General features: G+C 37.8%; 6 protein-coding genes, 1 non-coding gene and 1 pseudogene across 8 annotated transcripts; 3 read left to right on the forward strand and 5 right to left on the reverse strand.

Moving 5' to 3' along the window:
• The first annotated feature begins 16407 nt into the window (after positions 1–16407).
• Positions 16408–16515, forward strand: LOC130984206 (small nucleolar RNA R71). Its single transcript, XR_009088155.1, has one exon. It is a non-coding gene; the product is annotated as a small nucleolar RNA R71 (small nucleolar RNA).
• Positions 16516–27663: 11148 nt separating this feature from the next.
• LOC130980427 (probable NAD(P)H dehydrogenase (quinone) FQR1-like 1) lies at positions 27664–28745 on the forward strand (annotated as a pseudogene).
• Positions 28746–31821: 3076 nt separating this feature from the next.
• Positions 31822–34738, forward strand: LOC130983098 (putative glucose-6-phosphate 1-epimerase). 2 transcript variants are annotated; one of them, XM_057907282.1, is made up of 10 exons: positions 31822–32116; positions 32204–32323; positions 32412–32525; positions 32611–32662; positions 32950–33087; positions 33214–33312; positions 33523–33620; positions 34017–34124; positions 34212–34293; positions 34445–34738. In XM_057907282.1, the coding sequence occupies exons 1-10, from the start codon at positions 32064–32066 to the stop codon at positions 34508–34510; spliced, it is 930 nt and encodes a 309-aa protein (XP_057763265.1). In that variant the 5' UTR covers positions 31822–32063; the 3' UTR covers positions 34511–34738. The 2 variants fall into 2 exon arrangements, with proteins under 2 accessions (XP_057763265.1, XP_057763264.1); XM_057907281.1 differs by having other exon boundaries at positions 31824–32116; positions 32198–32323.
• LOC130983097 (pentatricopeptide repeat-containing protein At5g66520) lies at positions 34728–36447 on the reverse strand. The gene has a single exon (XM_057907280.1). The coding sequence runs from the start codon at positions 36357–36359 to the stop codon at positions 34797–34799; it is 1563 nt and encodes a 520-aa protein (XP_057763263.1). The 5' UTR covers positions 36360–36447; the 3' UTR covers positions 34728–34796.
• A 505-nt stretch (positions 36448–36952) lies between these two features.
• LOC130979238 (syntaxin-112) lies at positions 36953–38509 on the reverse strand. The gene is made up of 3 exons (XM_057902622.1): positions 38450–38509; positions 38143–38221; positions 36953–37993 (listed from the first exon to the last, which is right to left on the reverse strand). Exon 3 carries the CDS (start codon positions 37963–37965, stop codon positions 37063–37065), a length of 903 nt encoding a protein of 300 aa, XP_057758605.1. The 5' UTR covers positions 37966–37993; positions 38143–38221; positions 38450–38509; the 3' UTR covers positions 36953–37062.
• A 1760-nt stretch (positions 38510–40269) lies between these two features.
• On the reverse strand, positions 40270–43362 carry LOC130979239 (phosphopantetheine adenylyltransferase-like). Its single transcript, XM_057902623.1, has 7 exons — positions 42916–43362; positions 42697–42824; positions 42518–42589; positions 41465–41524; positions 41001–41095; positions 40728–40797; positions 40270–40617 (listed from the first exon to the last, which is right to left on the reverse strand). Exons 1-7 carry the CDS (start codon positions 42950–42952, stop codon positions 40501–40503), a joined length of 579 nt encoding a protein of 192 aa, XP_057758606.1. The 5' UTR covers positions 42953–43362; the 3' UTR covers positions 40270–40500.
• Positions 43363–44667: 1305 nt separating this feature from the next.
• Positions 44668–46522, reverse strand: LOC130979850 (uncharacterized). The gene is made up of 4 exons (XM_057903394.1): positions 45700–46522; positions 45494–45596; positions 45227–45408; positions 44668–45137 (listed from the first exon to the last, which is right to left on the reverse strand). Exons 1-4 carry the CDS (start codon positions 46344–46346, stop codon positions 44864–44866), a joined length of 1206 nt encoding a protein of 401 aa, XP_057759377.1. The 5' UTR covers positions 46347–46522; the 3' UTR covers positions 44668–44863.
• A 4113-nt stretch (positions 46523–50635) lies between these two features.
• LOC130982290 (uncharacterized) lies at positions 50636–54648 on the reverse strand. The gene is made up of 5 exons (XM_057906243.1): positions 54263–54648; positions 52480–53195; positions 52315–52405; positions 51180–52188; positions 50636–51019 (listed from the first exon to the last, which is right to left on the reverse strand). Exons 1-5 carry the CDS (start codon positions 54590–54592, stop codon positions 50862–50864), a joined length of 2304 nt encoding a protein of 767 aa, XP_057762226.1. The 5' UTR covers positions 54593–54648; the 3' UTR covers positions 50636–50861.
• Between the last annotated feature and the right edge of the window lie 10387 nt (positions 54649–65035).

Here is a 65035-nt window from a genome sequence, read left to right on the forward strand (position 1 = left end):
TCAATATATCGTGGGTGAAGGAATTCTACTGCAACTTCTTCCGTCCGACATTGGATTCGGTTCAGGTGCGGGGTAGAGAGATTATGATCACTGAGACTGCCATTGAGGAGGCGTTACATTGCCGACACATTCCGGATGACCTGTGTGCCCATCAGCAGGCTGAGATAGCCATCCATACCATGACTTTTGACTATGAGGCGCTTAGGCGCGTGATTGGGATACCGGATGCTGCATGGGTCATGGATGCGGGCAACACCAAGCCTAAGGGGATGCTATTTGCTCACTTGACCAGAGAGGCCAGGACTTGGCAGATGATCTTCGCCCACTACGTCCTGCCTACCACCCACTTCTCTGAGATCCCCATGGAGATGCTCCTGCTGATTGGATGTGTTATGGAAGGGAAGGATGTCTCTTTCCCTAGACTTATCAGACAATGCATGTGGCGGGCGCATATTCGTGGCCTACTTCCATTTCCTACATTGGTCACGAGTATGGCGGCCCTAGCTGAGGTCCCATGGTTGGATGATGATGTGCGACCACCGCCCCCTGATGCAGATGACAGGGAGGTCACTATCCCCTGGGGTGGTTGGGTGCATGAGAGACCACCTGCTAGACGCCGCTCTCGGGCTAGAGCTGTCATGGGGACACCTTCACCATCAGCCCCTACAGCTGCCCCATCATCCTCTACAGCCGCAGCTCCTTCATCATCTACAGATCCACCAGCAGCACCTGAGCCGACCTATCTCCTGGTCCAGCGTCTTTTCCGGTTCTTAGAGCGCGAGAGACGCCATGTCAGACGCCGTTTAGACCGGATGGACCAGGCACTTATTTCTTTGGGTGCTGAGCTACCTCCGCTTCCCGACTTTCCGGCCTCCGATGAGCAGGATCATCAGGAGGAGGATGCGGAGGCACCAGTTCAGCAGGATGCCCCTGACACTACAGAGCCACCACAGACTCATGAGGAGCCAGTTCCACAGCCAGAGCCAGAGCCTATCGTTGTACCTCCCACTGATCCTCCGGTTTAGCATCGAGGACGATGCTTGGTTTTAAGTGTGGGGAGGGCACCGGTAGCATTATTTGGGGAACCGGTGAACTTTTCGGCTTAGTTATCTTATTTTGCACATCTTTGTATATATTTTGATGCATTTCTAGTTTGCTTTGGATACTTTTATTGCTTATTTTGGATTTTAGATATTTTGATGCTTTTGGATATTTCTAGACGTTTTGGATGATAGATTCCATATTTTTAGTTGGATTTTTCTTTATACATTTTGCCTATCTTTATTTTTTTAGTTGTGGTTGTGATTAGAAATCATACTTTGAATTGCAAATACTTAGTCACCCTTTTTGCATAAGAAATTGGTTTTAAGTGAAAAAGGAAAGGGTGAACTAAAAAAAAAATTTTTTTGGATTTTTCAATCACAACGATGCTTAGTCAAACATTGAGATTTTTCAAGAGATTTAAATATAGGGCATTAACCCAATTGATTGAAAGATAATTTTTGGTGAAACTTGCTTGAATTCCATACTTTGTGAAGCATGTATTGAACTAAGAACACAAGCTTGTGAGACTTGAGCCTATTGATGTGGTTACATTTTATAACCACTTATTTTCCATTTCTTGTGTGAAATTGCTCTCTTTCTATGATTATGATCCTTGATTTGCTTGATTTTATATGTCCATTTATCTCTTGTATTTATGCATTTACATGATTGAGGCCATCATTTCATTAGCTCACTTATCCAAATAGCCAACCCTTTTATATCCCTTTGTTAGCCAATTTGAGCCTACAATTAACCCACTTGTTCTTAATTTTAGCACATTACAAGCCTTAAAGCGAAAAACAATAAATGTCCTTATTTGGATCTTTGATTAGCTTAGGCTAGAGTGTGTGAGTATCATTCAAAGTATGGGAACCTTGGGACATTGGGTGAATAAAAGGGTAATTTTGTATTATTATTGAAAATATTGGAAATTGGGTACATACTCATATATTGATCAAATGTAAACCCTTATGCATTGAGATTCTTGTATATAGAAAAAAAATGAGAAAAACAAAAGAAAAAGAAAAAAATAATATGCAAAAATATATATATATATATATATAGAAAAAGAAAGAAAAAGAAGAAAAAAAAAAGAGAAAGGAATAAAAAGGGGACAAAATGCCCCAAATCAAAGTATAGTCCAATAAAATCAATGCATAGGTGTTGTGAAATTAAAAAGGAATACATGAGTATGTGAAAAAGTGAAGAATGGGTAGTTAGATTGGTACTTATTTGTATAGGTCATTAAATAGGTTAGGTGGGAAAGTCTATGCTAATCAAAGATTCAATCCTAGTCCACTTAACCATAAATGATCCTACCTTGACCCTAGCCCCATTACAACCTAAATGAAAGCCCTCATGATGAATGTATGCATGCATGGAATAAGTGTTGATTGTTAGAAGGAAATCAAATTTTGGAAACCATGATTAGTAGAGAATTGAGTGAATTAACCCTTAAACACTTGAGTGAACAGAGCGGATACACATCCGGTGAGGGTTCAAAAGTTCAATTACATGCATTCACCCATATTGTCTATATTCTTGCAAGTTTGAACTCTTTTTAATGATTCAATACAATTGTGGTTTGGACTTAATTCCTATTGCCTAGCTCTTGTGCTTATGCATGTCTCTTGGGAATTGATTTGTTTGAACTAAGCATTTCCAATTGCTTTAGATAATTGCATTTAGATAGGACTCATATAGTTTAGTTGCATTCAATAAATGTCATAACCCTTAGTTCCTTCTTAATTTAGCATGAGGACATGCTAAGGTTTAAGTGTGGGGAGGTTGACAAACCCCAACTTGACGGGTTATTTTGTATTGAATTTAGGGTATTTTGATGACTTTTTCTCGCATTTAACCTAGGAATTAGCATGGTTTTGTTATCTCTCCCATATTTGTGCTTAAGTATAAAAACATGCTTTTTAAGCCTTATTTTGATGAATTCTAGTCTCTCTTTGATTCCATAAGATGCCTTGATGTGTTTGCTAGTAATTCCAGGATTGAAATAGGCTAGGCATGGATCAAGGGAGCAAGGAGGGAAGCATGCTAGTGGAGAAAAGCACAAAAAAGCCAAAGAATTGATCTAGGCCATGCACGCGCACGCGCACAAGGCGCTCGCGCGCACATTGCGATACAGGCCAAGGACGCGCACGCGTACCGTGCGCGCACGCGTCGATGATGGCACATGACCTTACTAATGCAACACGTGCCTAGCGATTTGAGGGGGTTTCTGAACCCATTTTGGCGCCAAATGCTAAGGGAAAGGAAAAGAAGGATGAAGGATTAAAGGGAAGGCATTACTTTTGACCAATAATCAATTAGGGAAGCATAGTTTTAGTTAGAGGATTAGTTTTAGAGTTTTAGAGAGAGAAGCTCTCACTTCTCTCTAAAAATTAGGATTAGGTTTAGTTCTTAGATCTAGATTTAGATTCATGTTCTTCTACTTCTACATCTCAATTTTTTGTTGTTACATTCACCCTTTTTCCATTCTTTTGTTGCAATTTCCTTTATGTTGTTCTTGTATTTTGTTATAGATCTAGTATTGTTCCTTTTACTCTCTTTCAATTCAATAAAGGTAATTCATGATAAATGTGTTTCTTTTGATTGTTGTTGTTAATTCCTTTCAATAATTGTTGTTAGATTTCATTCTTGTTGTTGATTTACTATGTTTTCCTTTTATGCCTTCCAAGTGTTTGATGAAATGCTTGGTTGGATTTTAGTGTAGATTTTGTTCCTCTTGGCCTAGGTAGAGTAATTAGTGACTCTTGAGTTATCTAATTCCTTTGTTGATTGATAATTATAAGTTGCTAATTGATTTGAATGCCTCTAAAGCTAGTCATTCCTTAGGAGTTGATTAGGACTTGAGAAATCAAATTGATTCATCCACTTGACTTTTCTCCATGGTTAGAGGTTAACTAAGTGGGAGCAATGAACAACTCTCATCACAATTGAGAAAGGTAACTAGGATAGGATTTTTAGTTCTCACATCTTGCCAAGAGCTTTGTTAGTTGTTAGTTTACTTTCATTACCATTTACTTTTCATGCTTCTTATCCAAAACCCCAAAATAACTCACAACCAATAACAAGACACTTTATTGTAAATCCTAGGGAGAACGACCCGAGGTTTGAATACTTCGGTTTATAAATTTTAGGGGTTTGTACTAGTGACAAACAACTTTTTGTATGAAAGGATTATTGTTTGGTTTAGAAACTATACTTTACAACGAGATTTCATTTGGAAAATTTTAAACCGTCAAAAATCCATTCATCAGCCAACTCGTGTGCACCAAGCCTAACTTGGTCCATTTCATGCATGCTAGGTGCGAGGAGGGCAAGCTGCAATTTTACTGTCTACAATTCTACTTATATATATTACTAATATAAGTAGAATCGTATGTAAAAGAGAGAAAAGAGTATAAAAGAGAGAGAGAATATTGTTATTGATTATTGTTTTTTTGTGTATATGGCCTCAGATCATGCCCTATTTATACATGCATGAAGTGCTTGTTTTTCAACCTTCATTTAATGTGATTCTCTAGGTAAGATGATCATTTTATCATGGAAACTGTTGAACCGTTCAATAGACATCAAATTTTGTTCTTAGAACAACACTCTCCTTGGATGTCAATTTAGGATTATTGCCTCATTAAAACCTTACTAAAGAAAACCCAATAGGAAAAACTTTAGTGAAGGAAAAAGAGTACAATATCCTTTGTGATGGGAACTGCATCATTAAAAACTTTGTCAAGAAAAATCCAATGGAAAAAAGCCTGCCTAAGGAAAAAAGAGTACAGTCTCTCCCTCTTATTGACATCATTTAATGTCTCGAAATCGGTGCATCCCAATCTCATGTACCAATCTTTCAAAAGAGAATTTTGGGAGTGACTTTGTAAATAAATCTGCCAGATTATCACTTGAGCAGATCCGTTGGACATCAATTGTCCCTTGGTTTTGAAGATCATGAGTGAAGAAGAATTTAGGAGAAATATGCTTTGTTCTATCACCTTTGATGTATCCACCCTTAAGTTGAGCAATGCATGCTGTATTGTCTTCAAACAGGACAGTTGTAGCTATTTTCTGATTAATCAGTCCACATGATGACAAAATATATTGGATCAAACTCCTGAGCTAAAAACACTCGCGACTTGCTTCATGTATCGCTAGTATTTTAGCATGATTAGAGGATGTTGCCACAATCATCTGTTTTGTGGATCTCCATGATATAGTTATACCTCCATATATGAACAGGTATCCTGTTTGAGATCTTCCTTTGTGAGGATTAGACAAGTATCCTGTATATGCATAGCCAACTAGTTGTGACTTGGATCCATAGGGATAAAACAATCCCATATCAACCATTCCATGAAGATATTGAAAATTTTGTTTGATTCAATTTCGATGTCTTCTAGTTGGAGAGGAACTATATATTGCTAGTAAATTCACAGCAAATGATATATCGGGTCTTGTATTATTAGCAAGATACATTAGCGCTCCAATGGCACTAAGATATGGTACTTTAGGACCAAGGATATCTTCATTTTCTTCCTTAGAACGAAATTGATCATTTTCTACATCCAAAGATCTTATGATCATTGGGGTACTAAACATAGATGTGACTTATCCATATAAAATCTCTTCAAGATCTTTTCCGTGTATGTTGTTTGATGAATAAAGATCCCACTTTTTGTATGCTCGATCTGCAGGTCGAGACAAAATTTAGTCTTTCAAAGATCTTTCATCTCAAATTCTTCTTTTAGAGTTTTTATAATTGTTGGAATCTCTTCAAGAGTTCCAATGATATTTAAATCATCAACATACACAGCAATTATAATGAATCCAGATCCAGATTTCTTTATGAAAACACATGGACAGATATTATCATTCTTGAATCCGTTTTTTGCCAGATACTCAGTAAGACAATTATACCACATTCGTCCAGATTGCTTTAGACCATATAAAGATCTTTGCAATTTAACTGAGTATAACCCTTGTAAATATTCATTAAATGGTTTAGATATCTTTAATCCTTCAGGGACTTTCATATAGATATTACGATCTAATGATCTGTATAAATAGGTTGTTACCACATCTATTAAATGCATATGAAGTTTATGGTATGCAGATAAACTGACCAAATAACGTAATGTTATTGCATCCACTACAAGGGAATAGGTTTCTTCATAATCTATACCAGGCCTTTGTGAAAAACCTTGTGCCACAAGCCGAGCTTTGTAGCGTACAACTTCATTTTTCTCATTTTGTTTCCTCACAAATACCCATCAGTATCCAATAGGTTTTACATCTTCTGGTGTACGGACTACAGGTCCAAAGACTTCACATTTTGTAAGTGAGTCTAACTCAGCCTTCATGGCTTCTTTCCATTTTGACCAATCATTTCTTTATCAACATTCTTCGACTGATCTTGGCTCAAGATCCTTACTTTCATGCATGATATTTAATGCCATATTATATGCAAATATTTCATTGACAATTGTCTTATTTCGGTCCCATTTCTCTTTTGTAAAGACATAATTTATCGAGATATCATTATTTTCACAATTTTCAGGTACCTGAACGTCTTCTGGCATTAAAACTACATCAGAGTTTTGGACAACTGCAAGTGTCTCTACTATGTCTTTTTCAACAGGAATAGTATTTACCTCTTTTCTTTTTCGAGAATTTTTGTCTTTGGAACCGACAGGCCTGCCACGCTTCTGGCATGAATTTGCTTTGGTGGCAATTTATCCGACTGGGACATCAACTTGAATCGGAGCATTTTCAGCCAGTATATAGGATTTAGTAATCCTTTTTCGTATCAGAAAATGCATCAAGCAATTCATTTGCTATTCTTTGTAAATATATAATCTTTTGAACTTCTAGTTCACATTGCCCTGATCGAGGATCTAAATGTATCAAGGATGATGCATTCCAATTAAGTTCTTTTTCAGGAAGCTTATTCTCTCCCCTTAATGTTGGAAATTTTGATTCATCAAAATGGCAATCCGCAAACCGGGCTTTAAATACATCTCCACTTCTCCAGTTTGTATCTCAAGATACCTCACTATAGAGGGAAAATCATATCTAATATATATCTCCAATTTTCTTTGGGGTCCCATTTTGGTGCGAAAAGGTGGTGCAATAGGAACATATATCACACACCCAAATATTCTTAAATGGGAAATATTTGGCTGTTGGCCAAAAACTAATTGCATAGAAGAGAACTAATGATAACTCGTTGGCCTCAAATGAATAAGTGCTGCGGCATGTAAAATAGCATGCCCCCAAGCCGAAGTTGGGAGATTTGTTCTCATAAATAAGGGTCTAGCAAGTAATTGGAGGCGTTTAATAAGTGATTCTGCTAACCCATTTTGTGTGTGAACATAAGCTACTGGATGTTCAACACTTATTCCATTAGCCATACAATAAGCATCAAAAGCTTGGGAAGTAAATTCACCAGTATTATCAAGACGAATTGCTTTGATTGGATTTTCTGAAAACTGTGCTTTTAATCGAATAATTTGAGCAAGTAATATTGCAAACGTTAGGTTGCGAGAAGCACACATGTGACCATCTCGAAGATGCGTCTATTAGGACCATAAAATATCTAAAAGATCCACATGGTGGATGAATAGGTCCACATGTATTGCCTTGAATCCTTTCTAGGAATTCAAGGGACTCAAATCCAATCTTTACTGGTGATGGCCTTAAAATTAACTTTCTCCGAGAACATGCAGCACAACAAAATTTACTAGATTTAAGAATCTTCTGGTTCTTTAGTGAATATCTATGGGAGTTTTCAGTAATTCTCCACATCATAGTTGTTCCCGAATGACCCAATCGGTCGTGCCAAATTATGAATTCATTTGGGCTAGTAAAATTCTGGTTTACAATGGCATGTGATTTAATTGCACTAATTATAGTATAATACAACCCAGATGAAAGTGGGTAACTTTTCTAATATAACCTTTTTATTTGAATCATGGGTTATGATATACAAATACTCATGATTTTCCTCATTCATTGGTTCAATGTGATATCCATTTCGGCGAATATCTTTGAAACTCAACAAGTTCCTTAGAGACTTGGTAGATAATAGTGCATTATTTATTATGAATTTTGTTCTTTCAGGAAACAAAATTATAACTCTTTCGGAGCCACCATTACATAAAAAAATAAAAAATGAATTCAAAAAATAGGTATTTAACTAATGCTATATTTTTCGTAATCAACTCAAAAACCATTATCTCAAAAAAATTATCATATACTTAAACCTTTTTCATCAACTTTGAAAAACAAACAAAAAATTTAACTCATTACCTATTTTGGCATATCAACTTCAGGCAGCGAGGCGCGGGCCGGTGAGGAAACAGAACGAAACCCATGGATGAACAACGTGGAGCAGAGCAGAGCAGACAGACGAACAGTATAGAGCAGACCAGAAGTGATGGAAGACCACCACTCGACGTACGCTTACATCGCCATGGATGACGACGCAGATGGACGATGACACCAACGAACGGAGGAGAAACGCCAAGAAGATGGAGTGCGTATTTGGCTTGGTGGGTAGTGGGTTCACGATCGTGGTAGTGGACACGTTGGTGGTTCACAGCGTCCTTGTGCACAAGTCCAACGAAGATAGAGAAAGTTAGGGCTGGCAAGGGATCTCTCATTTTGGAAACGAAGAGTTATTTTGGTATTTTAAAAAAATAGAGGTGTGTTTAATTAGTTATTCTAAACTAATTATGAGAATATTCGATTTTTTAACAAAATATTCTGTCATCTCAAATGGTTTTGTCACGATAGGGACTAAATTGAAAAAAATTAACATCTAGGGACCCAGTTGAAAAGAAAAAAAAGTATAGGGACCTAATTGAAAATTCGGTGAAACTATAAGGACCTGCAAAGTAATTAAACCTTATCCTTAAAGACAAAATGGGAGTATATGCCGAGTAGTCCATCACGTTCCTATTCAAAACAAGCAACAACCAATCCGAGTATGACGCATTTTAGCCGGTCTACAGCTGGCCAAAGAAATGAACATTCAGCACCTTAAAGTCTACTGCGATTCATTATTGATCGTCCAACAGGTAAATAGTAACTTTCAGGTAAGGGATACCCTCTTAGAACAATATTTAAACATTAAAAAAAGCTTGATTCAAACTTTACAATATTTTGAGATCACTCATATAACTCGAGAAGATAACAATAAGCCGGATATTCTATCCAAATTAGCTACCTTTAGGACTTTAGATGCAACGCCAACTTTATTACAACTAACGCTTGAGGAACCGAGTATATGCAGTATCCATGTTTTTGCTTTATCACATACAACAGATTGGAGAACACCCTACGTTGACTACTTGAGATCAGGAAAGATCCCAGCCTCAGAAGAAAATCCAAAGCTGTTCAAGAAAAGGGCAAGTCATTTCACCTTAATTGGAGATTACCTATACAAGAGAGGATTCTCCAGGATATTGTTAAAATGCCTCAGAACCGATGAGTTTGACCTTGCAATGTCAAAAGTACACGTAGAAATTTGCAGAACATACATTGGAGGACGAAGTCTAGCCTCAAAGCTTCTACGAGCAGGCTACTTTTGGCCCTCACTCAAAAGCGACTGCATGAGAAAAGTACAACACTGTGACAATTGCCAGAAATGTGCACCAACAATTCATACTCCTGCCGAGTTATTGCATACGTCCGATATAGGATGGTCTTTTCACAGGTGGGGGCTCGACACTCTTGGACCCTTTTCGGTATCCAGAGGTCAGGTAAAATTTTTACTAGTTGCCATTGATTACTTTACAAAATGGATAGAGGCGCAACCGCTAGCCAAAATAACCTCGAATAGGGTACGATCTTTCATATGGAAATTTATCATATGTAGATATGGGTTACCACATGATATTGTCACTGACATGGTAGGCAGTTCATTGATAAGAAGATAGCATCTTTCCTAAATAATCTAAATATTAAACATCATTTTTCCTCTATTGAGCACACACAAACTAATGGGCTTGCCAGGACTGCTAACAAAATCATTTTGCAGGCTGGTGCACGAAATTGTGATCAATACTTTTCAAAACATAAACAATCCCTAGTAATGGCTCCAAAGACTTGGTGCTCAATACCATGGCATAAACACAACTTCGCACAACTAACCAGCAAGTGCACTGGGTCGTCCAAGTAATACCTTACGTGAGTAAGGGTCGATCCCACGAAGATTGGTGGTATGAAGCAAGCTATGGTCATCTTGTAAATCTCAGTCAGGCAGACTCAAATGGGTATAGTGATAAACGAATAAAGCAATAAGATAAAGATAGAGATACTTATGTATATCATTGGTGTAAGAGCTTCAGACAAGCGTATGAAGATGCCTTCCCTTCTGTCTCTCTGCTTTCCTACTGCCTTCATCCAATCCTTCTTACTCCTTTCCATGGCAAGCTCGTGTAGGGTTTCACCATTGTCAGTGGCTACCTCCCATCCTCTCAGTGAAAGCGAGAGCATATGCCCTGTCACGGCATAGCGGAATTCAGCTGTCGGTTCTCGGTCAGGCCAGAATAATATCCATTGATACTTTTGCGTCTGTCACTAACGCCCTAGCCTGCTAGGAGTTTGAAGCACGTCACAGTCATTCAGTCATTGAATCCTACTCAGAATACCACAGACAAGGTTAGACCTTCCGGATTCTCTTGAATGCTGCCATCAGTTCTCGCCTATACCACGAAGACTCTGATCTCACGGAATGGCTGGCTCGTTTGTCAGGCGAGCACTCGGTTGTCAGGCGATCAACCATGCATCATGCAATCAGAAATCCAAGAGATATTCACTAAGCCTCATATGCTTGTAGAACAAGAATGGTTGTCAGTCACCTTGTTCATGAGTGAGAATGATGATGAGTGTCAATCATCACCTTCATCAAGTTGAAGAACAAGTGATATCTTGGACAAAGAACAAGCGGAATTGAATGGAAGAACAATAGTAATTGCATTAATACTCGAGGTACAGCAGAGCTCCACACCTTAATCTATGGTGTGTAGAAACTCCACCGTTGAAAATACATAAGCATAAGGTCTAGGCATGGCCGAATGGCCAGCCTCCCAATGATCTAAGATAGCATAAAACGAAGATAGCTACCAAAAGTCCTAGATGAAAATACAATAGTAAAAGGTCCTACTTATAGAAAACTAGTAGCCTAGGGTGTACAGAGATGAGTAAATGACATAAAAATCTACTTCCGGGCCCACTTGGTGTGTGCTTGGGCTGAGCAATGAAGCATTTTCGTGTAGAGACTCTCCTTGGAGTTAAACGCCAGCTTTTATGCCAGTTTGGGCGTTTAACTCCCATTTAGGTGCCAGTTCCGGCGTTTAACGCTGGAATTTCTTGAGGTGACTTTGAACGCCGGTTTGGGCCATCAAATCTTGGGCAAAGTATGGACTATCATATATTGCTGGAAAGCACAGGATGTCTACTTTCCAACGCCGTTGAGAGCGCGCCAATTGGGCTTCTGTAGCTCTAGAAAATCCACTTCGAGTGCAGGGAGGTCAGAATCCAACAACATCTGCAGTCCTTTTTAGTCTCTGGATCAGATTTTTGCTCAGATCCCTCAATTTCAGCCAGAAAATACCTGAAATCACAGAAAAACACACAAACTCATAGTAAAGTCCAGAAAAGTGAATTTTAACTAAAAACTAATAAAAATATACTAAAAACTAACTAAAAGATACTAAAAACATACTAAAAACAATGCCAAAAAGCGTATAAATTATCCGCTCATCACAACACCAAACTTAAATTGTTGCTTGTCCCCAAGCAACTGAAAATCAAATAAGATAAAAAGAAGAGAATATGCAATGAACTCCAAAAACATCTATGAAGATCAGTATTAATTAGATGAGCGGGGCTTTTAGCTTTTTGCCTCTGAATAGTTTTGGCATCTCACTTTATCCTTTGGAATTCAGAATGATTGGCTTCTTTAGGAACTCAGAATCCGGATAGTGTTATTGATTCTCCTAGTTAAGTATGATGATTCTTGAACGCAGCTACTTTATGAGTCTTGGCCGTGGCCCAAAGCACTCTGTCTTCCAGTATTACCACCGGATACATACATGCCACAGACACATAATTGGGTGAACCTTTTCAGATTGTGACTCAGCTTTGCTAAAGTCCCCAATTAGAGGTGTCCAGGGTTCTTAAGCACACTCTTATTTGCCTTGGATCACAACTCTTATTCTTTTCTTTTTCTTTCTTTTTCTCTTTCTTCTCTTTTTTTTCGGTTTTTTTTTTGTATTCACTGCTTTTTCTTGCTTCAAGAATCATTTTTATGATTTTTCAGATCCTCAGTAACATGTCTCCTTTTTCATCATTCTTTCAAGAGCCAACATTCATGAACCACAAATTCAAAAGACATATGCACTGTTTAAGCATACATTCAGAAGACAAAAATAATGCCACCACATCAAAAATAATTAAACTGTTATAAAATTCAAAATTCATGCAATTCTTTCCTTTTCAATTAAGCACGTTTTTATTCAAGAAAGGTGATGGATTCATAGAACATTCATAACTTTAAGGCATAGACACTAAGACACTAATGATCACAAGACACAAACATGGATAAACATAAGCATAAAATTCGAAAAACAGAAGAATAAAGAACAAGGAAATCAAGGAACGGGTCCACCTTAGTAATGGCGGCTCTTTCTTCCTCTTGAAGATCCTATGGAGTGCTTGAGCTCCTCAATGTCTCTTCCTTGTCTTTGTTGCTCCTCTCTCATGATCCTTTGATCTTCTCTAATTTCATGGAGGAGAATGGAGTGTTCTTGGTGCTCCACCCTTAGTTGTCCCATGTTGGAACTTAGTTCTCCTAGGGAGGTGTTTACTTGCTCCCAATAGTCTTGTGGAGGAAAGTGCATCCCTTGAGGCATCTCAGGGATCTCTTGATGAGAGGGGTCTCTTGTGTGCTCCATCCTTTTCTTGGTGATGGGCTTGTCCTCATCAATAGGGGTATCTCCTTCTATGTCAACTCCAACTGAATAACAGAGGTGACAAATGAGATGAGGAAAGGCTAGCCTTGCCAAGGTGGAAGACTTGTCCGCCACTTTATAGAGTTCTTGGGCTATAACCTCATGAACTTCCACTTCTTCTTCAATCATGATGCTATGAATCATGATGGCCCGGTCTATGGTAACTTCGGACCGGTTGCTAGTGGGAATGATTGAGCGTTGAATGAACTCCAACCATCCTCTAGCCATGGGCTTGAGGTCATGCCTTCTCAATTGAACCGGCTTGCCTCTTGAATCTCTCTTCCATTGTGCGCCCTCTTCACATATAACTGTGAGGACTTGGTCCAACCTTTGATCAAAGTTGACCCTTCTTGTGTAAGGATGTTCATCTCCTTGCATCATAGGCAAGTTGAACGCTACCCTCACACTTTCCGGACTAAAATCCAAGTATTTCCCCCGAACCATAGTAAGATAATTCTTTGGATCCGGGTTCACACTTTGATCATGGTTCTTGGTGATCCATGCATTGGCATAGAACTCTTGAACCATCAAGATTCCGACTTGTTGAATGGGGTTGGTAAGTACTTCCCAACCTCTTCTTCGGATCTCATGGCGGATCTCTGGATATTCACCCTTTTTGAGTGAAAAGGGGACCTCGGGGATTACCTTCTTCAAGGCCACAACTTCATAGAAGTGGTCTTGATGCACCCTTGAGATGAATCTTTCCATCTCCCATGACTCGGAGGTGGAAGCTTTTGCCTTTCCTTTCCTCTTTTTAGAGGTTTCTCCGGCCTTGGATGCCATAAATGGTTATGGAAAACGAAAAAGCAACGCTTTTACCACACCAAACTTAAAAGGTTTGCTCGTCCTCGAGCAAAAGAAGAAAGAAGAGAGTAGAAGAAGAAGAAATGAGGAAGAGGGAGATGGTAGTGTGTTCGGCCAAAGAAGGGGGAGAAGTGGTGTTTAGGTTGTGTGAAAATGAAGAAGTGAAGAAGGGTATTTATAGGAGAGAGGGGAGAAGGAGTTCGGCCATGTATGGGTGGGTTTGGGAGGGAAAGTGGTTTGAATTTGAAGGGTGAGATTGGTGGGGATTTATGAAGGATGGATGTGAGTGGTGAAGAGAAAGATGGGATTTGATAGGTGAAGGGTTTTTGGGGAAGAGGTGTTGAGGTGATTGGTGAATGGGGGAAGAAGAGAGAGGGTGGTGGTGGGGTCCACAGATCCTGTGGTGTCAAGGAAAAGTCATCCCTGCACCAAATGTTGCTCAAAATCACGTTTTGAGTCATTTCTGGCGTTAAACGCCGGGCTGGTGCCCATTCCTGGTGTTTAACGCCAGGTTCTTGCCCTTTTCTGGCGTTTAACGCCAGTCTGGTGCCCCTTTTTGGCGTTAAACGCCCAGAATGGTGCCAGACTGGGCGTTAAACGCCCAACTGCTAGGCTTACTGGCGTTTGAACGCCAGCAACAACTTCCTCCAGGGTGTGCTGTTTTTCTTCCTGTTTTTCATTTTGTTTTTGCTTTTTTCATTGATTTTGTAAATTCTTATGATCATCAACCTACAAAAAACATAAAATAACAAAAGAAAATATATAAAATATAATCATTGGGTTGCCTCCCAACAAGCGCTTCTTTAATGTCATTAGCTTGACAGAGGACTCTCATGGAGCCTCACAGATACTCAGAGCCATGTTGGAACCTCCCAACACCAAACTTAGAGTTTGAATGTGGGGGTTCAACACCAAACTTAGAGTTTGGTTGTGGCCTCCCAACACCAAACTTAGAGTTTGACTGTGGGGGCTCTGCTTGTCTCTGATTTGAGAGAAGCTCTTCAAGCTTTATCTCCATGGTGACAGAGGGATTTCCTTGAGCCTTAAACACAAAGGATTCTTCATTCACTTGAATGATTAGTTCACCTCTATCAACATCAATCACAGCCTTTGCTGTGGCTAGGAAGGGTCTGCCAAGGATGATGGATTCATCCATGCACTTCCCAGTCTCTAGGACTATGAAATCAGTAGGGATGTAATGGTCTTCAACTTTTACCAAAACATTTTCTACAAGTCCATAAGCTTGTTTTCTTGAGTTGTCTGCCATCTCTAGTGAGATTTTTGCAGCTTGCACCTCAAAGATCCCTAGCTTCTCCATTACAGAGAGAGGCATGAGGTTCACACTTGACCCTAAGTCACACAAGGCCTTCTTGAAGGTCATGGTGCCTATGGTACAAGGTATTGAAAACTTCCCAGGATCTTGTCTCTTTTGAGGTAATTTCTGCCTAGACAAGTTATCCAGCTCTTTGGTGAGCAAGGGAGATTCATCTTCCCAAGTCTCATTTCCAAATAACTTGTCATTTAGCTTCATGATTGCTCCAAGATATTTAGCAACTTGCTCTTCAGTGACATACTCATACTTTTCAGAGGAAGAATACTCATCAGAGCTCATGAAAGGCAGAAGTAAATCCAATGGAATCTCTATGGTCTCATTTTGAGCCTCAGATTCCCATGGTTCCTCATTGGGGAACTCAGAGGAGGTTGGTGCACGCCCATTGAGGTCTTCCTCAGTGGCGTCCACCTCCTTTCTTTCCTCTCCATATTCGGCCATGGTTATGGCTTTGCATTTTCCTTTTGGATTTTCTTCTGTATTACTTGGGAGAGTACTAGGAGGGAGTTCAGTAATTTTCTTGCTCAGCTGTCCCACTTGTCCTTCCAAATTTCTGATGGAGGACCTTGTTTCATTCATGAAACTTTGAGTAGTTTTGATTAGATCAGAGACCATTGTTGCTAAGTCAGAGGTATTCTGCTTAGAATTCTCTGTCTGTTGCTGAGAAGATGATGGAAAAGGCTTGTTATTGCCAATTCTGTTTCTTCCACCATTATTGTTATTGAAACCTTGTTGAGGTCTCTCTTGATTCTTCCATGAGAAATTTGGGTGATTTCTCCATGAAGAATTATAGGTGTTTCCATAGGGTTCTCCTAGGTAATTCACCTCTTCCATTGAAGGGTTCTCAGGATCATAAGCTTCTTCCTCAGATGAAGCTTCCTTAGTACTGCCAAGTGCATTTTGCATTCCAGACAGACTTTGAGAAATTAAATTGACTTGTTGAGTCAATATCTTGTTCTGAGCCAGTATGGCATTCAGAGTGTCAATCTCAAGAACTCCTTTCTTCTGACTAGTCCCATTGTTCACAGGATTCCTTTCAGAAGTGTACATGAATTGGTTATTTGCAACCATTTCAATTAGCTCTTGAGCCTCTGCAGGCGTCTTCTTCAAATGAAGAGATCCTCCAGCAGAGCTATCCAAAGACATCTTGGATAGTTCAGAGAGACCATCATAGAAGATACCTATGATGCTCCATTCAGAAAGCATGTCTGAGGGACATCTTCTGATTAATTGTTTGTATCTTTCCCAAGCTTCATAGAGGGATTCTCCATCCTTCTGTCTGAAGGTTTGGACTTCCACTCTAAGCTTACTCCATTTTTGAGGTGGAAAGAACTTTGCCAAGAAGGCATTGACTAGCTTTTCCCAAGAGTCCAGGCTATCTTTAGGTTGTGAGTCCAACCATATTCTAGCTCTGTCTCTTACAGCAAAAGGGAATAGCATCAGTCTGTAGACCTCAGGGTCAACCCCATTAGTCTTGACTGTGTCACAGATTTGCAAGAACTCAGCTAAAAACTGATGAGGATCTTCCATTGGAAGTCCATGGAACTTGCAATTCTGTTGCATTAGAGAAACTAATTGAGGCTTAAGCTCAAAGTTGTTTGCTCCAATGGCAGGGATAGAGATGCTTCTCCCATAGAAGTTGGGAGTAGGTGCAGTAAAGTCACCCAGCACCTTCCTTGCATTGTTGGCATTGTTGTTGTTTTTGGCTGCCATGTGTTCTTCTTCTTTGAAGAATTCGGTCAGGTCCTCTAAAGAGAGTTGTGCTTTGGCTTCTCTTAGCTTTCTCTTCAAGGTCCTTTCAGGTTCAGGATCAGCTTCAACAAGAATGCCTTTGTCTCTGCTCCTGCTCATATGAAAGAGAAGAGAACAAGAAAATATGGAATCCTCTATGTCACAGTATAGAGATTCCTTGAAGTGTCAGAGGAAAAGAAAAATAGAAGAAGAGAAGGTAGAAGAATTCGAACTTGATTAGATAGAGTTCGAATTGTGCATTAGGAAGGAGTAGTACTCCATAAATAGAAGGATGTGGAAAGGAGGGAAGAGGATTTTCGAAAATTCAATTAAAAAGATGTTGATAATTTTCGAAAATTGAAAGTGGAAAAGAAATCAAGTGATTTTTGAAAAAGATTTTGAAATTAGAAATTAGAAAGATTTGATTGAAAACTACTTTGAAAAAGATGTGATTAAAAAGATTTGATTGAAAAGTTATGGTTTTAAAAAGATGTGATTGAGAAGATATGATTTGAAAACAATTTTAAAAGATATGTTTTGAAAACAATTTTAAAAGATTTGATTTGAAAATTAGTGACTTGCCTAACAAGAAAAGATATGATTCAAACATAAAACCTTCCTCAACAGAAAAGGCAAAAAATGTTCAATCAAATCATTAATTGTTAGTAAGTATCTTTGAAAAAGGAAAGAAATTGATTTTGAAAACATTTGATTGAAAAGATATGATTTGAAGAAGATTTGATTTTGAAAAACTTTGAAAACTTGAAAAAAAATTGATTTGAAAACAAAATCTTCCCCCTAGCACCATCCTGGCGTTAAACGCCCAGAATGGTATACATTCTGGCGTTTAACGCCCAAAATGCTACCTCTTTGGGCGTTAAACGCCCAACCAGGTACCCTGGCTGGCGTTTAAACGCCAGTCTGTCTTCTTCACTGGGCATTTTTGAATGCTCAGCTTTTTCTGTGTAATTCCTCTGCAGTATATTCTGAATCTTCAATTCTTGGTATCATTGACTTGAGAAGACACAAATTAAAAATATTTTTGGATTTTTTTTATAATCAAAATGCAACAAGAATGAAATAACAATGCATGCAGGACACCAAACTTAGCAGTTTGTATACTACTGACACTATATAAAACACAAAAACACTCAAGCCAAAAGAATTCAAAGATCAAAACAAAGAAATACATGCATGGATTCGAAAAATGCAAGAAAAACAGAAACATGCAATTGACACCAAACTTAAGATGAGACTCTAGACTCAAACATAAAATATTTTTGGTTTTTATGATTTTGTAATTTTTTTGGCTTTTTTTTCGAAAATTAAGTGGAAAAAGATATCAAAATTCTTAATGAGAATTCCAGGAATCAGTGCAATGCTAGTCTAAGACTCCGGTCCAGGAATTAGACATGGCTTCACAGCCAGCCAAGCTTTCAAAGAAAGCTTTGGTCCAAAACACTAGACATGGCCAAAGGCCAGCCAAGCCTTAGCAGATCACTGCTCCAAAAGCAAGATTGATAAAAATCATCAAGCTCTTGTGATGATAAGTTGAAACCTCGGTCCAATGAAATTAGACATGGCTTCTCAGCCAGCCAGATTTCAACAAATCATCATGAAACTCTAGGATTCACCTTCAAGAATTTCGAAAAAGATAAATGCCTAATCTAAGCAACAAGATGAACCGTCAGTTGTCCATACACAAGAACAATCCCCGGCAACGGCGCCAAAAACTTGGTGCACGAAATTGTGATCAATACTTTTCAAAACATAAACAATCCCTAGTAATGGCTCCAAAGACTTGGTGCTCAATACCATGGCATAAACACAACTTCGCACAACTAACCAGCAAGTGCACTGGGTCGTCCAAGTAATACCTTACGTGAGTAAGGGTCGATCCCACGGAGATTGGTAGTATGAAGCAAGCTATGGATTCTTGTAAATCTCAGTCAGGCAGACTCAAATGGGTATAGTGATAAACGAATAAAGCAATAAGATAAAGATAGAGATACTTATGTATATCATTGGTGTAAGAGCTTCAGACAAGCGTATGAAGATGCCTTCCCTTCCGTCTCTCTGCTTTCCTACTGCCTTCATCCAATCCTTCTTACTCCTTTCCATGGCAAGCTCGTGTAGGGTTTCACCATTGTCAGTGGCTACCTCCCATCCTCTCAGTGAAAGCGAGAGCATATGCCCTGTCACGGCATAGCGGAATTCAGCTGTCGGTTCTCGGTCAGGCCGGAATAATATCCATTGATACTTTTGCGTCTGTCACTAACGCCCTAGCCTGCTAGGAGTTTGAAGCACGTCACAGTCATTCAGTCATTGAATCCTACTCAGAATACCACAGACAAGGTTAGACCTTCCGGATTCTCTTGAATGCTGCCATCAGTTCTCGCCTATACCACGAAGACTCTGATCTCACGGAATGGCTGGCTCGTTTGTCAGGCGAGCACTCGGTTGTCAGGCGATCAACCATGCATCATGCAATCAGAAATCCAAGAGATATTCACTAAGCCTCATATGCTTGTAGAACAAGAATGGTTGTCAGTCACCTTGTTCATGAGTGAGAATGATGATGAGTGTCAATCATCACCTTCATCAAGTTGAAGAACAAGTGATATCTTGGACAAAGAACAAGCGGAATTGAATGGAAGAACAATAGTAATTGCATTAATACTCGAGGTACAGCAGAGCTCCACACCTTAATCTATGGTGTGTAGAAACTCCACCGTTGAAAATACATAAGCATAAGGTCTAGGCATGGCCGAATGGCCAGCCTCCCAATGATCTAAGATAGCATAAAACGAAGATAGCTACCAAAAGTCCTAGATGAAAATACAATAGTAAAAGGTCCTACTTATAGAAAACTAGTAGCCTAGGGTGTACAGAGATGAGTAAATGACATAAAAATCCACTTCCGGGCCCACTTGGTGTGTGCTTGGGCTGAGCAATGAAGCATTTTCGTGTAGAGACTCTCCTTGGAGTTAAACGCCAGCTTTTATGCCAGTTTGGGCGTTTAACTCCCATTTAGGTGCCAGTTCCGGCGTTTAACGCTGGAATTTCTTGAGGTGACTTTGAACGCCGGTTTGGGCCATCAAATCTTGGGCAAAGTATGGACTATCATATATTGCTGGAAAGCCCAGGATGTCTACTTTCCAACGCCGTTGAGAGCGCGCCAATTGGGCTTCTGTAGCTCCAGAAAATCCACTTCGAGTGCAGGGAGGTCAGAATCCAACAGCATCTGCAGTCCTTTTTAGTCTCTGGATCAGATTTTTGCTCAGATCCCTCAATTTCAGCCAGAAAATACCTGAAATCACAGAAAAACACACAAACTCATAGTAAAGTCCAGAAAAGTGAATTTTAACTAAAAACTAATAAAAATATACTAAAAACTAACTAAAAGATACTAAAAACATACTAAAAACAATGCCAAAAAGCGTATAAATTATCCGCTCATCACAGGCCTTATGAGAAAAGTTAGCAGACGCCAAAGGGCAATGGGCCAAGCTCATCCCTGAGATTTTGTGGAGCTATAACACCACACCACATTCAACAACAAAATAAATTTCTTTCCGACTAGTTTATGGAGCACAATTGTAATACATTCACTATCAGAATATCACGCTTCTGGCTGTGCCATTCAGATAGTGAGAATATTACGATGACTCCCATATATTTAATAATAAGATATGAGTCTTTAACTCGAAACCGTATCGCTGTTTTCTTTAAAAAACTGGAAATACTTTTATTTTAATCAAACTTGCATATATAATCCATTTCAGATCACAATTTCATAAGATATATACATATACATACAAAACTTCTTATACAAGAAACTTACAAATATACATACATACATATCATTACAATTCCTATCCCTCTTACAAATATAGTAACAAAGGCGAGGAAAAACTATAACTGTGTATACAATAATATAGAATATAATCAGATGCTCGAAAGAAACTCCTTAATCAACTCAAAACACTTCATGAACCACTTCTATTAATCTACCCATAGAAACTCTAATCGCAACATATAATAACTAAAACTCAATCTTATAGCAATTAACGTCACAAAACCTTAGCGTAAGATAACAAAACAGCGACAAAAAGGGTTTTCGAAATGAAAATTCTTACCGTACTAAGAAGTAATGACTGAACCAAGTAGCGGCAGCTCCGAAGGTGGCTCCGGCGGCCACAACAACTTCCCTGACGGCCATACATGACGGACAACAACCACTGCAGTAGTTGGGAGGGTGGCAGCCATGGTGGCAGCTTCTGACAGCGACAGGAGCTCCTTCGACAGCGACGATCGAGGGCTCAACGGCGACCAGTAGCTTTTTCTCCTATCTGGCGCGACACTCTTCTCTATCTTTCCCCCTGTTTCGTGCGATGGCAGCGGCAGCTCGATGGAACGGCAGCGACGGATCAGTGGCATGGTCTCCCTTCCCTTTGCTTGACAGATTAGCAGCGACAGCAGCAGAATACGGTGGCGGCGAGCTGGGCGCGACGATGGCGCGGTGGCGACGCTCTTCCTCCCTCCTCCTCTATGCTCTCTCAGATCTCTCTCTCTTCCCCCCTCCCTGATCGGTTTTTCCCTTTTCTCTCTTCCCTTTCTTTTCTTTTTATGTTTTTTCATGGGTGAGGGTTTTGGGGGTGAATGGCGACTGAAAAGGGAAATTAGGGTTAGAGTTGTGTACGTTGAGTTTTAGGGTTATGGTTTAGGTAGTTTAGGCAATTTTAATAAAATTTAGGGTAATAGAATAACTAAAAATCCATTTAAATCAAACAATAACTATATATAAAAATATCATTTATTCATCAACTTACAATTTATTTTCAAATAATATTTTATTTTAGTAATTAGAAATTATTAAATTAATTTTTTTAATTATAAAATCAAATTTAAAAATTTAATTATTCAAATTAAAATATATAAAATTTTTATTATTTTTAAATTATTAAAATTTTAAATTAATAATAAAAAATGTTCAATTAATATAAAAAAAGTATATAAACCAAGAATAATCAACCAATTTTTTAAACAACTTTATTTAATAATTAATTTTAAATTTTTTAAATTTAAATTTGAATAATTAAAAGCTTATTAAATAAATCATAATTAAAAACGGTATAAAGTGTTGTGATAAGTATAAAGTGGGTATGAGGTGGATGACTATTTCTCTATGTTATTGAAAATATTAAGAGAGATTGTGTAATTAATTGAGTTTGAAAAGTTGACCCCTTATATGTATATAAATAGGGGTTTGCTCTGAAGGATAAAACACACAAAAGCAATAAATAATTCTCTCTCTCTTTATGTTGCAATACTTCTTTCTCTCTTTATATTTCTTTATTTTATATTTGTTACCTTTTCTTTATTTATCTATTTAGTTATTTTATAACACGTTATCAGCACGAAGCTTTAACGAAATTTTAGGAAGATTCCAGGTAACAAATTTTTATTATGTCGAAACTCTCTCATCTTGAATATAATGCTTTTGATATATTTGAAAACAATTATTCACCATGGATACTAGATGCTAAAATCCATCTTGATTCAATGAATCTTGAAGATACCATTAAGGCTGAAAATAATACATCCCAGAAGGATATTGCCAAAGCCATAATTTCCTTCGTCGTCATCTTGACGTATGATTGAAAAATAAATATCCCACATTAAAAGATCCTGCAGATCTGTGGAAAGACCTTGAAAAATGTATAATCATGAAAAGACGGTGATGCTTTCTCAAGCCCGATATGTTAGAGAAAATTTTCTCGACCTTCTATGTCTCGAATGTGCTCCTGCAGTAGCATTATCGAGAAACAGAATTTGAAAATATTCTGAGTTAATTTCTTGCTTTCTTTTTACTGAACGCAACAATGAGTTACTTTTGAGAAATCATGAAGCGCGCCAAGATGACGTCGCCCCATTTCCTGAAGCAAATGCGGCAAGTTATAACCTCAGAAGAGGTAAATGACAAGGTTTTGGTAGCAAGAAAAATTATGGAAGGAAAATAAATGTTGTTCACAAGAAAAGATCTCACCAGAAGTGGGATAAAGAAAGAAATAATGGGCAAAGTAAATCAATTGAGGATAAATGCTTCCGTTGTGGTGGAAAGGGCCATTGGTCACGAACCTGTCGTACCCCAAGGCACCTAGGTGATCTTTATCAAGCATCCTTGAAAAGAGATGACAAAGAAAAGGAAACAAATTTTGTTTCAAATGATGAAAATTCCACCACTCATTATGATGTATTTAATTTCTTTAAGGATTCTAAAGGAAATATTGGCTATTTGATCAATGATGGAATAGTTTAATATGTGTGTTTGCTAAGTATTCATATGAATAATTTTACTGTGCATGTACTTCTACTCATTTTATTATTATTATCATTTGTTTTTGAAGAAAAATGGCAAGGACATATTCTGAAGATATTTGCCTTGCAGATAGTGCAAGTTTGCACACAATTCTTAAAAGTGATATATATTTTACCCATCTTGTGCCAAAAGAAGAGTATGTTAATACTATTATTGGTTCAGACAATGTGATAGAAGGCTCCGAAAGAGCTATAATTTTGTTTCCTGGAGGAACAAAATTTGTAATAAATAATGCACTATTTGTTGAGCTTTAAAGATATTCGCCGAAATGGATATCATATTGAGACTATGAATGAGAAAAATCATGAGTATTTATGTATCACAACTCATGATTTAAATAAGAAAGTTATATTAGAAAAGTTGCCCTCACTTTCATCTGGGTTATATTATACCAAGATTAGTGCAATTGAATCACATGCCATTGTAAACCATAAGTTTAGTAGTCCAAATGAATTCATAACTTGGCACGATCGATTGGGTCATCCGGGAACAACCATGATGAAGAGAATTATTGAAAACTCTCATGGACATTTACTAAAGAATTAGAAGATTCTTAAAACTAGTAAATTTTGTTGTGCTGCATGTTCTCAGGGAAAGTTAATTTTAAGGCCATCACTAGTAAAGATTGGATTTGAGTCCCCTGAATTCCTAGAAAGGATTCAAGGTGATATATGTGGACCTATTCATCCACCATGTGGATCTTTTAGATATTTTATGGTCCTAATAGACGCATCTTCGAGATGGTCACATGTGTGCTTATTATCTTCTCGCAACCTGGCGTTTGCGAGATTACTGGCTCAAATTATTTGATTAAAAGCACAATTTCCAGAAAATCCAATCAAAGCAATTCGCCTTGATAATGCTGGTGAATTTACTTCCCAAGCTTTTGATGCTTATTGTATGGCTAATGGAATAAGTGTTGAACATCTAGTAGCTTATGTTCACACACAAAATGGGTTAGCAGAATCACTTATTAAGCACATCCAATTAATTGTTAGACCCATGCTTATGAGAACAAATCTCCCCACCTCGGTTTGGGGGCATGCTATTTTACATGCCGCAGCACTTATTCGTTTGAGGCCAACGTGTTACCATCAGTTCTCTCCTATGCAATTAGCTTTTAGCCAGCAGCCAAATATTTTCCATTTAAGAATATTTGGGTGTGCGATATATGTTCGCATTGCACCACCTAATCGCACCAAAATGGGACCCCAAAGAAAATTGGGGATATATGTTGGATATGATTCTCCCTCTATAGTAAGGTATCTTGAGATACAAACGGAAAATGTATTTAAAACCCGGTTTGCAAATTTTCATTTTAATGAATCAAAATTTCCAACATTAGAGGGAGAGAATAAGCTTCCTGAAAAGGAACTTAATTGGAATGCATCATCGTTGATGAATTTAGATCCTCGATCAGGGCAATGTGAACTAGAAGTTCAAAAGATTATACATTTGCTAAGAATAGCAAATGAATTGCCTGATGCATTTTTCGATACAAAGAGGATAACCAAATCTTATATACCAGCGGAAAATATCCCAATTCGAATTGATGTCCCAGTAGGACAAGTAGCCACTGAAACAAATTTACGCCAGAAGCGTGGCAGGGCGGAAAATGCCCCAATTCGAATTGATGTCCTAGTTGGACAAATTGCCACTGAAGCAAATACACGCCAGAAGCGTGGCAGGCCTGTCAGTTCCAAAGATAAAAATCCTCGAAAGAGAAAAGAGGTAAATACTATTCCTGTTGAAAAAGACATAGTAAAGACACCTGTAGTTGTCCAAAATTTTGATATAATTTTAACGCCAGAAGATGTTCAGGTACCTAAAAATTGTGAAAATGATGAGATCTCGATAAATTATGTCTTTACAGGAGAGAAATGAGACCGAAATAAGACAATTGTCAATAAAATATTTTCATATAATGTGGCATTAAATATCATGCATGAAAGTAAGGATCTTGAGCCAAGATCAGTCGAAGAATGTCGACAAAGGAATGATTGGCCAAAATGGAAAAAAGCCATGAAGGTTGAGTTAGACTCATTTGTAAAACGTGAAGTCTTTGGACCTGTAGTCCGTACACCAGAAGATGTAAAACCTGTTGGATACAGATGGATATTTGTGAGAAAACGAAATGAGAAAAATGAAGTTGTGCGCTATAAAGCTTGACTTGTGGCACAAGGTTTTTCACAAAGGCCCGGTATAGATTATGAAGAAATGTATTCCCCTGTAGTGGATGCGATAACATTGCGTTATTTGGTCAGTTTATCTGCATATCATAAACTGCATATGCATTTAATGGATGTGGTAATAACTTATTTGTACGGCTCATTAGATCGGGATATCTATATGAAAGTCCAAGAAGGACTAAAGATATCTAAACCATCCAATGAATATTCGCATGGGTTATACTTATTTAAATTGCAAAGATCTTTATATGGTCTAAAGCAATTTGGACGAATGTGGTATAATCGTCTTACTGAGTATCTGGCCAAAAACGGATTCAAGAATGATGATATTTGTCCGTGTGTTTTCATAAAGAAAACTGCATCTGGATTCATTACAATTGCCGTATACGTTGATGATTTAAATATCATTGGGACTTCTGAAGAGATTCCAATAATTATAAAAACTCTGAAAGAAGAGTTTTAGATGAAAGATCTTAGAAGGACTAAATTTTGTCTCGGCCTGCAGATCAAGCATACAAAAAATGGGATCTTTATTCATCAAGCGACATACACAGAGAAGATCTTGAAAAGATTTTATATGGATAAGTCACATCCTTTGAGTATCCCAATGATCGTAAGATCTTTGGATATGGAAAAGGACCAATTCCGTCCTAAAGAAGAGAATGAAGATATCCTTGGTCCTGAAGTACCATATCTTAGTGCCATTGGAGCGCTAATGTATCTTGCCAATAATACGCGACCTGACATATCATTCGTGGTGAATTTACTAGCAAGATATTGTTCTTTTCCAAGCAGAAGACATTGGAGTGGAATCAAACAGATCTTTCGATATCTTCATGAAACGGTTGATATGGGGTTGTTTTATCCCTATGGATCAAAGTCACAACTAGTTGGCTATGCAGATGCCGGATACTTGTCTGATACACATAAAGGAAGATCTCAAACAGGATACTTGTTTACATATGGTGGTACAGCTATATCATGGAGGTCCACGAAACAGACGATAGCAGCAACCTCCTCTAATCATGCTGAAATACTAGCAATTCATGAAGCTAGTCACGAGTGTTTTTGGCTGAGGAGCCTGATTCAATATATTTTGTTATCATATGGATTGACTGATCATAAGATGGCTCCAACTGTCTTGTTTGAAGATAATACAGCATGCATTGCTCAACTTAAAGGCAGATATATCAAAAGTGATAGAACAAAGCATATTTCTCCCAAATTCTTCTTCACTCGTGATCTTCAAAATCAAGGGATAATTGATGTCCAATAGATCCGCTCAAGTGACATTCTGGTAGATTTATTCGCAAAGTCACTCCCAAAATCTTCCTTTAAAAGATTGGTACATGAGATTGGGATGCGCTGATTTTGAGACATTAAATAATGTCGGCAAAAGGGGGAGACTGTACTCTTTTTTCCTTGGTCAGGTTTTTTTCCCATTGAGTTTTTTTTGACAAGGTTTTTAATGAGGCAGTCCCCATCACAAAGGATATTGTACTCTTTTTCCTTCACTAAAGTTTTTTCCCACAGGGTTTTTCTTTAGTAAGGTTTTAACGAGGCAATAATCCTAAATGGTCATCCAAAGGTGAGTGTTCTGATAAGTATAAAGTGGGTATGAGGTGGATGACCATTTCTCTATGTTATTGAGAATATCAAGAGAGATTGTGTTATTAATTGAGTTTGAAAAGTTGACCCCTTATATGTATATAAATAGGGGTTTGCTCTGAAGGATAAAACACACAAAAGCAATAAACAATTCTCTCTCTCTTTATGTTGCAATACTTCTTTCTCTCTCTTTATATTTCTTTATTTTATATTTATTACCTTTTCTTTATTTATCTATTTAGTTATTTTATAACATAAAGTATAAACTCTTCCTTTTTTATCTCTCATTTTCATAGCCACAGACAGAAACTCTTTCCCTTCTTTTCCTCTCCCACTCCCACAGCGGCACCGTCCACACTCCTCTCCAATTGGCACAGTCACCACGACACCCAGAACCACGCCGTTAGGCGGCACCCCACAGCCGCCCCTCCTCCGCCGCGAAGGAAATTAGAAATAGCTCTGGAAGGAACGCCACCGGCAACCACCGTTCAACAGCGCGGGCATCGTTCTCTCGCGCCGTAGCTACCTCCGGACACTATTCCCATCATGGTTTCCAACACCGTCACAGCAACCACCGATAACGCAGCAACCTCCGCCTTGACGTGTACTCCAGTCGATCAACCGCGTCTCCTCTCCAGTGACCTGGGTTTTTTTTCCTTCCCATCTTAGAACTTTAGTTTAACTTGTAATTTTTATTATAAATGTTTTTTTGGATATTTTTAATCGATATTGTTTTGAGAATTAAACTCTTATAGTGTTGGATATTTTTTTTGAGATAATTTGTAGTTTCTTTTTAGTGTTACTCTTTTTTGTATAGTTTATTTCTTTTCTACTTAGGGTTCTCCATGCCTTCTTTATTAGGTTTTAGTAATCAAGATTTAGTTTAGGATAATTCATTCTTCTAAATTTGACTAATTATTATGCATTTGTGAATGAAGGTGGATGTTGGGGATTAACTGAATACATTTAACCTTTGATTTCATAACTATTGATAGTGCTTACTTGGTTTTTACATTTTTTTATAGGTTCTAGGATATTCTTGATTGAATAATGTGTCTTTGCTTATGGCAGAATGCACCACCAAAGAGTAATTTACCAATCATTGAACCTGATATGCTCAATGGAGCTGATGGCCTTATCTTCGGCTTCCCCACGCGGTTCGAAATGAAGGCTACCCAGTTCATGGATTTTCTTGACAAAACTGGACCTCTTTGATTGCAACAAGACCTTGTAGGCAAGCCTATTAGACTCTTCTACATCACCGATTTGCAAGGCGATGGACAAGAAACAACACCATAAGAAAACAAGCTTCGATATTTATCTTAACCCTGTTCCTTATTAGATATCACTATGTACTTATTAGTTGCTGATCAAACTTGTCATGATTTATGTATAGCCTTACTGCTATAATAATGCTGGCATATCATGGAATGATATATGTTCCCATTGGATACATGTTCGGCCATTGCATGTTCAAGATGGAAGAAGTGAAAGGTGGAAACCCTTATGGAGCAGGGACTTATGCTGGTGATGGAACAAGACAGGTTTCTGAGATTGAATTGCTGCAAGCATTCCACCAGGGGAATATTCTTGCCACCATCACCAAGAAGCTCAAGGATGCTGCATAAAGCATATAATATTTTTGCCTCAGTGAAAGGAACACTATACCACCACAATGATCGAAGGTTTTTGGCAATTTTTTCTTTTCAAGGTAATATTGATTTGTATGGAGTTATATTCTAGTACTTCTTGTCATCTTTTGCATTATGTGTTTATCAAGCACACAAATAGATTAAAGTTTTATTTTAGTCCTTTAAACTTTATGAATTAGTCACTTGTCATGGATGAGATTGAGGATGAAGACTTTGTATTTACTTTGGAGAGAATTATGGCCAAATTTGGGAAAGAAATGGCACTATATGCATTGGGCTGCTTCTATAAATATTTATTATATTCAAATATTAGATTATTTTAGGTTGAATAATAATTGTGTCTTTTATTTTTAAAAGTAGATGTTTCTTTGTATATAATTATTTCTTTGAATATCATGATTCCTTTCATTGCATTTTAGCATGGTGACAAATTTATAGTTACTTATGTAGGATAAGCTTTTTTTATTTTTCATTCCCATGGCTTCTAACAAAGTAACAACATCTATTTAGTATGAAAAAGGAACATCCTGATACTTGATAGAAGTAACATCCACTTGGATCTTTGGAAAAATAATTAAGTACCTAACAGAACTTATTTATGTTTATTATTTACTGTAGAAATGATTCAATTGATAGTGAATACAAGTATCATAAAAGAAAGAAAAATTTTTTTTGTCTTTATCATAATGCTTGTTTAACAAAATTTAAAGAAGGAAAAAAAAGATAAAAAAAAAAAAGAACAACAGTATCTAGTTATTTGCTTTTTCAAGAGCAATCAAAGTGTTTTGACAGTTTTCCTTTTACCCACTGTTTGCTTTATGCGGTTATTATACTTGAACTTTGGACTCCAGAGTCCACATACACAACATACTATTTGGTACTATTTAGTGATGAACTTATTAGACAAGTATTACTTCCATGATTAAATTGATTATCTAGTGGTAAGGTGTATGCAACAAATGAATAGCCATTTATGCCTATTATATATTAACTATAAAAATGCTCATAAGTCACAACAATTGAATCAATAAGTACAATATGCGTTCAATTACATCAAAGTTAGTTTCCACCTAAAATGTTGATTCATTTCAAAGAATCATCCATTTAGTATAAAAAGAATCATCAATTTTTTAACAAAAGAAACATCTAATGTAGATTTTTGTATATTGCACTCGACTCTTCAAGATGCACTCGGCTCTTCAAGATGTCCCTGCAAAGTGAAAGCAAAACAAAGCATTTATGGTCAACGTGTATGCAATAGATTAATAGCCATCTATGTCTATTGTATATTAACTATAAAAATATTCACAAGTCACAACAATTGAATCAATAAGTACAATATGGGTTCAATTATTTCAAGTTAATTCCCTTCTTAAATGATGATTCCTTTTAAAAGAATCATTCATATAGTATAAAAAAAAACATCTATTTATTTAACAAAAAAATATGTGACATAAATTTTTGCATAAACATTCAAATTACCTATAAAAAGAAAGATACTAAGCCATATAAAACCATCTTAGATTTTCTCCCCTACCTCAAAAATGAAAAGCCAAATCTTTATCCTACTTTTAACATTCATATTTTCTTTACCATATTTTTGCACTCGGAGAATTTATAGTGGTGTAAACACTTTAATGTTGTTGACTATGGTGCTTTAGAAAATGATCAAACCGATAGTTCACAAGTATATGTTTTTAATTTATATGTTAATATATAAATAATATTATTTGAACCTTTTGCTTCTTTATTTTTTTTTTAATTTCATTCTTGTTTTATCTTTTTTAACGTTTGAAGGCATTTTTGAAAGCATGACAACAAGTGTGTGGAGCAACTCAAGAAACTCCAACACTCATTGTAAACTTAGTCCATTACTTGGCATGCTAACAACAAATCATCTCTATCACAGTATCACAGATATAAGTTTAGTTTCGTATATCCTAACTAGAAAATGATTAATGTTGTTGTGCTACCCAACCACAGATTAAGAAAACAATCACAAGAGTGAGTTTTTCTAGTTCAGAAAACTGATATCTCATAAGAATTTAAAAAATTAGATTCAAGTTAAGGCAAGTTGAGGTTAAACTGACAAGAATAAAAGAATTTTAGGACAATTTCTAAGGCAATTAAATCAATAGTTAGAACATATATTATAATTCAGTCAAAATTATTCAATGTGACAAAGCATATTGATATTACTAAGCCTGTAAATTCACAGGACAAGCCCTATTACAAATATCTAGTAGCTCAAGCCAATGAACTAGTGTTTATACCAAAAAGGAACAACAAGATTCATACGAGTAATAACATATTTTCATCTTGTCTTACCTTAATAACAAGTATTGTGTAGTCACCACACTTTTTTTAAAAGGAACAGCCAACACCGACATGCAGGGGAATTCGAGGTTGGAGAAGGGGACGTCTTACTGCGTTCGGCGGTGCAGAACAGGGAGGTTTCAACGGTACTGCTAACACCGACATGCAGCAGCAGCAGCAGCAGCAGCCCGCCCTGGGTGAGAAGGAGAAACACCTTGTTCTTCGTACCTGGGTGGAACGACATCTCCGCGACTGAGATTGGGAAAGCTCTGATTAACGCGCGAAGAAGCACGTCGAGGACATCTCCGCGGCTGAGATTGGGAAAGCTCTGATTTTTTTTTGGTGGGTGAATTAGACAATCCTCAATACTAGGTACACAATACACACCCATATACACTCTTCACATACTTACCAATTTTTTCTCCTCAAATGCAGCTAGTAGGACTCGAACCGAGACCTATGAGGTGGGGAGGGGACGGAATGCAGTGTAAACTATGGCTTATTGGCGGGTGATTTTTGTTTACGTGAGTGAATTTTGGGATGTTGCTGAAGTGAGGTGGGCTTTAGAGACCCAACCCAAGAGGAGTTGGCAGATTTTTTGCTGAATCCTTCTTGGTTCCTAGCATTATTAATATAAAAATTTTTAAAAATATATTTTTAAATAAATAAAATAAATCATAAATAATCTAGTATTTAATTTCGAGAAATCTGGGTCCTGTGATTATTCATGTGGCACGCTAAATCTTGTCGCATCCCTTTGGAACATAAATGGTGGAGCCAAGAGGAAGAAGAGGCAATTGAGTAATAGGGGAATATCCGAATTTGCGCAGGCACAGATAACATTAACAAATAGCAACAACACAACAACCATAAGAAATTCAGCTGAAAATAATAATAATACGAAATATAAATAGTGATGGTCGAGTGACGAAGAATTGAAGTGATTCATTTGCCAGTTAGCGATAGCATCCATCATCCATGGCATTCTCCGTCAACACCATCACTTTTCCCAACATTAGTCGAGTCAACAGGTTAGATTACTCTAGCATACAATTTCGTTTCGTCCGTAATTTCTTAATTATCTCATAAAGTTTGGATTTTGGAATGTGTAGAAGCAGATACCCAGCAGGAATGGCATTCGCAACTATAAGCAACAAAACAATCACCTCTTCCGGAATTCAACTCACTGAAGGCCAAGGAAACTTGCCTAAACTTGTTCTTACTTCACCCTCTGGTAGGTACGTCATACATGTAACTCTTTCTAAATTCTGATCAACTTTTCTCTTCAGTTTCGCTTGAATCTGAATCTGAATCTGTTGGTTGCAGTGAGGCTGAGATATACTTGTATGGAGGGTGTGTTACCTCTTGGAAACTTCCCACTGGCAAAGACCTTCTTTTTGTTCGCCCAGATGCTGTTTTCAATAAGAAGAAACCAATCAGGTGTTCTATTCATACACCCCTCATGCAAAACCATATATAGTTTCGATTTTTTCGCCGTATACTGATTAGTTTTCTGTTGGGGCAGTGGAGGTATCCCACATTGTTTTCCTCAGTTTGGTCCTGGCTCAATTCAGCAGGTATCACCCTCTAATCAACTCTGTTTTCTTGTACTCCATGTTATTCTGTATGGAAGGTAAGAAATGAGTGTGTTCTGAATGTTCCTATAGCACAGACTAGATGGGCTTTAGGAGTATACATGTATTCTGTTTTTTATAAGATGATTTTCTTTAGATAGATGCAAAAAGTCTGATTGAATTACAGTGGTTCTGCACACTTCTTTGTGGTAAAATCATGAGTGCTTTGTTGACTATACTGCTCTTCTATTCGATTGTATACTAAATTTGCTTGCTTGAGTTCTTGGCAGCATGGATTTGCACGGAATATGGATTGGACCGTTGCGGATTCTGAAAATGTGGAGGGAGATCCTGTTGTTACTCTGGAACTGAAGGATGATTCCTATAGTCGCGCTATGTGGGATTTCGGTTTCCATGCCTTATTCAAGGTCAAGGGCTTATTTTCTTTAACCACAGTTCTCTCCCCTTTGCAATGCTGCCGTACTGCTAGTACTCATTCTTGGCATGTTTCATTACCTGCTTGATGATAAAATTTCGTGCTTCCTGTTTTGCAGGTCACACTTAATTCTAAGAGTCTTTCAACTGAGTTAAAAGTTAAAAATACAGACAACAAGGCATTTTCATTTACTACTGCCCTGCACACGTATTTTAGTGTAAGATTTTATATCTGTTCTTATATTTCATCATTATCATTTTGTATAGGATTTTCCCTGAGTTATGAGTTCAAATTAAGTGTCCAATCCAATGAAAATTATGTTTCTTTCAATAATTAGTTTAATTAATTAGAATTCTTCTAATACAAGTTATTTTGACTCAATTTATTGCTTACAATTAGAAATAATCATTTTAGCATTGTGACACAGGCTTCTGTGAGTGGTGCATCCGTAAAGGGATTGAAAGGATGCAAAACACTGAACAAAGATCCAGATCCTAAAAATCCAGTGGAGGGTACAGAAGAAAGGTCTGTATGTTATTTTCTGTCTGTGAATTCTTATAAAAAATAAAACATAGTACTATTTGCTATGAGATTAGTATGAAACTACTGAAGTTGCTTTCCTTAGTCCAAAGGTTGGATAAAAATCTGCACTAGCTATTGAGTATCTTCAACTATCCTTACATGTGGGATATACAATGACATTCGTTTTTTACCTAAGGTCTACTTTTATTGCCCTTATTTTGCCTGAATTTAAACTAGAGTTCTGTTACATTGCATCCACTTAGTGGCCAATTTTCACCTTTTTCCTAATAGACATCAATATAACTTATTTAATACTAGAATTGCATTGAATAAGGACTAGTCAAATCTTAGCTTTGAGTTTGTAAGTTTGCAAAATAGACAATAATCTTTATAATGCAGGGATGTGGTCACTTTCCCGGGATTTGTAGATTGCATTTATCTTGGAGCTCCTGATGAGTTACAACTTGACAATGGCTTGGGTGATTTAATATCTGTCAAGAATACAAAGTGTGTAATTTGCAACTTCTATCATAATTTTATTATTTGGTTTTCCCAAGTCTCTTGCTTATGCTCCTTTGGCTCTTGCCCATGTAGTTGGTCAGATGCTGTGTTGTGGAATCCACATCTTCAAATGGAAGCGTGTTACAAAGATTTTGTTTGTGTTGAAAATGCTAAGGTAATGAATTACGCTTTTAAATAGGGTTCGATGGTTATTGAACATATGCGTGAGCATCCTTCAGAAGTCGAGCATTCTGGTTACTGACTCTAGTTTTCAAGCCTCCCAGTTGACTCTTATAAATTTTAATTTTATGCTATCACTGTTTCAGATTGAAAGTGTCCAGCTAGAGCCAGAGCAAACTTGGACAGCTGTGCAGCATCTTAGCATTGCTTGAACCGCAACTGAGCTTCTATATTGTTAAAAATTTTTTGTCTTGATTTGTAAACAATACCTTATGTATTAATAATTTCCCGAGCTACTAAGAGTGTAACTGGTGGTGAGGAGTTTATGTAGTTTTGAGAGAGGTCATGTCTCAAAAAAGAAAAATATCATTGCATCTGTAACATCTTTGTCATAAAAATAAAAGATAAGATAATTTTTCTTTCCACAAGATGGAAAACTACATTCTTCTCATTTTCATTACTTCCATTTTATTCTCCTCTAACTTCCTCCTAAACGTATCATATCTGTTCCTCAATAATATCGGGCATGTTATATATCTCTTGTATATGTGGGTATGAGGATCCAATCCCAGCAAAGAACTCGTGTTCAACCCCATTTACTGTTATGCTGCTGTATCCTGGAAGATTCAGCAGTCCCCTATGTTTGATCTGGTTTCTTACTTTAACTGCTTGGTTCCATTCTCCGGCTGCAGCAAGAATGCTTGCCAGATGAACATAGCGGCCGCTATGATCAGGGTCCATCTCAATAAGAATTTTGCCAACCTCTTTTCCAAGCTCAATTTGTTTGTGCAGGTAGCAGGCATTGAGCAGTGCGCCCCATATTACAGCATTTGGCTTGAAGGGCATTGACTCTATGAACTCCTTTGCTTCTTTCAACAACCCTGCGCGACCAAGAAGGTCCACCATGCATCCATAGTGTTCCATAGAGTGTGCAATGTTGTAAGCAGTACTCATGCTATCAAACATGAACTTTCCTTCTTCAACAAGTCCTGCATGACTACATGCAGTCAAAATCGCAGAAAAAGTTATGGAAGTTGGCTTGATTCCCGCTTTCTGCATTTGGTTAAACCAGTCTAGGGATTCTCTACCTTTCCCATGGACTGCAAAGCCACCAATTATTGCTGTCCATGCATAGACACATTTATTCTCCAAGTTAGTAAACACTTGTAGGGCTCTTTCCATTTCACCACATTTTGCATACATGTCTATAAGAACAGAACCCAAAACTGGATCTATCTTTATTTCATTTATATTGATGTAGTTGTGAATCCACCTTCCTTGCTCCAATGAACCAAGGCCTGCACATGCTGAAAGCAAGCAACTCAGGGTTATCCGATCAGGTTTGATGCCGGCAACCAGCATTTGCTGAAAGAGAGACAGTGCTTCTTTGTGCATGCCTTTCCTAACAAAACCAACAATCATGGTTGTCCAAGTGATGACATTTTTCAGTGTCATGTCTTGAAACATCTTATGAGCCACGTCTAAGTTTCCACATTTTATGTACCCATCAATCATTGTATTCCACGAAACAATATCTCTAGTTGCAAGCTGGTTAAATAGGATGCGAGCCAATTCAATATAGCCTGAAGTCGCATACACACGAAGGAGGGAGTTTGTGGCGTAAACCTCAGATCCATAACCCCTTTTGAAAATTTGAGCATGGATTTGCTGGGTTTCTTCAAATGCTGAGAGTGCAGAACATGCTTTGAGAAGGAAAGGGAAAGTGTAGGCATTGTGAGGCACTGAGTGGTGAAGCATTTTATGGTACAAAACCAGAGCTTCTTCCAGGTCATCACTGTTCGAGTATGCCCTGATCATGGTGTTCCACATGACAATATTAGGTGAATTTATTCTGTCAAAGAGCATACGAGCACAGAACAAGTTGCCAAACTTTTGTAATGCATATGAAGCAAAGAGCCTGCTTGCTGTCATCTCATGCATCATGGTGCCATTTTTCAGTATTTGGCCATGAATCTGCTTCAGTTCTTTTAAGCTTGAACACCTCTCAAGCAGAACCTGGCTCTGCTCCACACTGGGTTGCATTAGCAGCATAGCCACCATTAACAATTAAGGAAGGGAATTGTCCTTCTAATATAAGTTGAAAGAAATTGTAGAAAAGGGAAGAATACATTCTAAATTTGTGGCTTTTAAATTGCCAGCACCGCTTTGGGATAAGATCACAAGATATTTGTAGACCAAATAGAATATCCTGTTTAAGACGATATAAGTTAAAAAAATTTAGACTTCCTTCTGCTTCCATGTACCTAGTGTCGTTTATTGACCATTTGTTGAGACAATTCTTTTCATATTATTGAAAAGGAAGATTTTCTTCACCGAAGTTTGTATATGGTAACTTATCTTAACATATTCATCCCGTTTTTAATCTCTTACAAAACACACTGCAAATAACAAAAGGAAAGAAGGTAGGTTCTACAAGGTGCTGTAGTAATAAGAATAATTGGCGTTTTGCAGGTTTAACTTGTAATTTCACCACAAAATTTAAGTTAGGGAAAAAGGTCACTGAAAGCGCAACAGAACATGTAAAAAGTGTAAACAGCAGATGCAATTAAAAGGTTCCAATTTCCAAAATTTGTCAACCAATTCTACTAGAGTACTAGTAATATGAAAATTTAATTCTCCAACAATCTGAATGAATTAACAGAACCTATTCCCACAATTCTAGAAAAACCAAGCATTAGGAGGAAGTGGAAAGAGCTTTTTACAGTCTCAAAAACTCGAAACTCTCCTCAAAAAATTACTCCAGTCAAGAAGTCAACATTGCTATGAAGCACACCAACAGCACAATCAACCCAACAGCACAAACCCAGCACCACCATTTATGGTTCTTCTTCTTCATCTGATTGGCATAGTAAAGACTATTAGTTCCACCATGGATGTAGTTACCAGCACTGGCCATATTATCTTCAATATTGTCCAATTTCTCCCCTTGTGTCTCAACCAGAATAGCCATATCAAGAAACACTTGGTGAAGCTTGTTCAAACTCCTCTGAATATCCATCACAGCCTCATGTCTAACCTGATTTCCCATGTCAGCATCTGTTTTCCCAGCCAAAAACTCAACTTTGAGACTCCCTGAGATCATCTTGTCCATGACCTCCTCACTCGGAACCTCGCCGGTCGCGCTGTAGTACCTTCTCTTCAAATCTTCCTTGTAATCAGACAGTATCTTGTCCCTCAAGGACCGAAACTCATTCATCATGTCCCTAAGCTTGACCCTCAAACCATTTGTGACAGAACTCCTTGTCCTATCAATTGGTGTACCCTCTTTATAGGACTCTGATAAAGTTCTATTGGCTATGTTGGATTGGTCCAGGACCTCAAGCCTTGCCTTGATGATCTTGGCCTTGCGAAGCACCGCAACCATGTCAGATTCCATGCGGTCTCTTAGTCCACGGAGGACTTTTGCACTGTGTGTGGACTTTGCTTCTTCATTCAGTTGCTGAAGATCAAATAAGAGATTGGTGATCTCTTCCATTTCAACCTTGATTGCATCCACTTCTTGGAAGAACTGAGTGAGATTAGGGTCTTCTAGTTGTGTGGGGTTGAGTTGCCCTGCTTCAATATCACGTTCATTTTCAAGGTCCTTCATGACCTGTTTCTTCAGTTCAACATAACTTAAGAACGATTTCGTCATCAGATCATTCATCTTTGAAAAAAAATTCAAAACTCAGCACCTGAAAAAGAAAATCAAAACCTACAGAATTAATGTAATAATTTAAATGAAGAATGGAAACAAAACAATAACAACCAAATGAGAATATCTAAGAAAGAAAGCAAGAAACTTGAACGGCTCTAGGTTACATGAAAAGAAAATGAAGCATACCCTCTTGGACAGATTCAAGAAATGAGACAGTTTCTCAATGGATGAAAGTTCTTGTCATGAAGCAAATGCCCAAAGTGATCTAAGAAGAACAAAGATAACAAAATCAGAAATGAGAACCAACAGCCATTTTCAATGCACAGAGAGCCAAGAATTAAAGAAATCGGTCATCAAAAATCAAATCTTTAGCGCCATGCATGGAGAAATGCGGTCTCAGAAATAATTTTTACACAGCATGTATGAAAAAGACTTAAGAGATGGTGTCTAACAAAGCCATGCACTTTGAAGAAGAAGAAGAAGAAGATTGAACCTTTGATGAAGGGACGTGGCTATAAGACTTGAGTGACAATCTTGAATGCAATTTTCAAACTTTGAGTCTGTTTTCGTTAAACAAAAACAAACGCATGCATATATGTGAGTAAATTTTGAAATTAATTTGTAATAATTCTAAAACAAAAGTATCCGTTGCCCTACTATATAGTCTCCTCTTCACTCTTAACTCTTAACGTAACTGTTACAATTTCAACCGCCAAGGGGTCAATGCCGTTGATTTAAAAAAAAAAAAAAACTATTTCCCATCCTGATCTAATTTTAAACTAGCGTTTTTGAAATTTTTCTAGATTTATATCCAATCATATGTTATTTAGAAAAAAAAAATTATTTGCAAGAGAGTGAATATACTAAAATTACACTTAAAATTTATTTTACCTTATCAGATACTTTATATTTGCAATTACTTTAAAGAAAATAGAAAAATTAATTCTAGTAGAGAAAAAACATTCATAATTAAAATGGGTAAAATCAACGTTCGCTTGAAATAAACCACCGTATATGATCTTCGCCTTTAATTTTGAAATTTTGAAATTAATTTGTAATTCTGAAACAAAAGTATCCGTTGCCCTACTATATAGTCTCCTCTTCACTCTTAACTCTTAACGTAACTGTTACAATTTCAACCGCCAAGGGGTCAATGCCGTTGATTTAAAAAAAAAAAAACTATTTCCCATCCTGATCTAATTTTAAACTAGCGTTTTTGAAATTTTTCTAGATTTATATCCAATCATATGTTATTTAGAAAAAAAAAATTATTTGCAAGAGAGTGAATATACTAAAATTACACTTAAAATTTATTTTACCTTATCAGATACTTTATATTTGCAATTACTTTAAAGAAAATAGAAAAATTAATTCTAGTAGAGAAAAAACATTCATAATTAAAATGGGTAAAATCAACGTTGGCTTGAAATAAACCACCGTATATGATCTTCGCCTTTAATTTTGAAATTTTGAAATTAATTTGTAATTCTGAAACAAAAGTATCCGTTGCCCTACTATATAGTCTCCTCTTCACTCTTAACTCTTAACGTAACTGTTACAATTTCAACCGCCAAGGGGTCAATGCCGTTGATTTAAAAAAAAAAAAAAACTATTTCCCATCCTGATCTAATTTTAAACTAGCGTTTTTGAAATTTTTCTAGATTTATATCCAATCATATGTTATTTAGAAAAAAAAATTATTTGCAAGAGAGTGAATATACTAAAATTACACTTAAAATTTATTTTACCTTATCAGATACTTTATATTTGCAATTACTTTAAAGAAAATAGAAAAATTAATTCTAGTAGAGAAAAAACATTCATAATTAAAATGGGTAAAATCAACGTTCGCTTGAAATAAACCACCGTATATGATCTTCGCCTTTAATTTTGAAATTTTGAAATTAATTTGTAATTCTGAAACAAAAGTATCCGTTGCCCTACTATATAGTCTCCTCTTCACTCTTAACTCTTAACGTAACTGTTACAATTTCAACCGCCAAGGGGTCAATGCCGTTGATTAAAAAAAAAAAAAAAAACTATTTCCCATCCTGATCTAATTTTAAACTAGCGTTTTTGAAATTTTTCTAGATTTATATCCAATCATATGTTATTTAAAAAAAAAAATTATTTGCAAGAGAGTGAATATACTAAAATTACACTTAAAATTTATTTTACCTTATCAGATACTTTATATTTGCAATTACTTTAAAGAAAATAGAAAAATTAATTCTAGTAGAGAAAAAACATTCATAATTAAAATGGGTAAAATCAACGTTCGCTTGAAATAAACCATCGTATATGATCTTCGCCTTTAAATAATATATAGTCACATTTCATTAAATAAATTCAATGATACAAATATTATCTGCAGGGAGAAAAGTTCTTCCTTCTCAAGGATTTGCGAGTTTCTCCCTATTTTTCTCACTCCTAAAATGTTTCCTCCATTTTCTGAACTCTGATGAAACAACAACTTGCATGTTGCAATCATGTAAACAATGTTTGAAAAATAATATATGTATAAGCTGAACAAATTCTTTGTTTCTAAGTCTGTGATATTGTGCTTTGCTGGTTGACTTTTTCAGCCTCAAGCTTCCTTAACATTGATGAACTCAGCTTAACTTCACCCGAACCTCCAGAGACCAAATCTACAACTTCAATCTGCATATGATACATAGAAACAATTTCTAATATGTCATAGAAATGTTTTGACAAATTAGTTTCTTACTTTTTCTATGGTGAAAAAAAAGTAAATAAATAAACAGCTATACCTTCAACTGTGAAAGGCCTCTTTCAGCTCTTTTCCTGTTTACTGCTAATCCTCCAGGTACTGTCTCTTTGCTGTATGAGAACCAACATGAGTCAGGTATCAAAGAATTCACAAAATTATGCTACAATTATTAGAAACCTAAAAGATTTCACAAAATTATGATAGTAATAAACTTGCTCAAGTCTCTATCAGAGCAACACTCTAATGATCATGATCATCAAGATCAGAAAACAACAAATAAAACTGGCATAACACAAGCTTACAGATTACAAACCTTACAACCACAGCCTCCAAATCTGCATCCACGATAGAAGGCCCATAAGGATCTGTGATTGGTACAGCTTGCACTTCCAGTTCTGGCTTGATAGACTGCATGGTTTTGCATACCAATTTCAAATAAAAATTTATATAAGATTTTTTTTCTTTCAAATAAATCTTAAATGATATGCAACTGATGGATGGATGTAGATTAGGACATCATTCATTTTCTTTCCATCCACCCTCAGAAACTAATAATACAAAGACACACCACTTAAAATAGACATGCATATGTCAACAAAATAATATAATAAATAAATTCATCCATCATTAAGAGGGTAAACTTTTCTTGGCTAATAATTATGCTCGTTTAAGAGAGAGAGAGAGAGAGAAAGAGGGGGGGGGGGAAGAAAAGTACATGAAATAGAGGAGATTATTTTTGATAAATTATGTGTGATAAGGAAAACATTGCCTTTGTACCTTTATGAAAGTTTCAACATTGTGTATCCTTTCCTCAATAGGCTGTATCAGTTCAGCAAACTGCAAAGTAGAGAAGGATCATATAAGGAAATTTCAAACCTAAAAGCAAAAGCAAAGCCTGAAGAGATGAGGGAAAGTGGCTCTTTTGTGAGTAAAATCCATACACCAAAAATTATAACTTGGTAATAAGGTGATCTTTCATCTTAAAGTTGAAATTACCAGTTAACAAGCTCCATTATACAATGTTTAAATCAGTGAGCTCCTATACAATTTAATAGAGAAACTTTTGTAAAAAAATATAATTCCCAAATTTCAAAACTGAATTTCTCTACCAAAAAAATTTCAAGAGACAAAAAATTGAAGTACTTAACAGTTTAGTCAGTTGTGGCATGATACTCAGTTTCACTACTTTATATTTTGCACATTGACTACTGAAAATGAATATATTGTCTGGAATTTGAATTCAGACATACTCTTCTAATTAATCTGATCAATCCGAAAATAATTTGACTCAGACACCAATACTAAGCTACAAGAGTTCAGTGAGAGAAGATGACACCGAAAGAGGGGGAAAAAATAAAAATGAAAAAATCAAAGCCTAATTGTTTCTTTCTTGTTTTAGCACTCAAGTCTCAACTAATGAATGATCATGTCTTGGAGGCTCTTCAACTATGACTTTCTGCAACACAAACCATACCTGATTGAAATTGAAGACACAACAGTGTGGAGCAGATAGAAAAATTCACATTTTCAATAGAACTAAGAGGATAAAAAGAATCCAACTTGCAACAAATCAAGAACTGGTTGAACTGTAATACTAAAAATTAGTAATCCACAGCATGATGGGACCTGGGTGGGCTACACAACTTAAAACATAAAATTGAAGCTGCAATTATACTACTGCGCAGGTACATGAAAAATCTAATTTTGGACATTGACACAAATAAACAAATTAGTTTACTTTTCTCTTCTCAGCACAGAGAAGGAAGCTAATCAATTTTGAACGAGAGTAACATTATGATATACGTAAAATGAAAAAAAAAAAAGGCTAACCTGCTTCTTTGCGAGCATAGGTCCATCGCAAACTCCGATCACAATCCGGTGCCTTGCCAACTGTGCTGAAGCCTGCTAAAAAAGTTTCAACATTTCACATTACATAGATATATAAACTGGAAATTTCTAAATGAGAGAGAGAGAGAGAGAGAGAGAGAGAGAGAGAGAGAGAGAGAGACGGTGAGGAAGAGGCGGTGGCCATCGTGCAATCGGTCAAAGGTGCCGCCGTTGACGACAGCTTGGTAGGTGTTGGGGGGAGAGAGGGTGGGAAGCAGCATGGGATCATCTTGAGCGGCCATTGGAATAGCTTAAATTCAAAACAAGAAAATGCGAACACATTGAGGCACCATTTGCGCTGATTTCAAAACATAACTATTTCTAGTTCTAGTGTCACTTACCATCAGCCTCGCTTTTCTTCTGCTGCAGGTTCAACATAAAAGCAGAGGCGTGCGATTCGAAAACAACGGTCCAGATCTTCCGGTTAGGTTGGTAATTCCTCAGGCCGTCAAAGGAGCTAGCACGGTGGTTGGTGAGAATACCGTACGGTGCAACTATTTGCGTGCCAATATTTAAAGGTGAGAATACCACACGCTTGATGGTTAGGACCTAAAGAAAATCAGATTCAACAACCGAAACGTGCGGGAGATTTTAGCCGCACAACAAGAATGTTCAGCTCACCTGTGGTCCCTCACTACAATTACATAATTATCCCGGGGTAAGTACGATTTTGGTCCCTAAAGTTTAGCCCCAAAATCGAATTCGTCCCTCTTCTTATTTTCGATATAAAATCGTCCTTAACGTTTTTTTTGTATTAAAATCGTCCTTTTTATTTTTTTTGGACAAAAATACCCTCCCCTTTCCCCTTTCCCCTCTCCCTCCACCTCCACCCCCGGCGGTCCCCAAACCCCCCAGCACCACCACCACACTGCGTCCTCCCCTTCCCCCCACCTCCACCCCCACCTCACCCCCCCTTCCCCCCCACCCCCAGCCCCAGTCACCCCTTCCCCCCACCTCCAACCACACCGCGTCCTCCCCTTCCCCCCACCTCCACCCCCAATCACCCCTTCCCCCCACTTCCAACCACACCGCATCCTACCCTTCCCCCCCCCCCCCCCCACTCCCACCCCCAGTCACCCCTTCCTCCCACCTCCAACCAAACCGCGTCCTCCCCTTCCCTTCACCTCCACCCTCACCCCGCCTCCCCTTCCCCTTTCCCCTGCCCCCACTACCAGTCCGCGTCTCCACCCCTTCCCCCTAACACAACCACCACCACCACCACTACCAACACAACAACAAATAACAAACAGAGATCAATGAAAACCAACAACTCAAAATCAACAATGATTCAACAAATCAAAGATTCAACAGAGAAGGAGGAGCATAGGAGGAGGAGGTCGCGGCGGTAAGGACGAGGAGGAGCAGATGCGGCGAGGAGGGCGAGGTGCAAGGGCACGACAGCGGTTCACGGACGTGACGAAGATGAGAGGAGGAGGAGGAGGCAGAGGCGGCGACTGGGGTGGGGGGAAGGGGACAGTGGAGACGGGGAGGGGGAGGGGACGCGTGGGGGTGGGGGGAGGGGACAGTGGGGGTGGGGGGAAGGGGGAATGGGAGGCGGGGATGGGGAAGGGGAAATGGGAGAGGGGGAGGGGGAGGGGACAGTGGGGGTGGGGGGAAGCGGGAAGGGGAGGGGACAGTGGGGGTAGGGGTGGGGGGAAGGGGGAAGGGTAGAATTGTCATTAAAAAAAAATTTTAATTACAAAGGACGAAGTTAAATACAAATGCAACATTAAGGACGATTTTAATGGCAAAATAACAAGAGGGACGAATTTGATTCTGGCACTAAACTTAAGGGACCAAAATCGTACTTACCCCTAATTATCCCCCAATTCTGCTTAGGAAAATGTCTCAATTCAACATTTTATCGTAATATCATCTTACTAATATTTTGCATCGGTTTAGGTGTCCGATTAACACTCTGACCATGGATTGTTTTGTAATTTGGTAATATATGTCAAGAAATCTAAGACATTTTAGCGATTTATTTATTCCTGCCAGTAAACTGACATTTAACAGCTGAGTTTAATGCCTTACGTGGAGATGATGTTGATGTAAATGTTACTATGTTAGTACCTTGAACCAATATTCCAATTAATCAATTTGTTTCAAGTCTACCACCCAAGTTCTGCTAACAGTTTGCCATGTCTATTTTCTTCATCAATCATCAAAAGAATCGATCTATTTCTGAAATTTTGAATGTTGCATACATGTTCATATAGCCAAAGTAAATAAATTCCACTTGGGACTAACCAATAAGCAAATAATTTTACACTTGAAAGGTAGTGACTCTCAAGATATGGAAGTGGTCTTGTTGGCTGTTGCAAAACACTCGTTCAAGAAATCAGTAACCTCTGATAAATACAAGTCCGGAAAAGTCCTGTAATGATCCACATGAGGGGATGAACCGAAGTTGAAGGACCTTACCCTCCTTCCCATCCTCCTTTGCTCCTCAATGAACCCTTCTATTGATTGGTACGGAACCACTTTGTCAGCCGTACTATACAGGTATAGCTGAGGGCAAGGTTGCTGCTTCAACAGCACATTCACAACTCTTGTTAACCTCCTGTTTGGGACACAAGACAAATTAGCTTACTATATAGTACACAACTACTAGAACAACAAGAAACATTGGCATTGAGAGAAGAGACTCACTGATTCACATCAGGCAATTTCAATAGAAATGAGAACAACTTCTCTAAAAGCGCCAAGACCAAGATCTCCATTCTTGAAGGTTCATTTTGTTGAATGTTTGATGCGTTAACTTCAGTCTCAGTGGCTTGGGTCGAAGAGCTGCGCTTCTTCAATATGGCAGCAGAAAAACCAGCAGCCCATACCTACAAGATCAATATACAATAGCTCACCATATTCAATTTAATTCAACAACAAAGCCAAGAACAATGAACTAACACATCAAGTTACCTGTGGATTAAAGGGTTCTCCTCCTCCAGAATCAACAATGCATCCTTTAATCTTATCCATCAGATCCTGTCTATCGAGCATTCTCGCAAGAATGGAACCATAACTGTAATAAAAAGAAAAAGAAACGAAATTACGAACAATTAGTAATGTAACCACCCACCAAGATTGAAATCACGAGGGAATGGAATGGGATTGAACATACATACGTAAACCAACCAGTGTTGCTGAAAGTGTGAAACACCAAACAGCGTTGCCTCCCATCCTCTTCGTCACGTGACACCCACGTGATGAGCTCGTCCGCCAGCGCAGAGATTCGCCTCTCAAGTATCCTCCCAAGGTCGAAGGAGAGCAGCTCCCTCACATCAACCACGAACGTCATCGCGTGTACTCCACGCGCGTTGTACCACTCCACGTACCTCTTGAGGTGCTTCGTCTTCGCTCCCAGCCACCCCAACAACACCACCGTCGTAACCCTCCCTTCCGCCCCGCAAAATCCCATCTTTCCCCCAATTCTGTTCTCCGAAGCAGGGTTCCAAACGAACCCGCCACCATGAGAACGGGAGAGGAAGGGGCTGACATTTTTTATAGGGTGAGAAAAGTTGAGGTTTTGGGAGGCGGTGAGGGAGGAGAAGAAGGTGAAGGGATTGGGATTGGGATTGGGATTTGGAAAGGTGGGAAATTGAGAGGAGCAGATTATGGGTGTTGCGTTACGGTGGTAGCAATAACGAAAAGGGAGCGCGGGTTTTGATTTCGGCAGATGGAGAAGAGAATGTGAATGTGAATGTGAAGTGGTTTTCTGAAGAAGGTGGCGACCAAGAATTGAGGGGTTCAGGATCCTCATATGAGCCTCCATTGCCGAATTAGAGGATGATGATATTGCTGTGCTGTTTCGTTTCACTGTTTTGATCGAAATTCAATCGAATGTTGAAGCAGCTTTATTTTCATTGTAAATGCGGACCATATTTCTCCATCCAAGGATGGATCATTACTCTCGTAGTATATGCTTCATGCTTATGCCCCAAACTAAGTGACATGTATGTGTAATTGTGTATTTCTGTAATTCTGCGTGTCTAAGAATTTTGTGCCGAGGAGTGATTGGCTAGTAAATTTTGTGATTTATAGTTATTAATTAGTTATTATGGATATTTTTAATAATGTAATGATGTGAGATTTTTTTTTTGTTGATTAAGTACAGGTCAAATTTTAATAAAAAATACTGACCTTTAGACTTAGTATTTTGTATATGTTTCGGAAATCAATTCGATTTGTATTGACCCTAAAATAACACAAGGTGGTTTTTATAGAAAAAATACATCTATTTTGATTCTTGTCTATTTTTGGCTCAATTTTTTTTATATAGAGACTTTGTGTGTGTGTTATCTGGATATAGAGTCATGGGGTGCAATACAAATATGTGGGACAGCTTTTTTATAACTGTCAGGCCCAACAACTCGGACCGTGCGAGTTGTTTGAGTGTCATATTTTGCATAGTAAATCGGTAGGTCCGATTTGAGGATGAAGAGATGTTGGAACTCTAGAAGGTGTAAATCGTACCCTCCGAGTTGTTAGCGGTGTGAATTTTTTTTTGTGTGTTGTGTTATGAAATCGGAGGGTCCGAGCTCAGTTTTTTATTATTTTTTTGAATTCACTAAAGGTAATCGCATGGTCCGATTTGGTTCGGACTTTAAATAAAAGTTGGTGAAAACTGGATCAGACCCAACAACAACTCGCATCTTCTTTTTCTCCTTCTTCAACGGCTCTTTCTTCTGATTTTTAGTTCCTCTGTTCTTTACTTGTTTCGCATAATAACTAGAAATCTAAAACCCAAGTTTATGAGCTTGTTAATGTGATTGAGAGAAATGAGTGACAGAGTATTATTGAAGGTGTATTATTTTGGTCAGATTTTGTTACAAACATCTGAAGGAGTAACATTTGTTTGTGATAATCCGTTAGATGTTGTGATTCCTTTCACAATCTCATTTGAAGAGCTCAAAGGTGTGATCTGTGAAGAGATTCATTCTGAGAGGGCAAGAAGAATATCCTGTATTCTGTATAGATATCCTATACAAGTGTTTGGTGGATTCGTCCAGTTTCAAACGAAATATGTTACGGACGAAGCGAGCATGCAATATGTTTTCCATGTATATTGAAAATCGGAGTCAACTCTCGTTCATCGAGTTGTATGTTGAGTTTGAGCAATCTGAGGCCGACCAGAATGTTTTACGGAAAGATTACAATAGTGATAGTGAAGAAGAGTTCGAAAGCAACTACGAATTTGTTCGTCCAGATGGAGATGAGGTTGAAGGTGACGGAGCTATGGCTCCGGATGTGTCTGACGTGGCAACTGCACTGGCAAACGATGTGCCGTTTGAGGAGCCATCATTCATGCGAGTTTTGGATTTGGAAACCATGCATGTTTCGGAGTTTCCGGATTATATCAGTGCAGGTACGTAATTCTCCGTACTCATAAGAAGGATTGAAATTATTTATTAATTTATCTTGATAGTTGGACCAAGTAGCTTAGTGAGGTGTGTGAAAATATACTCGATAAGTATTTATTTTTTGTTTACCTGTTTGTGTATTTAACTTTAAGATAGAAAATTTATTTGGGAGTTATTGAATTAGTTGAATATAAATTAGAATTTATTCGTTAATAAGTAAATTAGTTAAATATCCGTTAGTATTTATGAGGTAATTTAGTAAATTAAGTAAATATAAATTGGTATTTACTAATATTTATTAGTAAATTTGTAAATTATATTAATATAAATTAGTATTTATTAGTATAGAATGGTAAACTAGCAAATTAGTTAAATTAAAATTAGTATCTGTTAGCCGATTAGTTGAATATAAATAAGTATTTGTTAGTAAATTAGTTAAATATAATTATTTTGGAGGTTTTTATCATAATTGATGCAGTAAAAATTGTTTTACCTTAATTTTTGAATGTTTAAATATTTGTGTTTTTAAAATTGGTTGTATGGCTGTCCTCGTGGCAGAAATTTCTTTTGTCGCAGATGGTGAATTTGCCGTTGGGATGGAATTCAGTTTCAGGGAAGCTGTTATTAAAGCGATAAAAGAGTATACTATTCGAAGAAGCGTAGACTACCGGGTGTATGAATCTGAGCCGTTGACATTTTATGCGAAGTGTACACAGTATGGGTCAGGGTGTGATTGGCTTATCCGGGTTAGCATGATCAGCCGGAAGTACTATTGGGTTATAAGGAGGTATAATGGCAGTCACACATGTACCAGAGCCACAATTTCTCTGGATCATTCGAAGCTGGATTCGACCACAATTGCAGAAGCAATTAAACCGTTGGTTGAGGCTGACCCCGCCTTAAAGGTAAAATCGATTATAGCAGAGGTGCAATCGAAGTTCAACTACACTGTTAGTTATCAGAAAGCATGGTTGGCTAAGCAAAATGTAGTGAAAAAAATATTTGGAGGCTGAAAAGCATCGTACGAAGCATTGCCTATATGGTTTGAGGCCATGTGCCACAAGGAGCCGTCAGCTGTTGTTCATTTTGAGACTATGCCTGCATATCAAGGCGATGACTTGGTGACTGATATCCAAGTGTTGCATCATGTCTTTTGGAGTTATTACCCCTGTATTAGAGCATTCAGACATTGTAAGCCAGTTGTCCAGGTGGATGGGACTCACTTATACGGAAAGTACAAGGATTGTCTACTAGTGGCAGTGTCACAGGATGGCAACAACAATATCGTCCCAATTGCGTTTGCGATTGTGGAGGGAGAGACTTCAGATGCGTGGCACTTTTTTCTGAGTAACCTTCGTCAATATGTTGTCACTCGGGATGGTGTGGGACTGATATCTGACCGTCACGAATCCATAAATGCAGTTGTGGAAAGGAGTAACGGGACTTGGTCACCTCCTAGAGCTTTTCATATGTTTTGCATCAGGCATATAGAGTCGAATTTTTTGAGAAAATTCAAGGCGCCGTACTTGCAGAAACTGGTCATCAACTTAGGTACCGCTCAGTATAGCTAATTAATTTTGTCACAGAGTTCCCTTCAATAATTGTGTTGACCTCTTTTGTTTCAAATATTTCTTTTTATCCTTCAGGATATTCGAGGACGGTGCGGGAGTACGAGGTGCGTTACCAGCGTTTACGAGAACGGGGCGAGGCCTACACTGACTGGTTAAACCGAATCCCCGAGAACAGTATGCGTTGGCTTTTGACGGTGGATATCGATGGGGTCATATGACGACGAATCTAGTAGAATGCATCAATTCAGTATTGAAGGGTGCACGCAATCTCCCGGTGACTACCCTTGTGAAGGCTACATTCTACAGGCTTAACGAGTTGTTTACCCGAAAAAGAGCGGAGGCGGAAGCCCGAATTAATGCTGGCCATGTGTTTTCTGATGTCGTGACCTCGAAGTTGCATGCAAACCAACGAGCATCAGGAAACATTCAGGTTAGTTGCTTTGACCGGCAGAATGAGGTCTTTGAGATGCGTGAGATGCCAAGTGGATTGGAGTTTGCAGTGGACCTACGTGGCCTTCGATGTGACTGTGGTGAGTTTCAGGTGGACTGGATCCCCTGTCGACATGTGTTTGCATGTTGTGCCAACCAGCGACTGGATTGACAAGTGTATGTTCATAATGTGTATAAGATAGACCAAGTTCGTCGGGTGTACCGAGCAAGGTTTAGGCCACTAGGTAACTCCACTACATGGCCTGCTTACAACGGACCTCGGTTTATCCAGAATCCGTTCCTGAGACGCGTCACGAAAGGTCGCCCCAAAATGACGCGCTTCTTGAATGAGATGGACACGCGAATGTTACGTCGGCCTAGGCGATGTAGGCTATGTGGAGCTGAGGGACACAGCCGTAGCAGATGCCGTCAGCCAGGTGGTGCAAATGCCGATAGAGATCGTCAGTAGATTCTTATTCTGAGATGATATTATATATGTGGCATTATATGGTTTGTCAGGAGCTGTTTATTTGAGTTAACAATGTATGATATATGTAACATTGTATAATATGAAGAACCTTAACCTAGTTTATGTGGCGTTATAAACTACGTCAATCCAGCCTTATACTCTATATGAAGCATTTCATAATATGACATTAATTAATACATAGTCCACAGAGTTAATCCCTTTAATAAGTTCATAAGTACATAAATACTCTAAACATACCATCTAGTAAAACTCATTACCATAGTTCACATTATTGATACATAAAATCTCTAAACATACCATAGTCCACGTTATTATGAATACATAAATACTCTAAACATACAATAGTCCAAATCATTAATACATAATGTCCAACACATGCAAAGTATCCTAAACATAGTCCACATTTTTAAGACAAAAATAAGAGTATTACACCACAACTACTTTTTTATTGTCCACTTTACATCATTCACAAAGTTCTTGCATTTCTTTGCGGCCCTTTTGAACACAGATGGAGTATATCGATTAGCGCTGCGACGTGGCGGATCAATCCTCAAATTGTAACATTTGCCTTTGTCATCCGGAGTGTGTGCCTGATCTGTATACACAATAATAAAAATAATTAAATATTGTGATATTAGGTAGTCAAACCAACATGGATACAACATTTCATTTAGTAAAACGACACAAAGATACCATTTATGAACATAAAATGAATAGCTAATCAAACATGTAAAGCACAAGACAAAACATAATACCATCATTGTGGGATTCCTCATCCTCATCGAACTCCTCTATTTCATCCTCCTCATTCGGGTCATCTACTATATACGCATTCGTATCTAGCTCGGGTGTGTTAGCATCTTCTTGAAGAGGTCCCATGGAAATACGGTTAGAATTTTGACTATTAAGAACTCCGCATCCACCTTCATTTCTATTAGAGTCAACAGATACGAACCCTCCAAAAGCGACCGATGAGGTATGACACGGGAGCCTCGCATCCAATGAATACCTACCCGCCAGGAACTCAGGTTGATTGCCATATTGTGATTGTCCTGCATCTGCAGCCATGAACCCAAGCAATTGGCTAAAAGAACCTCCTTTTCTGGGTTCAAACTGTGACATACCCCAATATTGTTGATGCATTGGAAATGACGGGGTGAACTGTGTCTGAGGTACGTACTGGCTTGAGAACTGAGGTTGTTCTTGTGGAAGTGGATTCAGAATAGATGTTTGCGGCGACTGTGGCTCCAGTTCCACATTGTCATCATCCGCATCTTGACTATCCTCATCCATACCCTCATTATCCTCATCTATACCCTCATTACCCTCATCCATATCCTGATTACCCTCATCACTGTCTTGACCCACAAGATTCGACAAGTTCAAGCGGTCCCCATATTTTGACCGGTACCAGTCCATGTAAGTTTCCAATGGATGCTGTGAATTCATGGGAAGCTCAGAAAGGATGTAGTTATACCTGTTTGTCCAATGCATAACCCAACTTGAATGACTCGGTATTGTGGCCCAGTTAAGATTCTTAGGACCAGTCAGGACTTCTCCATGGGCCTTGTCCAGACTCCACTCTTGAGGAGGTACTCCCTGTACGAAACCGAACTGTCGCCTATACCTATCGATAGCATGCCACTCGATACATTCAAATGACACCAACAGAACAGTAGCACTCCACACAACCGACTGCATATAGATTTCAGCAGGAATGATGTTCGGATCCACGCGATCCACAGCATATGCAACCCACACAAACTGGAAAAAAAAAGAAACTACTGATTATAACCCAGAATACCAATAACAAGAACAATGCAAGAAAGCTTTATAATTATGTTTCAGGACACCAAAGCCGAAACTAAGAATTCTTTAATTAAAACACACCTGGCCTTCCTGGAGTTCATCAAAGGCCTTCCTAAAGTGAGCTAGATTCAGATATCTATATCGTCGGTAACCACGCTCCCAGTTACGCCACCTAATATCATATATTCAATTATCTAAACTGGATTTTAAATATAAAGTTATAGCTAGATTGTAACGTAATATTACCTGTTGGCTAGTGGAAAACTGTGGGGTTCCCTAGGAAGCGGCGATAGATATGGCAGTCGGATCCAAGCCCAACCGAGCAGAAGTGTTATTGGACCATCCATTTCCTTACAATTATAACGAGATGCCCTGCATAATGCCCTGTAGAGGTGTGCTAGGCATGCCGATCCCCAACTATACTGTCCAATACTCGCAAAATCACGAAGCAAGGGTAGAAACTTCCAATGCACACCTGCCCCAGATTTATCCCCAAACAAGATCGTCCCGATCAGCAACATAATGTGGCACTTCACATACCTCTGTATACTTATTTCATCAGTCAACTGAATGTTTTCTTTTAGATTCCGCAGCCAAGTCAGTTTTATGCAGCATCCTCTACACTCTGACTTACGTGGTGCGATTCCAAACTGATGCAAACACTCCACCTCCAACGCTGAAAAATTACTAATTGTCATCCCAGTAACTGGAAAACCATCCGTCGGAAGACCAAGAATTAGAGCAACATCTTCAAGAGTTACGGCACATTCACCAATTGGAAGGTGAAACGTATGTGTATCAGGGTGCCAGCGTTCGATTAGAGCATTCACGAGTGCTTTCTGATTTTGTACGACACCAATTTGAGATGCATGATAGAATCCAGTAACTCGTAAATGCTCCTCCACTTGATCGTTGTACCGATCCGGCGGAACTGGATGGTCACAGGTCAACATTCTTAATTTCTGCAAGAAACATAATAAATTATTAGTCAACTCATTAACTACTATTATTATATCACTTACTACTAGAAGACAAGAATTCTTAAGCTACAGCCACTCATTAACAAAATCTACACAACTAACTCAACAACAAATATTACTTGAAACCACACATATGTCATAAATTTTTTGACTTAATTTGACTAAAACAAATAATTAGTACTTCCAAAATGAATTATTCATAACATTAACTAATGAATACATATACATAGATTCATAATACATACATATACATACATTTCTAATACATATACATAGATTCATAATACATACATATACATACATTCCTAATCAAATCTCAAAAAAATTAGTACATTAAAGATGCTATTTGTTTATTTATTTGCGATATGAAAAAGAATTTTTTAATATCTAACATTATTATTATTTGTAATATTAATTATCTATTAACTATAACTATAACTTAACTAAAATTACATACATATTTCTAAATTTGAAAAAATATTAATAATTATTGTCATTTTTTCTTAAATTCATTTTCTAATAACAATAATAATTAACTTCCTAACAATAATAATTACAATTAACAAAAATAAAGTAACACACTTTTACTCATAGCCACAATAATATTTAATATTCTAACAATTATAAATAATTAAAATTTTATAAAATATTTAAAAAAAGGACGTTATATCCAAAAATTAATAACAATTCGGTTAACATTTTATAATTTATTTTCTAAATATTTTCATATTTTTATTTCTTCCAAAATTCTAGTAATTATAATAAGAAATATTAAACAAATTAAAAAAACTATTGCGCTTTTCTTTTAAACTGCAACATAGTCCAACAGTTGAAAATAGTATTAACACACTAACAATAATAATAATTAACACACTAAATAATAATTTTTATCCAAAAATAGTGAAAAATTTAAAGAAAAAAATTAAAAATAGTCCTAACCATTCTATGATTAATTCTAAGTTCAGATCTTAACAATAATAACAACAACTAAGTTTCTAACAATAATAACTATAATTATAAAAATTAAAAAAAATATTAAACAAACTTACATAATCAGAATGACTAAGATAGTGCATAATATGAAGCTCAGGGCGATCAACATCTTTAAATTTATTTTTTTTTTTTTGACATTTTGTTATTTTCTCCACCATGCAAACCCACCAGCAGCAGAGAAAGGAAGCACAACTATGGAGTTTTGAGGTTGAAAGTGAAGGCTCAAAGTAATAACTCGGATGGTGGGTGAGAGTCCTTAATACATCCCGCGTTTTGGTCTGTGGGACACCCTTTGGGGAGCTACATTCGCGTGCCGCGTGTTCACCATGCAACAAAACGGACCATCCGTTTTCGTAGCACCAACTCGGACCTTCCGTGTTGCACATTCGGTGTCGCACGGTCTAATTTATAACACACCTGACACCACATCCATGTTTACCTCCCGATTCCCATAACCCGATGAAACACACCCTGTGGTCCATATAAAAATTAAAAATGTCTCTTTTCTGTGTGAGTTATAGTAGTTTTTTCATCTTTTTTCACTAAATTTAACGAAAAATATCTACATGACACTTAATGTTATTAATGTAGATACTAAGTTACTATTAAATGATATGTTGGTGAATAAAAATTGGTCAAAAATTAATGTCTTTTTATGAATAATGATCACGAATCGATTTATTTTTGTATGAGAAATATTCAGCGGTAGATTTGTTTTCTTATACGAATTTAAACCTTTAATTAACAAATTTTTAAAGATTGTTATCTATTTCAACAGCAAATTTTTTCGTGCATATTTGTCTTTTGTGTGTTCTTTACTGTTATATTTATGTTATGGGATAATATTAAATATTTGAACACTTATAAAGATAAATAAAAATGGATTATTATGATTAATATTTAAAATTTCTTCTATGAAATAAAACAATCATTTGTGCAAAGCAACAAAGTAGTAAATTAATATATTTAACATGTATTTTTCTAATTTCAAAGAAAACATAGATATTCATATATTATATTGATAAGGATAATAAAAAAGGAATCTATCTTTAATAAGTTAACATCTAATAGATAGAGACTGAATTTAATAAGTTACCAAAATCGCCTCGTTTTATTTTTATAATAGATAGAGGCTGAATTTAATATTTACTCTGGTTAAAGTCATAGGACACATTCGAAAATCACATAGTTGAGGCAAGTGCAAAAGCAGGACACCCTATGATTGCTTTGGTTAGGGGAGAGCAGTGTTTCTCACGCTCAAAAGTTATGGAGTCACTCTTGTTTATGTTTGTATCTTCCAATCACCTACTAGTACCATTTCATTTTATCTTTTACTCATTTGTATAGCTACTTTAAATTAAAGTCCAAACAGCATAGTACTGTTAATATGTGATTACCGTGTAGGGTGATCTAAGTGATCATGCAAGCTTTGTTAAGGCAATCAAGCAAGTTGATTTTGTCATCTGTGTTACCTAAATTATTTTTTTTATCAATAACAAGTTTATTATTGTAATTATTTTATAATGAGAATACATAAAGAGTACATAATATATAAGGTGTAATAATTTAACAAATATTTTTTAAAAATTTTTTTCATTTTTTTTAATAATGAGAAGAACTTATTTTTCTTCTTCTCTTAATCTCTTTTGGTTCATCAAACCATCAACATCACAGCTTGAACAATTTAGGGCATGAAATTTTTTTCATAGTGCAGCATGGAGGGCAACCTGTGAATCAAATTAAAAAAAAAGTTGTGAATTGAGATCCAATCTAATTTTGCCATTTTCTTTCTATCCCTATTTTTTCTTTTAACATTTTCTTTCCCCTTCTTACCTCTTCCTTCAAACTCATCCAATAGAATTTGATGAGAAATTATTTTGCAAGATTCTTTCTTGGTGAACATAAATGTTCCGATCAACGAGTTGAAAGGAAGAAGATCTGAATCCTCGTTACTCTGTGATTCATTAATTTCTCAAAATGGCGAACATGGTAAACAGATCCTCTTATTGTAGAAGTCGTGGAGCTAAATTGGCTCGCCCTCATTGTAACAAGTAAGGCCACATAGAAAATGTATGCTATAAGAAGCATGGGTACTACTCCCATTTCTATCAACAGCAACAACATAACACCACCATCAATCACGTGATCACTGATGGGCATGATGATATACTCAGTGACAAATAATTTCAGCTCAATTATCTCCAAGAGAACACTGAAATATCAAGATCTGGGTTCACTCCAGAGTAAAGATTTGCCTTGTTAAAGTTTATCAAAGACAAAAGTGTGCAGCAGCAACCTCATAATGCAAATCAAATTTTGACTAGTTCCATTCAAACTTCCACTCCAGGTAAAACCATTGCATTACATTTTAATGCGAGAATTATGAGTATTATCACTCCAAAATCTGCACTATGAATCATTGATTTCAGTGCAACAGATCATGTGATTTTTGACTTAAAAGATTTTGCAAGTTTTTGAAATATTGCTCCAATCAATGTGATATTGCCAAATGGGACCAAAATTGTTAGCACAATCATTGGCACAATCACATTCTCTCTAAAAAATTTTTTCTCAAAAATATTTTATACATTCCTTCTTTTGATTTTAAATTGATCTCTGTGTCAAAGTTAACCTCAAACTTACATTGTCAACTGTTAATCAATGATAAGTGTTGTGAGATACAAGATCGATCCACATCAAAGATGATTGGCATTGCTGAGTGTATAGAAGGGTTATATACAATGAGTAGAGAAACAGAATTCTCTCACTTTCCCCCTCTTTCAACAAAGCAACCTTCATTGGCAGCAACTACGACTACTACTCATCCCACCACACTTTCACACAGTGAGCACAACAACATTTGGCATCTTAGATTAGGACACATACCCATGCATAAATTAATTTTTTTGAAGAAGTATTATCCTTTTATAGATTGTATTATTTTAAAACTTTCTTGTGATTCATGTCATTTTGCAAAACAAAAGAAATTATCTTTTAATCTTAGTACAACTGAAATAAAAGATTGTTTTGACTTAGTTCATATGGATATCTGGAGTCCTATTTCTGTCCCTTCCAATGAAGGACATAGGTATTTTTTGATTGTGGTGGATGGCAAGAGCAGATTCACTTGGATTTTTTTTTATGAAAACCAAATCTGAAAAATCACAATTAGTTATTGATTTTGTGAATTTTGTCAGAGTACAATTTGAAAAATAAGTTAAGTGTATAAGGACTGACAATGAGCCAGAGTTCACCCTAAAATCTTTTTTTGCATCAACTGGAATTTTATACCTAACTTTTTGTGTAGAAATACCAGAGAAAAATAGAATTATAGAGAGAAAACACCAGCATATTTTAGGTGTTATTAGAGCACTGCTATTTTAATTAGGAATTCTACATTATTTTTGGCAATACGCAGTTGCTCATGCCATTCACCTAATTAATAGGCTGCCCAGCACTGACTTGGATAATGCTAGTCTTTACAAACTTTTGTATGGTAACTTACCTGACCTTTCATATTTAAGAGTATTTGGTTCTCTTGCATATGCCTCCACATTAACAAATTCAAGAACAAAATTAGACCCAAGAGCCAGAAAATAGCTTTTCTCGGTTTTAAATTAGGAACAAAGGATTTTCGACTTATTGATTTAAAATCAAAGGAAATTTTCATATTCAGAAATGTAATTTTTATGAAACTCATTTTCCATTTTTACATTCCACTAACACTGACATTTCTATAGTATCCACTCGTACTCCACAATACATTGATCTTTTTCAATATGATACACCATCCACACATCATTTACAATCACCCACACATACCACACTCATAGATTCAAATGAACATTTCTCAAACTTAATGCACTCACCAATTTTCTCACACACTATTGCACCCATTACCACACTACACACTAACAATGCACCTGCATCACAACACTTTGACATCACACATGACTGCATTACTAGAAAATATGAAAGAGTCAAGAAATCGCCTGCTGAACTATCATTGTATGACAATCCACACAGCTCATTCTAACAACTTTGCCAACTTTAACTCTTTATATCCTATCTCACAACACTTGTCATATGATAAACTAACCCCAAAATAAAAGTCACTTTCTCTAGCCATCACCTTAAATTAAAAACCTAACACTTATGAGGAAGCGACTGCACATGAATGTTGGAGAAAGGCAATACAAGATGAATTGACAGCTCTAGATCAGAACAGAACTTAGTGTCTCATTGAACTCCTAAAAAACAAGAAGGTTGTGGGTTGCAAATGAAATTTTCAGATAAAATTCAATCCCAATGGCACCATAGAGAGGCACAAAGCGAGGCTAGTTACAAAAGGATTCACTCAAGTGCAAGGAGTAGATTATGGTGATACTTTTAGTCCAGTTGTCAAAATGACTACCCTGCGAGTAATGTTAGCATTAGTAGCGGCAAAAAATGTCATTTGAAACAGCTGGACGTCAACACTGCCTTCCTTAATGGAGATTTGGACAAAGAAGTTTATATGAAGATACCACCTGGTTTGGCTGTGTCACAATCAGGTTTGGTTTGTAAATTGCAAAAGTCTCTATATGGGCTTAAGCAAGCAAGCAGGCAATGGAACACTAAGCTCACTCACACTCTTGTGGATGCTGGTTATAAGCAGTTTTTTTTATGATCATTCACTCTTCATCAAGAAACAATATGAAAGCTTCACTGCCATTCTAGTATATGTTGATGACTTGGTTTTAACCAGGAATGACATTGGCGAAATCAATTCCATCAAGAAAAATTTGGATGACAAATTCAAAATAAAGGATCTTGGTGATCTCAAATACTTCTTGGGAATGGAAGTAGCATGCTCTAACTCTGAAATTCACATTTATCAGCGGAAGTACACCATGGACCTTCTCAGGGATTTTGGTTATCTAGATTGCAAGCCTCTCTCTACTCCATTTGATTATAGTCAGAAACTCTCAAAGAAATCAGGTACTATTTTAACAGAACACTATTTACAGACAACTCATCAGCCGACTTCTTTACCTCACAAATACTAGACCCGATATCTCTTATGCTGTGGGACGTTTGAGCCAATTTTTGGACTGTGCAACCACTTCTAACCTGCAGGTTGCTTTTTGCGTACTCCGATATTTAAAAGGCTGACCTGCAACTAGTCTCTTCTTCTCCTTTACTTCTAATCTGCATCTCACTGGATTTGCCAATGCTGACTGGGCTACTGATAAACCCATATTTCATGAGATCTTTTGTGCTTAATTTGAGTGATTTATACAATCCCTCACCTACTTATTCACATTAATTGCATGGTTTTACTTTCCCTTCCTTATTATGTCATATTGTGAAAAACATGTTTCCTAAGCTTTGAAAATTAATTATTTTAATTACCTTTATTTCCATTGGATGCCGTGATTAGTGTGTTGAGTAGTTTCAGATTTTCTAAGGCAGAATGACTTAAACGATGAAAAAGGAAACATACTAAAAGGAAAGGAGAAAGCAAAACGGAGCTTTAAGGAAACTGGTATCCACGCGATCGCATGGACGACGCGATCGCATGCCAAGCACGAATTAGCAGCAACGCGGCCGCATGACTGACGCGACTGCGCGCCTTAAGCAGAACGCACATGACGCGGTCGCATGACTGACGCGACCGCGTGGCAAGAAAAAGCTCCGAATGACGCGACCGCGTGACCCACGCGGACGCGTGACAGAGGTTACGCACTAGAAATTGCAGAAAATGCTCATAACGAGTTCTGAGGCCCTTTTTGGCCCAAATCCAAGTCCAGAAGGCATAGACCAGAGGTTAAGAAGTGGGGGAATGCATCCATTCGGAGAGCTCGCCAATTTCTAGTTTTCTATGATTTAGATTTAGTCTAGAGAGAGATTCTCTCTCTCTCTTAGGATTTAGGACTTCTTCTTGTTTTGGGAGTAACTCTGGATCCAGGTTTAAATGTTCTTTTATTTTAGTTCTACAATTATTTATTCCAACATTTAAATTGATTATTATAATTTGATTTATGAATTATTCCATGTCACAGATTGTTATTTGAATTAATGATAATTGAGGTATTTTCAGTCTATGATTGTTCTCTTTGATTTAAGTTACCATTGCTTCCCATCCAAGGATATTTTTATTATTTCAGCAAATTTATTTTTTCCCTTTTGGTTCTGGTTAAGAATTCAGTAACTCAACAGTTATTAAACTCAACATAATTGATAATCGTTATCTTGCTAATTGAGCTGAACTTAAATAATCCCAACCTTTTCTTAAGAAATAATTAGGATTCAAAGGTCAATTTAATTAGTCCCTTGACTTTCCTTTGCCCTGGTAAAGGTTGACCAAGTGGAATTAAGATACAACTTTCATTATTGTTGAGAAGGATAACTAAGTTGGACTTCTAATTTCCCTTATCTTGTCAAAAGTTGTTTTACAATTATTATTTATTTTTAATTGCCATTTAATTCACTCGTCATTTAAATCACTTGCTTCTCACCTTCTAAACCCCGATTACAACCTTTATAACCAATAATAAGAACATACTTCCTCGCAGTTCCTTGAGAAGACGACCCGATGTTTAAATACTCGGTTATCAATTTTAAAGGGGTTTGTTACTTGTGACAACCAAAACGTTTGTACGAAGGGATTTCTGTCGGTTTAGAGACTATATCTACAACGCGACTGTTTTTATGAAATTCTTTACTGGCAAAAATCCTGACGTCAAAATGGCACCGTTGCCGGGGAACTGCTAACGTGTGCCTTATTATTGGCTATTGTAAATATTTTTTTTTCTTTTGCTTGTTTCTTTATTTTCGTTTTTCCTTTTTATCTTTATTTGCTACTATGAACTCTCACCCCTCTCGCTTTGAGTTTGGTTCTAATATTGTTAAAGGAAATAGAAGTTACAGCAGGAATGTGCATCAAGGTCAGACCAATCAAGGATGGATGGAACCAAGAGGATCTAATCAACCCTTTTGGCAGCAACACCCTCCGAGATATCCTGGACAAAGACCATTCTACCACGCATACCCAGCTGAAAGACATGGTGGACAACCTTGTAACTACCAAGAAGCCCCACCCCGTGCATATGAACCATCCCTTCAACATAACCTCGAACCACCACACTCACAAGCTTCTCTTCACCATTCGCCATCATATGATCCTTCCTTACCCCAATACCAATCCAATCGTTCCCAGTCATCACCACTTCCCTATGTATCATGTCTAAGTCCAGCAAACCGCGAAGCAGAGGATCACCTAAAAGAAACAGTAATTAAATTTCAAACAACCATTCAACAACTGGAGCAAGCACTAATCCAATGGGCCACTAAGCGCTCAAATATACAAGGATCAACCACAGCTCCATGTGGACAACCCGATGAAGAGCGTAGCATGAAAGAAATACTAGAGACTCCAGTGGACAAGGTAGAGAATGAATTCGTACTAGAACAAGTGGAAGAAGCTGTCATTGTTCAAGAAGAAGAGTTGGTTGAAGATCTAGGCGATGCTAAACTTCCTTGGGAATCCAGAATTGAGGAAAACTCCGTCCAAGATGCCACAGTTGATGCTAAGGAGGATACCGTACAATCTCCAAGGCAAGTCGTTTACGAAGAATCAGACGGAGTAATCCAAGAAGCAATTTTCCTTGATGGTGATAGTCACAAGTCTAGTTCTCCTAGTGATGAACCTGCGTCCGCAAGTGAATTCTCTGAGATCGAAGAATCTTCCCCAAGTGAATATGAAGATGATGCGGAGGTAGATTTCTCTCAACCTCCAATCTATGACTTGAGTGATGAGGAAGACATAGAAAACTTTGACCAGGATACAGATATAATTGAAGATCTTTGCAAGGAGGTGGAAGAATTCACAGAAGAGCACAAGGAAACGGAACTTGCAGAACCACCAAAAACACCTATTCCAAGGCCATTACCACCTAATACAAGCTTCAAGTGGGAACAATCCTTAACTTATAATTTTACTTATTCACTTGAATATGGTTTGCTTGAAACAGATGGCCAACTTAGAGCTCTCTGCGGCTTTAAGAGTAAGAGGGAATTGGCTCGTACTCAGAACTGGTGCACCAGGTTCAATAAGGTTCCACGCTTCACCTCGAAGTACACGGATTGGTATCATGCTCAATTGCATGGATCACGGAGAAAGTTTGGTCACCACGGTGAGATTCTACTTTTTAACCCGCCCGAATGGAAACTTACAAATCAAAACAGAGGCGGATCTAAAAACACAGCTTGGGATCATGGATTATATTCTGACATTCGTCATCCCGGGAGGCTGAATATCTGTTTGAAGCTGCTCAGAAGCTTTACATGTCTAGTTTGGGACCCCGGAGGCTGTTGGCATTCCAAGCACTGGTGAAAATTTTTGGACGAATTTAAACATAAGCCACCATAACAGGATACTCTTCCAATGTCCAACTTAAGGACTTTAACTAAAAGTGCTAGGTGGGAGACAACCCACCATGGTATGGTCGCTTCTTTTTCAATTTATCTCTTGTTACTTGCTTTCATTTTTCCTTTTTCATTTTAATTTATTAAACCTGGAATCATGCATAAGCATTCATGATAGTCATTGTATTCTGCATTTTTTTCATGCATAAAAAAAAGGAGTTGCACGACGCGACCGCATGCCCCATGCGATCGCGTCATATCGCGAAAAACACCACCCATGCGACCGCGTGATCCACGCGGCCGCGTGATATATATATCGGCGTAAGGATCCAACAAACAGAAAGTTGGGCTGGAATCGTGCGGCTCTTGTGTGTTTCGCACAAATTGGCCCACGCGATCGCATGCCCCATGCGATCGCGTCACTTACCCAACCCCAATACCACGCGACCGCAGGAGCGACGCAATCGCGTCGCATAGATTGCATATCACCCCAAAAGGAGACAAAGAGTTGCGCTGAAACGGCGCTGGAGTCGTGCGTTTAGCACGAATTCCAGCAACGCGATCGCGAGACCCACGCGATCGCGTCACTCCTCTTTTCCCCCTCTCATTCGATCGCGCGACCCACGCGATCGCATCATCCCCATTTTCATCCCAACCACGCGACCGCGTGCTCCACGCGGCCGCATGGATTCGATAATATAACCCCCCCAGCCACGTGAACCCTATCAGTCGCGCAGCCCCCCTTCACCCCTAACCCTCTCCCCCTTCTCTCTTCTTCTTCCCCCAGCCACCGCCGGCCAGCCGCCACGCCACCACCCCGACGCCGCCGCCGCCCAGATGCCACCGCCATACCACCCCCCTCCCATTCTCTCCTCTTCCTTCTTCCTCTCTTCCCCCCTCTCCACCACTGCCAACCGCAGCCACCGCCCTCCACCGCCAACCAACCCGCCGCGCCCCTCCTCCGCCGCCACCGCGACGCCGTGCACCACTACCGCGCCGGACGCCGCCGCAGTCACCTTCTCCCCTATTCCACCCCTTCCGCTTACCAGGTTCCGCAACACGCAACCATTTTTGTCCATTCGTCACTTTTCTGTATTTTTTTACTCCGTTTATGTTCATAATTAGGATAGCTAGACTTGCATGTTGTAGTGGATTTTTAGGTTGTTAGGTAGCTTAGGCTGTGGTTCGTGGATCTAGGTCTGTTTACTTGCACTGTTCTTGCTTCTGTTTTATCCTATGTGCAAATCTGCTGCTGCTATATTCATGATTCATATGCTGCTTTCTTGTATGTTGCTGCTGTTTACATTGAGTTTTTATGTTTATTTTATATCTATGTACATGTAGCTTGCTTTCTTTTAATTCATATGAACTGATATGATTGCTGTTTATTTTCCGGGACAATCCAATTTTAGCCGGAATGCTGTCCAAATTTTTTTTTTAAAATTGTTTTCATTCTTGTTTTGGTTTGGCAACTCTGTTTTCCTCTGCTTTCCCCAAACCATTTCATGAATGCTAGGGCCACTTTCTTATCCTTTTTGATTTCCTGGTTCATAAACTGCTTGTTCAATTATGAGTACTTCTATTCTTACCTGTGAATCCTTGTTCTATGGAATTTTTCTATGCCACTTACTTTCCTAACTCACTAATTTTAATTTACTAATTTCTTTTACCATACTAACCCTTTTGATCTCCTTTCTGATTACTTTCACTTCCTCTAACTTTCTCACTATGGCATATTGATTTTTTTTCTTTCCATTTAACATTCATTCAGTCACATTTCAATTACTCATTTTCCTTCTTTTATTTCTCCCTTAGCGCTTTGAGTTTCCTTTGTTTAAATTGCCTATTTGCTTTCCTATTTTATCCATTCCCTGGTTTTATGTTTTTCAGGATGTCTGCCTCACAAAGGAAAGGCAAAGGCAAGGCTACTGGCAAGCGCAAGAGAGGAGCTTCCTCCCAGTCCATCATTGCTCTAATGCACGATTCCTCATGGCGGCAGAAGAACTTCACACAGCAGGAAAAAGCTGACCAGCTGCTCCCTTCGACTGATCCTATAAAATTTGCAAACCGGTACTGTGAGCTGAAGTACCCGACTTTTGCAAACTCCAGAAATCTATACCTGGAACGTTCCTTGAAGATTCTAGAAGCCCTCCAGCAATACACCACTGAGCAAATCAAGCAAAGGGGCTGGTTCTTTCTGGAGAGACCACTAACAGAGGTCAATGCATCTTGGGTCCGGGAATTCTATTGCAACTACTACCTTACTACCCTAGATGCAGTGAACCTGAGGGGAAAGCAAATTCTGGTAACCGAGGAGGCCATAGAGACCATTTTCCAGCTCCCAGCCAAGTCCGATCAGCCAGATGGTTATGCACAGGTTGAGGAGGACATGGGCCAGATGCAGTTTGATTGGGATGCTG

This window comes from Arachis stenosperma, chromosome 5, assembly GCF_014773155.1.
Source record: "Arachis stenosperma cultivar V10309 chromosome 5, arast.V10309.gnm1.PFL2, whole genome shotgun sequence".
Lineage (NCBI taxonomy): Eukaryota > Viridiplantae > Streptophyta > Magnoliopsida > Fabales > Fabaceae > Arachis > Arachis stenosperma.

Bases quoted from the DNA above. Each gene is read 5' to 3' on its own strand.
- LOC130983098 (XM_057907281.1), top strand. From the start codon at position 32,064: ATGGCATTCTCCGTCAACACCATCACTTTTCCCAACATTAGTCGAGTC. The intron at 32,117-32,197 runs GTTAGATTACTC...TGGAATGTGTAG, and splicing joins AACATTAGTCGAGTCAACAG to AAGCAGATACCCAGCAGGAA. The intron at 34,294-34,444 runs GTAATGAATTAC...TCACTGTTTCAG, and splicing joins TTTGTGTTGAAAATGCTAAG to ATTGAAAGTGTCCAGCTAGA.
- LOC130983097 (XM_057907280.1), bottom strand. From the start codon at position 36,359: ATGGTGGCTATGCTGCTAATGCAACCCAGTGTGGAGCAGAGCCAGGTT.
- LOC130979238 (XM_057902622.1), bottom strand. From the start codon at position 37,965: ATGAATGATCTGATGACGAAATCGTTCTTAAGTTATGTTGAACTGAAG.
- LOC130979239 (XM_057902623.1), bottom strand. From the start codon at position 42,952: ATGTTGAACCTGCAGCAGAAGAAAAGCGAGGCTGATG. The intron at 42,825-42,915 runs GTAAGTGACACT...TTTGAATTTAAG, and splicing joins GAAGAAAAGCGAGGCTGATG to CTATTCCAATGGCCGCTCAA. The intron at 42,590-42,696 runs GTCTCTCTCTCT...CTTTTTTAGCAG, and splicing joins GCCACCGCCTCTTCCTCACC to GCTTCAGCACAGTTGGCAAG.
- LOC130979850 (XM_057903394.1), bottom strand. From the start codon at position 46,346: ATGGAGGCTCATATGAGGATCCTGAACCCCTCAATTCTTGGTCGCCAC. The intron at 45,597-45,699 runs GTATGTATGTTC...TTTTTATTACAG, and splicing joins AGCAACACTGGTTGGTTTAC to TTATGGTTCCATTCTTGCGA. The intron at 45,409-45,493 runs GTAACTTGATGT...TTGATCTTGTAG, and splicing joins GAGAACCCTTTAATCCACAG to GTATGGGCTGCTGGTTTTTC.
- LOC130982290 (XM_057906243.1), bottom strand. From the start codon at position 54,592: ATGTGCAACACGGAAGGTCCGAGTTGGTGCTACGAAAACGGATGGTCC. The intron at 53,196-54,262 runs GTAAGTTTGTTT...TGTTTCTTGCAG, and splicing joins ATCTTAGTCATTCTGATTAT to AAATTAAGAATGTTGACCTG. The intron at 51,020-51,179 runs GTATTATGTTTT...TTGTGTATACAG, and splicing joins TGAGGAATCCCACAATGATG to ATCAGGCACACACTCCGGAT.